At 39.7% G+C, this 72,089-nt stretch overlaps 4 protein-coding genes and 1 pseudogene across 4 annotated transcripts in view; 2 read left to right on the top strand and 3 right to left on the bottom strand.

Moving 5' to 3' along the window:
- The first annotated feature begins 18,752 nt into the window (after positions 1-18,752).
- nags (N-acetylglutamate synthase) lies at positions 18,753-25,741 on the top strand. The gene is made up of 9 exons (XM_054608032.1): positions 18,753-19,184; positions 20,263-20,543; positions 21,416-21,485; positions 21,521-21,661; positions 21,780-21,960; positions 22,149-22,188; positions 22,638-22,769; positions 22,870-23,052; positions 24,963-25,741. The coding sequence occupies exons 1-9, from the start codon at positions 18,840-18,842 to the stop codon at positions 25,120-25,122; spliced, it is 1,533 nt and encodes a 510-aa protein (XP_054464007.1). The 5' UTR covers positions 18,753-18,839; the 3' UTR covers positions 25,123-25,741.
- Positions 25,742-32,409: 6,668 nt separating this feature from the next.
- On the top strand, positions 32,410-39,149 carry LOC129098587 (beta-1,4 N-acetylgalactosaminyltransferase 2-like; annotated as a pseudogene).
- Positions 39,150-42,183: 3,034 nt separating this feature from the next.
- On the bottom strand, positions 42,184-44,843 carry LOC129098588 (cytochrome c oxidase assembly factor 3 homolog, mitochondrial). The gene is made up of 2 exons (XM_054607635.1): positions 44,648-44,843; positions 42,184-42,716 (listed from the first exon to the last, which is right to left on the bottom strand). Exons 1-2 carry the CDS (start codon positions 44,814-44,816, stop codon positions 42,610-42,612), a joined length of 276 nt encoding a protein of 91 aa, XP_054463610.1. The 5' UTR covers positions 44,817-44,843; the 3' UTR covers positions 42,184-42,609.
- A 1,750-nt stretch (positions 44,844-46,593) lies between these two features.
- LOC129098586 (beta-1,4 N-acetylgalactosaminyltransferase 2-like) lies at positions 46,594-60,531 on the bottom strand. The gene is made up of 12 exons (XM_054607633.1): positions 60,404-60,531; positions 56,613-56,749; positions 54,660-54,802; positions 53,610-53,716; positions 52,875-52,912; positions 50,483-50,549; positions 49,855-49,968; positions 49,485-49,571; positions 48,632-48,813; positions 47,644-47,787; positions 46,984-47,212; positions 46,594-46,897 (listed from the first exon to the last, which is right to left on the bottom strand). Exons 3-12 carry the CDS (start codon positions 54,743-54,745, stop codon positions 46,704-46,706), a joined length of 1,248 nt encoding a protein of 415 aa, XP_054463608.1. The 5' UTR covers positions 54,746-54,802; positions 56,613-56,749; positions 60,404-60,531; the 3' UTR covers positions 46,594-46,703.
- A 5,492-nt stretch (positions 60,532-66,023) lies between these two features.
- The window catches only part of LOC129099095 (beta-1,4 N-acetylgalactosaminyltransferase 2-like), a 6,768-nt gene continuing 702 nt past the window's right edge, over positions 66,024-72,089 (bottom strand). The window contains exons 2-11 of the mRNA XM_054608262.1: positions 71,845-71,988; positions 71,460-71,566; positions 71,092-71,129; positions 69,615-69,678; positions 68,679-68,792; positions 68,413-68,499; positions 67,631-67,812; positions 67,195-67,338; positions 66,304-66,532; positions 66,024-66,220 (exon numbers count right to left, since the gene is read on the bottom strand). Of these exons, the coding sequence (XP_054464237.1) occupies positions 66,024-66,220; positions 66,304-66,532; positions 67,195-67,338; positions 67,631-67,812; positions 68,413-68,499; positions 68,679-68,792; positions 69,615-69,678; positions 71,092-71,129; positions 71,460-71,566; positions 71,845-71,988 (1,306 nt within the window). The remainder of the gene's footprint in view (positions 66,221-66,303; positions 66,533-67,194; positions 67,339-67,630; positions 67,813-68,412; positions 68,500-68,678; positions 68,793-69,614; positions 69,679-71,091; positions 71,130-71,459; positions 71,567-71,844; positions 71,989-72,089) is intronic.

Genomic DNA, 72,089 nt, shown 5'->3' on the forward strand with positions numbered 1-72,089 from the left:
ATAAAGTTGCCTAGAGGCCAGGATTACTCTATGACCACCCAAGCTTTAAAAACACACACACACACACACACACACACACACACACACACACACACACACACACACACACACACACACACACACACACACACACACACACACACACACACACACACACACACACACACACACACACACACACACACACACCTGTAGGCCCATTAAGTTACACTGGTTTGACCTCTGCCTATACAAACACACAGTGACAAGCCTGGACAGGCATTCTGCTCTGGATATAGGATTATACACGTGCACACATTTCTGCAGGACATCCTGACACACAAATTAATGTTAGATCATTTTTGTTTTAAACACAGAGGAGCAGTTCAAGTCTTCAGAGTGGCCTAGTCATGCCAACATCACAATAAAAACAAAAGAGTAAGGATATTATATATGGAAAATAGGTAGTGTCACAGCTTCATTGCTTTGAAAGAACTAGTTAAGGTAGATCGGGAATCTAGTCATGATTCATAGATGTCGAGCGACTCTTGCCACGCTTATTAACATGAAACCATGTAAAAAAACATAGATTCTTAATCCCTATCCTACATCTGTGTGTGATAACTCATCTAACTCATCAGTGGTCCTAACCAGACGGCAAATTATTTCTGCCGAGTGAAACCAATGTGGAAGTGTCTCAAACTTGCATTCTCTCTACTGACCAACAGGGGGCGACTCCTCTGGTTGCAAAAAGAAGTCAGATGGTATAGAAGTCTATGAGAAATTGACTCTTATTCTCACTTGATTTATCACCTCAGTAAACATTGTAAACATGAGTTTATGGTCTCAATCTTTAGTTTCAAGTCTTCTTCAATACAGCATGATGTTCACTTAGTAAGTTATGGTCCATTTAGAGTAAAAGAGACCATAAAGCAGGGTACGCTTTAGTGCGGGGCTACTGTGATTGACAGGTCGCTGCCGCTACCAGAGCCGTATACAGGGTCTCTACGCCACTCCCTCGCATTCCAAATATGGTAACTTCCATTCACTGGTTGCAAAATGTCAAGATGGCGACGGTCCGAAACACATGATTGCGAGATCACCTGATTACTGCTGGAGTCCAATAGAGAGAGAGTTGTAATCGTTAACTGTACCCAACAACGTCATGTCTCTTGTATTCCTAATGTACTAACATTATCATAATGAACTTAAACAATGAACATGTCTTTTTTACCTACTCACATCAGCTTGGCTGAAGACCCAGGTCATGCGCAAAGACCATACAGGCCGAGTGGGCGCAGGTACATCGGTAGGTAGGTAAACCCAGTCCCCTACAAAACTATGCTCCCATGCAACTAAACTGCATTCTCAACATTTTGAGTTGAACATATTTTATCGGTTGGAGTTATTGACGTAATCAACAAAAATGGAACAAAACTACTTAGGTTATGTTTAGAACAAACATGGTTTGTCCTGAAATAACTACATTTGTGATGCTATTTAAATTACAGCAGTGAATGTTGACTTTTGGTTTCCAACTATGAAACAAATCCAGTGCTGAAAGATAAGGTCAACACAAACATTTTCAAGAACTGCTATCCTTGTCCCTTTTTTGTTCCAATCCAATCCCAAGAGACTCCAGTTTATTATAGTGTTTGCAAATGGGCTAGATCATACAGAGATCAATGGTCTCCACAGAACAGGAGTGAGAATAATGTTACATCTGGCTTTTATACCTTAGCTCTCAAGGATGTAGGTTTCATATAATTTGCTCAGATGCAGACAGTTAGGAAGGGAACTGAAAGGTCAGTGCAAAGGTGAGTGATCAAGTCAAATCACTCAATCCATGGAGAAATGCACACGGTCTGAATTCTGTGCCTTGAAACAAGTCATCATGACTTCCGTAAGATTGTGCTGTCACAATTATACAGTGAAAATGAGCATGAAGTGTCTCCTTTAAGTGTCTTCCTTACATGATCACTCATAATGAATGATCATGGATTATGCTTTTTAAGTTTTAGCAAAAAAGATAGCAAACAATTTAGCATCATTAATGGTTCCCCCGCTTGTAAGATAAGAAATTCCCCGTACTGCTTGTTCCCATACACGTGTACTGTTTTCTCCGGTCGGGGAAAAAAACAGAAAGCAGCAGAGCTGGCATACTAGCCGTGCATTATGGGAGCTCTCAGCATGGCGTGGAACAGACTCTGACCAGCGAGGTCACTCGGCTGAAGCTTGGAAACGTTTGAACTGGATGTGCTGTCGACCTCAGCCGCCTGAACCCATCCAACACCAGACCAGCCTCATGTAATTTTATGTTGCAGTAATCACACACACAAGGGGAAGTCTACTTTCAGTATTGCGGTTTTCTGCACATGCCTGAGTTTTAACTCTCAACTCTTTCTTTCTAGCTTTATTCTACATCCAAACAAAAGTACACACACACACACACACACACACACACACACACACACACACACACACACACACACACACACACACACACACACACACACACACACGCACGCACAGGATGGGCGTTATTTCTGAGTTCCTTTTTTAGGATCATGTAGATTTGACACTCTTTCTTTTCAGCTTTTTTCTTCACAAGAGTGTGAACCATTAATGTTCCTAAACCTGCTCTGAAATGGAAATTTCATTGATACATTTCAGGCTGTACTGTCTCCTCTGCGGTGATGTACAGCATCATAAATAGTAAGGAGTTTGGTTGGACAGCAGAAGGTTATGTTCAGCATTTAGCCTCAAAAATGCTGAATGGATTCTTGTACCAAAATAGTATTTTTACTCTTTACCTCTGAAAACACAAAAATAGAAAATGTAGATAATATAGGAGCTATATGCTCATGCTACTAGCTTTAGCACTTACCACCCAAACAGGAAAATGTTGATTATGGTCTTCATGCATAAGGCCTTGCTATATAAGATGCTGAGATATATATTTTTTTTTTAAATGATCTCTCTACTGGAATGAGCTGCAACACAGCTTGAAGTCAGAGACTCCCAAGCATCACCAGCTTTTATTTCTGATGATATTTTAAAACATAAGTGATTGTTTTAAACAATGCGGCAGACATGTCTGGCCCAATTCTAAAAAATTTCAACCTGCTCCAGCATTGTATCCAGGCACACATCGCAAGAAATACATCTTTTACCTCCTCCTCAATATAAATAACTCGTAGTGGGTAAAGGTAAATTCCTGTGTTTTGTGATCTGAGTTTATTTCATTGATCCCTGCAGGAAAACAGCAGCCGTGTCTTGAAGCTTGATGAAATCTTAAGGAGGAGACAGCAGTTTGTGTGTCTCATCCTACTGATTTGTTGAAGCATTCTAGCGTCCCCTGGCGGCAATGTTGTGAGATTACCATGAGTTTCCAGCAGTTCCAAATCAAAACCAAATCACACTGCTCTGACAAAAATGGGAAAGACTATAATGTGTGACCAAATTTACATTTACATACTTTACTCCAAAAACGATCAAGTGTGCCATGGCATATTTAGGAAACTATACTTACAGATCGTGAATATATAAGGTGAAATATAATATCACAGTTTAATAGTGGGTTTAACACTTGTAGAACATAAAAAAATAATGTTATTGAACTCATTCGATTTCACGCTTGTTGAAGTATATTTTTGTCTGAAGTTGATCCTTTCTTCCTCCTGTCGTCTCTGTCTCACCCTCTCTCTTTCTCCAGCGCACTTCTTCTCTGAATCGCTGAAGGTCACCTGCAATCTCTTTGTGTATTAGTGCAGTTAAAAAAAAGTAAAGAAAGGCAAACACAAGGGGAGAATATACAAAGATATACTCTCTCCCATTCTGATTGTATGTGAACTAAGATGATCTTTTATACAAAGTCTCTATAAAAGACACCAATAAGTTGGTGGAAAGAAAGTTACATCTTTCCTTATGCAATGCACTTAGACTTGAATTTGAGTATGTGCTTGTGAACAAAATAACTATTTACAGGGATATACAACTATGGCTTCAAAAATCACCATGAACCTGCACTTTGACACAGTAACTCTGACAGACCAGGAGTGCAGCTAGTTAGTGAGAAGAAGGTATTGTTGACCTAGCATCATTCTTAGGTAAAAGAATAAGACTCTAAACGGGCTGTTAAGAGATGATGAGAACTTTGGACAGTTAGATGTTTTCCTCCTAGAGCGCCGTAGGCATGACGTATTTTTTTAAGGCCAACCTGGATGTTCTGCACTGATTCTCTCGACCAAATGCCAATGTTGGTTTTTTTTCCATTGGATTTTGGATTATTGCAGAAAAAAAGCTCTGTGACACCAAACGTTGATGATAATTTAATGTTTTGTACAGAAAAATAATCTTCACTGATGAACACTACTTTTATGATTTTTGGAGCGTGAATGCATTCTGCAGAAGTAAAATGAAACCAACGGTCGCATAAGCGGGAGTATGCACAACAAGGCTGTGAAGGCTGATTAGTTGGCGTGATGACTTTTAGTAGTTTAATTTTGTCACTTGTTAGTAACCTTAAACCTTAAACCTTAAAAATTTGCGGGAGGGATAAACATTACAATCTCTCAAGCTTCTGTTGAACACAGACCTTATTTCAAGTTATTTTCATATAAATTATTTTTCTTTGTCGACTTAAAGTGGAAATAATTTAGATTTCAGTCCTGGTTTATTTATAGTTTCTATTTGAATGGAATTGTGCTTAGAATTTAGCAGTCTGGAGGCTTGGGGAACCATTGTCATTCCATACTAACATGCTTCTTTTCACAATTTCTTCAAGGGTAGTTCAATCATTTGAACATAATCAATATTGAAAAACTATAATACAGCACTTTTTACAGGAATGTCACCACAGACACCAAGTTCCTAATAAAACAAATATATGAATATTACAATACTTTCATTAGTGGGCCATAACTTTAATCATCATTGTTTTGCCTGCTTCGGCGATACATAGTGATTTAAAGTAGTATTTAAATGAAACACTCCAAGATTGCTAAGGATGCTTTATATAGTTGATTCAATGGCAACTTTTCAACATATAAACTGTGGATGCTTTAAAAATGTTAATCCAATACCATATAGCAACCTTTCTAATTCAGTGTTGAATTAAAAACACAGCTCAAAACGGTCCGCACCAGCCTGAGCGGGAGCTCACAGAGGGTCAATTGATTATCTCTAACAAAATAGACCCTTTTACCGCCGACGTCATCAAAAATATGCTTGTGCATGTTGGTAAAGGAAGTGGCGTTTTGCCGCAGACATCAAAACAGAGTTAACAAGCTGTAAACATTAAATGTTTCTTGGTTTCTCCACCAAATACGTGTATATATATATATATGGTAACTAAATATTGGGCCACTTGCTAATGTATTCTACCCGCTCACTAATAGCACACAGAACTGGAAGACAGTCACTATTTGTCAGTGTGTTTAGGTTTCATTCGGGATCTTTGGTGGTTAATGCCAAACTGCGTGCGCACACTAACGCACATAATCATTGGGTATTAACACATCCAGCAAACACAGAGCAACATAAGCATTCATTGGTAACTGTGAATAATCAAAAAGACATCGAAACAACCTCTACAATGCTGAGGAGGGATTGTAATTATCTGTACAACTCATATCTCACATTCAGGGAGATACTTCATTGCCTTTGTACAAGCCCTGATAAGAAAAAAGTCAAGTTTGACATGCATTGTAAAGAAAAAAAGGTTTAATATCCTGTAAACAATTTAATTTGGCTGCGAATTATAAACTCAAATGCAGATTTTTAAGACCTCCAGTTTGCTTTTAGACGCTTTAGAAACAGGTGGTCTTAAAAATCTGCATTTGAGTTTATAATCTAAAAGCGTCTAAAAGCAAACTGGACTTTGTTTTTGAGCCGTAGCCATGTAAGTAGTGCTTTTATCAGTGTCATATTTGTGACAGTCACGTGATCATGCGTCGTGCCAACAAAGTTAAAAAGATTCTGAGGTGCACTACCAAGCGTCGCAACCACTTATGATCATCTTCTAAATATGTACATATATTATTCTGATTATAGTTCACAGAAAAAATGCTAAGGTAATACACATGACTTTTATTGTAGCTATTGAAAGAGCCTTTTTCTTCCACAATTCACAACTACCTTCATCAAAAACTTAACAGATCATTAACAATAGACAGCACACAATCTGACTGACTTTGTAGACCAAGTTTACAGTAATCCCAGAATTGACACATGATTTGGGAAGGAAGAAGAGGACAATGAGGTTCACAAGAAACGCTTGTAACAGAGGAAGTTCCTTTTCTCCGCGCAGTCCCTTGTCTCGAAGAGCGTGTTGCCGTTCTTCACCAGGACGCCACAGAACTTCTGACTCTGGCAGCTTTGAATATCCTTGTACTGCACCACTTCTCCTCCACCCACCCACACCCACTGGCCAGCCAGGTAACGCAGGCCCGTCCACACCTGGAAAAACATTAAGCAGAGAGCTGTAAGCGCGGAGGAGGAGCTGCTTGAAAGCGCACGCATGAGCTGTAGAAAACCGGCCAACCTCATTAGTCGTAGCCTCTTTTGCCTTCTCCCGTGCATAGACGTGGTCATCTGGAGTGAGCAGGGTGGCCAGGTCATAGACGTGGTTATTGTAAGCGGTGTCCGGCTCACTTGGGACCACCCTCTCCAGACCCCTGCAGTGGTTTAAGGCCTGCTCCCAAGTCTTGTTCTTCTTCACCAGAACCAGCCTCTTGTCGTAACACATGAATGAGTGGTTTGTGTCACAGGGATCGCTCTCCCATTTCTCCTGTGATTTGTGTTTAAAAGCACAGTCCCCGCCATCTTTTGGATTTTCTGCAAGAGGTAGAATTAGGGGCACTTTGACTTGATTGACATCTCAAATATAAGAGTTTGAGTCAGAACATTTACATCCTACATTTTCCTTTGCATTTGCCATTATTCAGAGAGACAGTAAAGAGAGTTGACAGGATATGAAGAGAGATCCAACAAAGATTTTAATGGTGACCAGGTTGTCCTTAAACAATGTGATATCCTTGAATGTTAACTAAGGAATTTTTGAAGCAAAAAATATTCAGAATGGATATTTTAACCTTCTCCCTCGATATCTTAGAAATAACACAACAGTACTAAGTTGCTAAAATTAAATTATCCATGAATAACTACGAGTACATTAATAATTGAATATGGTCACACATAGTGCTTTCATTATAACATAAAATGTGTTAAAGGATTCTATTTTGGCAAATCAACAACTGAAGGTACTGAAAGTAACACTATAATTGATTGCAAACATGAAATGACGTTTCCTGTTTACTGAATTTTATACACACACACACACACACACACATATATTCAGTTACGTGTTTGCCCTACTTACCATCCTTCCAGATGGTGAAGTTGGCTAATTCGTCTCCTCTGGACCATTTCCACTTTGAATCCTCGCGGTACAAACCGATCCATCCCTGGCCGCTTAAATAGTCCCTATTCTCTATATCACTATTGATGGTGACCAGGTCAGTAAAGGTATTTCTGCAGTAAGCCTGTGCCCCTTTCCAGGACCTCTGGGCAGTTATGTGTATATATTTATCAGTTCTCAGGCCTTGCACACTCGCACACACAGCAGGAAAGACCAGCAGCAAGAGGAATAGAATGCAGATTTTCTTCATCATGTTCTTTACAGGAACAATTCCATATACCTGCAGTTACATTGGGATTTTTTGAGCATTTATATTAGGTTGAAATATACCTCTTTTCAAATATGAATCAACTGGCATGTAAATCTGGACTTTAAAAAAAATTGTTTTAATTGATGAATACTGTGTTTGATTTACTTTGTGCCATGCAGTCTCAGAGTGAAATCTTATATCTGAAGCATTATGATGTGAATAACTACATCCACAGAAAGTAAATTAAAAAAACTGCCTCATAGCCATTATCAGAGATGTGAGACACCGCTTTCACCACTGAGTCACAGCAGGTTTAACCATTTATTATACAGTTCCAAACTATCTCATTTTTTTATTTGTCAATCAGACCATTTGATAGACACCAGCTGTTTTCACTGTAGCTACTTTGTACCAAAAAAACTAAAAACTGTCTATAATTAGGTCTGTGGTTTAACCAGATTGTGACTGAGACATTATCTCTTGAAAAGGTTGCTGTTGAGTTATTTCTAAATGAGTTTTAATGCTTTGCCAAACAAAATCTACTCAATACACTGTTTTGCTGTTTTAAATGGCTAAATTGCGCAATTGAACAAACCCTTTAATTGCAACACGCACATTTCCATCTCAATGCCTTTAAATAGTGATTGCAGATTCTTCTTCGACAAGCAAAAGCTTTCTCCATCGCCAGAATGTCAGCTATTTAGGAACTAATTAATAAAATATCATTTTTATATTTTGACAATTTAAACACTATTCAACGTGTTTTTCAAAAGGCTTTTATTACCTTGATGGGTTAAAAGGAGACTTTTAATCGTTGTACTTGTAAATCAAAATGTTTTTGCGCAAAAGCCAAAATATGACTCAATCCTGGGTACATGACACATTTGCTGTAAATGTTAATGCATCAATAATCAAAGAGAGTTCTTCAATGAGTACTCTTTTAGAACATCTTTCTACCACCTCTGCTACTTATACTTCTCTAACATTTTGAATGCCCAACAGTTAAGCTAACTGCTGCCTGGAAGAAATAAATCACTCCAAATGTCTATGGGGGGGAATTTACAGTTTTTTAAAGTACAGGCAATATACAGCTTACAGGCTAAATTGCGTGTCTTTAAATTCTTCATGTGACATACCATCTTCCGTCCGTGTAGCCTCCGGGGGAAATAAACCCTCGGCAGAACTTACCTTGAACGTTGGCAGCAGGAAAGCCAGCTTTGAATCTCTGCGTTTTCAGCTGATATTTCACAAGAAAAGTCTACAGACTGACCAATCACAGCTCAGATAGACTCAGACCAAACCAATCAGAAGTAATCCTGCCAAGTGTGACATTTGCTATAGGTTGCAAGACACCCTGCCAAGCTCTCTGTCTCTCTCTTCCTGTCGCTTTAAGACGTGTTAATCTCACCTGTGCTTTCGTGGTTAATCCTAGCGGAAACCCAGCAGCCATGCAAAGCAGAGTTTAACATCCTGGTGTTCAGTCCTTGGTCCTTGTAGGCCTTTACTCTATGTCATGGTATTTGTTGTTACACAGCACATCTGGCAACCAATGGAAAACCAGATGTGTCAAACAATAAAAGTAATAAGCAATGTGAGAAATGTAATCAATCACTCATAGCCATTTATTCGTTGTAAGAGTAATTACATTACTTTACTAAAAGTAAGCTTTGATTTTAACTCAACAGAAAGTATAATTATAATTTAACAAGCTGTCAAACAAATTTTCAGAGATATTTTACTGACCATCAATAGTGAATAAATATCCAATCACAGGTATGGGGTTCAGCCGCAGTGTTTTTTTTGTTCTTGTGTGTCCATTTTCATCTCTTCAAGAGTACAGAACCATCTCTCCAATGTGGGGGTTTGTGGATCCTTGATCCCAACCATCTACTCTCGAGCTTCCTCGTTTGCACATTCCACAATCCAAACCTGGTCTTGCATTTGGTGTTGAGGACCTCCACCTTCTTGTCAGAAGCTTGCTTACGTCTTTCACTACTTTCATTAATTTATCTTCCGAGAATCTAGAAGCCATCATCATCTCCTTTGTTGCTGTTATGGTAACAGAGGTTTTGTACGGGACTGGCTTGTTAGCCCTGTGTCCAATACCCAACTCGACCAGTGGATCACATTTTGTCTGGCCCAAACCTTGGACATGCCCGACTTTGGAGACCCTATGAGGAGATATGTTCAGCAACATCCAACAGGACATAGTTTACGGTCTGGTTCAGTAGAAGGTTCTGTAGTACAAGTATACAATCTAAGTAATTTGTACGAACAAGAATCTATAGACAGCAGTTTATTAGGCTACTATCTGCCATTTAACATGGGAAACAAAGGAAACGTTATATCACTAAGTCCTCATGATGGTCACTTTAAAACAATGACCTGAGGGTAACAGTTCAAACCCCCTCCAACCAAAGGGGGATAACTCGTTATACAGGTCTGTAAACTAGGGTTGACTCGTCCACTTTGATGAATCAACAAAGCTTATTTTTGTTGGCTAAAGTCAAGTTTCCCTACAAAGCAACAGAACATTTGAACTAATTCAATAAAACCGTCAAAAGGGTCATCATCTCGGGGACATATTAAAAGAACACAATTTCCACTAAAAAGGCATTGTTGGAACACCTTCATTGTGGAAGGAGAATGAGATTCAAAACACAGTTCATTATTAAGAATGATGTCCAAGTATATAAATCTATCCTACAAATTGATACCAGCTCCTCCCCTTGGGAAAATCGGATCATCATTTCATATCCTTGACATCCAGTTATTCTCCTGTGGTTTGTAAGCAGCCGATTAAGTCCAAGACTGTTCGTGTGCGGACGGAGGACACTTGGTAAATATTAAGTTGGTGTATTGATTGCACTGATTGGACTGTGTCTTTTGATGATAAAGATGATCTGGACAGTATCTCTTCCCCTAACAATAAACCATGGGTTACAAGGGAGGTAAAAGCTGCTATTAATAAGAAAAAAACTGCATTCTTCAGCGGTAACAAAGATACGATTAAAACTGCAAAAGGACCTGAAATCACTGATCAAACAAGGTAATTGTAAATGTAAGGAAAGTTGAAATACAGATATCCAATAGTAACACAAGGGGCCTTTGGAAAAGTATGAAAACGTTCTCAATTATGCGCACCTGAACATATATATACACTAATCTGTTAAAATTGATATATATTCTCACACCTCTATTAAATAATATATTCTTTAATCTGCAAAAAATATATATTTACACACCTGCATAAACATATAGATTCACACACCTGCATGAACATATATATTCACACACCTGCATGAACATATATATTCACACACCTGCATAACATAATTATTCACACACCTGCATAAACATGTATTCACACACCTGCATAACATATATTTATACACCTGCATAAATATGTATTCACACACCTGCATAAACATATATGTTCACACACCTGCATAACATATTTATTTAGACACCTGCCGAAACATACATATTTACGTATATGCCTAAACATATTCACACATCTGCATGAATTCATATATGCAGAATTCTGCTTAAAGGTATTGTTATTATCTGCATAAACATCAGAAAAAACATTGATATTCACTAATCTGCATTAAAAAAAATGTAATCATGTACATATGTGTAAATAAAAAAAATTCACCTGAATAAACATCACACACCGGCATTCTGTATACATTTTTATTAAATTAATAAATAGTCTTTCCACAGAAAATGAAAATGTTTTAATGATGATGTGCGTGCATGGAAATTCTCTGTACTCATTGGTTTTGCATAGAATGTGTTCACCTTGGCACAGGTGTTTGAAATTGGGCCTTCTGAATGTGAGGGCGCAGTTATGAACTGGTCATTTTTTACAATGTGTTAAGAACATGTTTATTGTTATTTTTTCATTGTATTATTCTTTGATGGACTAGAATTGTTTTTTATACAACACTCTAATCTACCAGATATACCTGCCCTCAACACAGGTTTAAATGTCTAGGTCAAACACATCCTCACATTCAAATTCCTCCACCCATACAAAACAATATATTTGAGAATCAAATGTCTTTTCATCATTCACCGTGTCTCTTTCCTTGACATAATCGATTTCTTTATTTGTGTATGTGGAGCAATATGGCTTGAAGGCAAAATGTTTTTTAAAGAAAGAAATGTAATCTCTTTTTTTTTTAATTGTGTTGTTGGTCCACTCTTTAGTGGGCCAGTTGAATTTGTAAGATTGTGAGGAAGCCTGACCGGAGTGGCTAGTGAAGTGGTAGGAGGCAGACACGGGAAACTTTGTTCAGAGAACAAAAAGTGTTTATTTACAATGTGACCCTGATACACGAGTAACCAAAAATATTTACAAAAATAAAACAAAGAAACAGTTTTCATCAAAAGTACATTTGGATGTGTCTCATTTATATACAGACCGTTGAACCTGCATTCAACTACATGCCATGTGTGAACTTCAGAAACATTGCACAACATTTCCGTCAAATGTAGCTTGGTCATTGGCACAGTAGCTTCAAACTATGATGCTCTACGTACAACTCTAGAAAAGCGTCTTCTTAACACGTTTAAATCATTGCATTGTTTCAGCTGCGTCCTCGTTATTAGGCTCTTTCCAGATGAACAACTCCTGCACAGACTCGATCATTGGCGATCGGCGCACAATGCATGCCGGCTGGATCAGTGTTCGACTTGCTCTGACATTATGCAGACATGGTCAAAGATAATCTCACGAGGCCTCACAGATTTTAGAGCCAGGCACTGCAGTTGCTCTCCACCGACTGCATGACCCAATGTTGTCAGATCAAAGAGCTACTTTTTTATTTCGCCATAGTATATTTTGTATTTTTTCTGACTTATTTTGACATGCTATGCATAAAATGCATTGTTTTCATGATGCTATACTATGACTTTCTTTTGATGTCTTTTTTTATATACTATATTTTGACTTTTTATCTCTTTTTTGGACATACTATACTATGACTTTTTAAGATCTTTTTTTGACGTTCTATATTTTGTCTTTTTTTTTTCTTTCTTTCGAATAGTTCGACATACTATATATGACTAGTTCTTTGGCTTCCCAACACAGTTAATTGATATCTCTTAATGGTAGGCCTGGATAGTTGTCTGTCCATATGTCAGCCCTGTGATAGTTTGGCGACCTGTCCAGGGTGTACCCTGTCTACGCCCAATGTCAGCTGGGATTAACTCCAGCCCCACCACAAACCTGAACAGGGCAAGCGGTTAAAGAATATGGATCGATGGATGTTTTCAACATACTATACTGTGACTTTTCATGACATTTTAGCAACATTCTATAATTTGACTTTTTATGATTGTTTTGACATACTATGCTATGACCTTTTGGACATACTATACTATGACTTATTTTATTTATTTTTGACGTACTACATTTTGTATTTCTATGACATACTATACTAGACTTTTTTTCACACATGATATACTATGACTTTCTAAGCTGTTTTTTCTAGATCCTTTACATTAAGTTTTTTTTGACATCTATATTTCAAGCAGGAGAGACTTAAATTTAATAATAATTTATTACACATAAGAAATTAATATTACGAAGTCTTTGGAAATTTCTACTCCAAAGCAGAACTGTCTAACAGAGGGGCAGTGATGCTGGTGGTTGTGGGGATATAGTGAGTCGTTGCATCCGATGATGAATGATGACTTTGATGCCGACTGGGGTGGAGGAGGGTCGCATCTGATCATAATGAAATGACAACTGACAGCATCAGAAAGGAGAACATTTTTCAACTTTGACAGCAACAATGTGATTGGCTTAAGGAAACCGTGGTAGACTCTGGTTGGTTATGTATACTGGCGCCGCGCGAGTGGCTGCCTTTTACAGCAGCTCCTGCTCACCTGTGAGCTTTTTCCTTTCTTTGTTACTTTTTGTTACTTTCTTTTACTTATTTTATTCTTTTAAACTGTAGTGCACTATGGCAGTGAGACACGTACAGTTTGTCGCTGTCTATCTGCACTTTTCTGCACTTTCCACCACCGTGTCCGGAGTTTCAGCCCGCAGCCATGGCCCCCTTTGTTTGGAGGAGAGACCCGAGGTTCCCCGTGAACTGAGGAGGAAGAGACGGGGATGCCGTGCTGGGGCAGAACGTTGTGCCAGGAGGAGACGTTTTAAACCCGTCCTCCCCTCCATCATCATGGGAAACGTGAGGTCTCTCCCCAACAAGATGGACGAGTTATCAGCACTGACTCGCCATCAGAGGGAATACCGGGAGTGTAGCGTCATGGTGTTCACAGAGACATGGCTCACGGAGCTGACTCCGGACACGAACGCTGCACTGGACGGGTTCCGCATCATCCGGGCAGACAGGACGACGGAGAGCTGTAAGAGGAAGGGAGGAGGTCCGGCAGTGTTTGTGAATGATAGATGGTGTAACTCTGGGCACATCACTGTTAAGGAGCAAACCTGTACAGAGGTCATTGAGCTGTTGGCCGAATTTTCGCATGTTATCATGATAGCTGCGTATATTCCCCCCTCTGCTAACGGAGAAGCGGCCTGTGACGTCATACACTCGGCGACAAGCAGGCTGCTGACACAACATCCCAATGCCCTCCTCCTCCTCTCTGGTGACTTTAACCATGCCCCTCCGACCTCCACTCTGCCCACCTTCACCCAGTACATCACCTGCCCCACCAGAGACAACAGAACCCTGGACCTGCTGTATGCCAACACCAAGGAGGCATACACATCATCACCCCTCCCTCCCCTGGGAAGATCTGACCACAACCTGGTACACCTCCGGCCTGTGTACAAACCTCTTGTGCACAGGCAGCCAGCTGTGACCCGCACAGTCAAACGATGGTCCGATGAAGCCGAGGAGGCTCTTAAGGACTGTTTCGACTCGACTGTGTGGGAAGTGTTCAGTGATGCCCATGGGGAGGACATCGACGGGCTCACAGACACCATAACAGACTACATTAACTTTTGTGTGGAGAACACCGTACCCACCAGGACTGTACAGTGTTTTTCCAACAGCAAACCCCGGATCAATCCTGATATAAAGACCCTCCTCAAGGAGAAGAAGAGGGTTTTTAGATCAGGAAACAAGGAAGAGCTGAGGAATGTGCAGAGGGAGCTGAGGAGGAATTTCAGGGAAGGGAAAAATGTCTACAGGACAAAGATGGAGGATCAGCTGCAGCAGAACAACATCAGTGGAGTCTGGAAGAGCCTCAAGGCCATGTCTGGCCACAAGGGGCCGAACCAACAGCCTGTGGGGGACCAACAGTGGGTGAATGATCTGAACTTATTCTTTAACAGATTTGATCAGGCTGGAAGCACTGTGAGAGTCATGTTCTTCGACTTCTCCAGTGCCTTCAACACCATCCAGCCTTTGCTTCTGAGGGACAAGCTGGGGCAGACCGGGGTGGACCACCACCTCACTGCATGGATCCTGGACTACCTCACCAACCGTCCACAGTATGTGAGGATAAGGGAGTGTGAGTCAGATCTGGTGTCCTGCAGCACGGGGGCCCCACAAGGAACCGTTCTGGCTCCATTCCTCTTCTCCATCTACACATCGGACTTCACATACAACTCTGCAAACTGCCACCTGCAAAAGTTCTCTGATGACTCTGCAATAGTCGGCCTCATCTCCGGTGATGAGAGGGAATACAGAGAACTGAACCAGGACTTCATAGGATGGTGCCAGCGGAACCGCCTCCAGATCAACTCTGGTAAAACCAAAGAGCTGGTGGTGGACTTCCGCCGGGGTAAACACTGTCCTCCGGAACCCGTGAACATCCAGGGACTGGAATCATCACTGGAATCATGTTTTATTTGGAGAATTAAGATGAATGAATTAGTTTCCAACAAATGATTGCAGCCCTGTCTGTCACAAAGGCACAATCCTGCTGTCACTCACAAACTGATTGACGGGTACAGAGGAAAGTCATGTTTTCTAATATTACTGAATGATAATGTCGATCAGTAATGTTTCAAACACAATAGTCAAAATGAACTAAACACTTTAGAAACCTTTTTTGAGAAACACTGTACATAAGCACTCATCAAAACACTGACATTGCTCGTGTTGCTGGACATTCATAGGAAACGAAAAATATAAATGTACAAAAAATTTTCTTCAAAATTGCAAATGAAAACAAACCTTAAACACCATACTTTTGGAGGAGCCTCACAAAGTTAGGGTCCTGGGTAATTAGTTCCACTTATCCCCTCAATACTGTCCTTGGTTCCTGGTCTTCTGCTATTGCTTAAATTTCACTGCATTATTTCCACTCCTCAACAAATAAGAAACTAGCCTTCCCTTAGCTACAGTCCCCAGACATGGATCACCTGCAGTCCAAAGTCCACCGCTTTACCTGTTCCCCATCATGGGAGGGTTAATTATTTAGTATTCTGCATGAGCGGGACCTTTTGGTTTAGCAAATGAACTGTAATATTTCCATAGGCTAATATTAACAAAGCCTATAGTGTTTTTGTTCTCATGGTGAGATTCTGCCACTTTTAGTAGCAATAATAAATCCTAGTTCATAATCCCAGCAATGTTACATGCCTAGTATGGGCTATAGAGAGTTTATAAGCAAGCTAAGGATGTAATTGCCAAAATACTTAACACTTCCTTGTTTTAGAAATATTGTCAGTAATTTTATGTGCGTGTGATTTTGCGAGAAGTATTTAGATTTTATGGATTGCATTTTCTTCATTTTCTTTTCTTTCTCGCTCGTCTTTTTTCTTTTGGTTGGCTGATTTTTTTTCATGACGTACTTTGCTTTATAGTTCACCTGAAGCCCTCAGCATCAGCGCAATTACTGTATTTAGAGACAAACTATTTATGTCCACAATACTGCTGGAGTGGATTAAACCATGTGCACCTTTGAGAGGAGGAGGGACTCTGAAAGGCTCTACCATTGGTTTAGGGATAGATAATATTAAACTATTTAACTAGCCAACAGTAATAGTGTAATCCTAATAACATACACATTGACATGTTTTTTTTCTTCAAAATGGCAGATGAAAACAACTGAGGATCCTCCTAATCATAAATAATGATTAGTAAAAAACGTCATGTTTTAATACTAAGAAGTTGATTTACCTCAAAAGAAAATGATCTCCTGATTTACAGATGTCTCTTTCCCAATGTAAGTCTAAAGGGGAAAGTATTTTGGGGCCTAATGGCATAATGGGACAGTGCCCAAAGTTGCAATTCCAAGGTTTAGCCCTTTTGTAAAATTTGTTTCAAAGCCAGGAGCTCCTGGTGGATGCTTGATTGAGGCTGCGGCTACGCTAGTCAAAGTTCACCAAAGACCCAAATTTGCTTTGCCACTGTAAGTGAATGTTTTAGTCAACCCTTCGTTTGCAAAGAAGTAATAGGGAGGCACATATTCTCCAATTTAAATTTCCTGTGCCATTACTCGCGAGTTTGTTGACCATAGAATGATAGTTCTGTTTGGTTGTATTTGTAGTTTAATTGGTAGTGTTGTAGTGGACTTGTCATGGACGTAAGCACATAATTCACCAGGTGTAATGTCAATGTTAACTCTATGGTTATGGGAATCACCGGGATATAACACGCATACTGCTCAGGGTAAAGGTGACATGTTCCCTTTCAGAGAAGTAGGGGAACCATGGTAATGCAAAAAAGACAAATGCTTGAAGACTTTGTTCATCCCTGCACTCCTACAGTGTTGTCTTTATGTACCCCCTTTGTTTCAATGTTATGTACTGTTTAGTTGACCTTTTTTTTTTTTAATTTGTCAAGAACTTTATTACATATTCTGCGATTATTTGCCCTCTTTTTGAAAATCCATTTGTGACTCCAGATGCATCCAAACCTCTTTTTCTGATCATTCTCTCTTTTTTCTCATTATTTCTGTCATACATAAAACAAATATTTTCATCACTTTTAAAATACTTTTTTTCTTAGCTTTTAAGTAAAGGGACAGTTCTCAAAGAAATGAGTTAATTTACACATCGACATTACAGAGCACTTTAAAACCATCATCATAAATAGAAATAAAACAAATGAAACATTTTCAGTTGTACAAAAGCACTTAGATTGTCTTTACTGGGTGACACCGGCAGGTCCTGATCGCTGTACTACCCCTTACTGTCCTCCAGGGGTCGACATAGACCACATAGCTTTTACACTGAAACCCCTTCACACAGCAGTAAAGTACTTTTTTTTAACAAACGCGAAGAGTTATAATAAATGCATATTATATAATTTAATAGTAGGTCAAAATCTGAGGATAGCTATAGTTATTGAATAAAAAACATTAACATCCAGACATTCTGCCCAATAGGCTACAACACCATACCAAAACATCAAAGTAAAACGATCCTATCCTGGGGTTGATAAAGGCTAAACACCTGTTGTAACATATTAATTAGCTGGTACATTAATGTGTAATCGGCCTATTAGGCTGAATATAGAAAGTTATATTTGGCATCAGAAGTAGGCTCCACGTGGGCATTCTCATCATCATCATCTTTATCTGCACAACCAACTCTGCTCCCAGCAGACCACATGACCACAGGACAATAATAACATAATAACATGACAATAGAAACCTGTGCAATACATTGCACATTGCACTGTGCAATAATGGTTAAAAAAGTTAAAAGTAGTTGAAATAGTTGTTGTTTTTTTCTCTGTCTGTAAATATAGTATTTCAGTTATTGTTGTTTTTTCTACTGTTTTTTTATTGCTTATTTATAATACTTGTTTTATTTTATTTTTATTTTTCATTTTTTATTTTATTTATTTTTTTTATCTTATTTTTTATTTTTAGCTTGTCTTCTTCTACTATGTCTCTTGTGTGCACTTTACTCTACGCTGTTGTAAGTCTGCAAATTTCCCCGCTGCGGGACTAATAAAGGATTATCTTATCTTATCTTATCTTATCCTAATGTGATTTGTTACGGCAGTCTATATTTCCATAAGATGAGTTTTGTGGACACAATAAAACTCCTTTAAAGGTGTTTAACGTGTTAGCATGTCGCTTTCCTTTTCAATGGGGTTTGAGTGAATGCATTGATAAATGATCCCCCATACCACAAAGCGGGTATCCGTGAGAACTGCCGACGCAGCGGTTCGTTAGAAACCCCTTTTCATGCCTGCTGGGAACTGCAGCATTCAGCCCGAGGGACCCTGAACGCTTCAGCCAGCAAACATGGCCCAAGCGACCGGCGGTGCCTCCGGTTGTCGAGCCTTGGTTAGGACGGGGATGTACCTGTCGAGCGGACAGCGGCAGAGGAAGATGTTCGGTCCACAGCGCCGGACGATGAGCGCTGACCCGGCCGGTACTGGGGGAAACCCCGCGGCCTTGGCCCGACAGGAGCCGCTGGTGTGTTTCTCCGCCGCAGACAGACACTCGACGACCAACCTGAATCTCATTTACCGGGACGTGAAGGCTTTCCTCAACGAGGTCGGGGGGAACCCTCGCGAGGCTCGGTACTGGCTGACCCAGTTCCAGAGAGCGACTTCGGCTCAGTCTACTGCTTTTGCCGTTCTGGAGGTATGGCGGGGTAAACTTTTCATTTAGTTTAAATAATCTTGTAAATATGCTCCCTCTTGAAGTTTTGGGATGATATAAAGAGGCTTATTTCTGCAAGTTAGAAATGAGATTTTAGGCCCTTATTAATTAGTTAAGTTTACATTACATTACATTACATTAGTCATTTAGCAGACGCTTTTATCCAAAGCGACTTACAATAAGTGTATTCAACATAGGTATTCAAGAGAACTGCTAGTCACCAGAAGTCATAAGTGCATCTCCTTTCTTAAACAAACATCTAAAAGCATAAACCAGAGCAAAAGTATAGTGCAGAGGCAAATTACTACGAAAACAATAATTGCAACAAACTAATACGAATATAACAAGTGCTACAAACTACTACGAATAGGATAAGTGCAGTAAACAAATACAAATTCAATAAGTGCAGCGAACTGATACAAATAAGTCTTTTTTTTTTTTATCATTTATGAATGGTATCAAATTATTGTTTGATACCATTCATAAATATGTTCTTTTGTGTAAAAATGTGCAGTTCTTTACGTTTTTCATGTTCAAAAAATCCTAAGGAGAGGTAAAATAATATACTTCGTTATTAATACAATACGTAGAAAATGGAAAAAAAATATTTATTTGTGTATAAATCTATCCGAGTTGAAGGAACACCTTAAACCACCAAAGAAATAAGCAACTTTACACACAAAAAAAGACTAAATCTTGCCAAAAAATAAAAAATAAAGCCAGATTGGACCCCTACCTGTAACTGTATTAAAAAGTTAAAAAATAGTTTTAAAAAGTTTATTTATATAGCAACCTTTCAAGAGTAGACATCACAAAGTGCATCACAACAAAACAAAAAACAGACAAGAACTGCAGACATCAAGCTCAAAACATAAAATACACTTAAAATCAAACTAAAGCAAGTCTAAATAAATGGTTGTCAAACTGCTATTTCTTTTTAGTGTCCACATTGTCCAATGGGAGAGAGTTCCAAAGTTTAGGAGCTACAACCTCAAAGGCATTTCTCCTTTCGGCGTATTGAACATCTCTGTCCGTCCATCTGTGACTCTGTCTCTCCCAGGTGGACAGCTCTGTTTTCGCCAGCAAGGAAATGGTCCAGAGTCTGGCCTTCGGGCTCTCCTTCCTGCAGCGCATGGATATGAATCCTGTGGTGGTTATGGGCCGGTCTGCGTGCGATGGGACGGGGCCCGCCGAGCTGGCGGCCGGGTCTCTCTGCAACCGAGGGCCAGTAGAGAGGAGCCAGCAGCTGACCGAGGCTCTGCAGCAGCACTCGGCCTCGGTCCTGCCGCTCTTCTCCGCTGAGTCCTTCCTCCTTCTGCATGAAGCCCTGCGTGGCAGCAGGTGAGTGGTTGAGTCACAGGGAAGAAGATGCTGTGGGTGTGCAGCCAAACTGTGCTATGTGTCTGTATTTGTTTTTTGTGTTACACTTTGTGTAGAGTTTTTCACCAAGTGTTTTAGTAAAAAAACCTAAAACACTTACAAAGCTCCTCCAGAGCCATGTAAGGCGTCATACATCAGTTTTCACAAGCTGAGGAGTAAGCTGAACTTACTGAGTAACACTTGTTGAGGGCCATTTAAAGTGGCCCTATTATGCTTTTCCACTTTTCCCCTCTTCTTTAGTGTGTTATATATATTTTTGTACATGTAAAAGGTCCGTAGAGTGTAAAACCTGAAGCCCACGCCTAAAAGGAGTTATCCTCCCCCTCAGAAGCTCATGAGCTGCCTGAAACGGCTCATTTGAATTCTCTCCTTCACTTCTGTAACTTTATGTTATGGAAGTAACATAAAACGCCTTCCTTCTAGCTGACCAATCAGGGCAGACTTTGCTTTCTGGAGGGAGGAGCATTGCCTCGAGAGTGAGAAGAGGTGCTGCAGGACAGCCAGGATGAGAAAAACAAGGCGGATTATGAGCATTAACGCATGTAAACATGTTGTAACTGTAACTGTAACTAACTGTAAAAAAAAGCATAATAGGGCCTGTTTAAAATACTTTCTGCCGCCTGGAATTTAATGGGAATGAATAAGCCGGAAAAGTTTGAGTAAAGATTTTCATTGCTAATATAATGAAGTTATTGAAACAATTCTACTGAAGTCAAATCACAGTGGAGGGAGTGCTGCATTTGGGGAACGTTTTTGGCGGACACATCTGTTTGCCCTCCTTTCCTCTACCCTACCATCCACCTGACCCTGTCTACATCTTCCTCTTCCCGCAGCGCTCCGCCCTCTGTCGCCGTGGATACCAGCCTACTCCAGTGGAGCCTGAACTGCGGGACGATCCCATTGGTGCGGGGACGATCCCATTGGTGTCCGGTGGGGAGGGCCCGGTGGGGAGGGACGGGCGGGGCCGCTCGGTGTCGTTGGACTCGACGGATGTGACGGCGGCCATCTCCCGAGCTCTACAACCCCACAAAGTCATGTTCCTGAACAACTCAGGAGGTCTCCGCAGCAGAGAAAACAAGGCACGCTCTGAGTTTCCACTGATATAGTAGATATAAAGTGTGTGTGACTGGACATTATACATGCACCGTATATGTTAAAGGTCTTGTACAACTCTCCTACTTCGTATTTGTGCTACAGGTTTTGGACATAGTGTCGTTGCCCAGCGACCTGCCCAGTCTGTCCACGGCGGCCTGGCTGAGTGCCGCGGAGCGCCGCAGATTGACGGCCATAGCCAGACTGCTCAATCAGCTGCTGACCGAGTCCTCCGCTGTGATCACCTCCGCGGACACACTGCTGACCGAGCTGTTCAGCCACAAAGGTGAGACCGCCGACTCACTCACTCACTCACTCTCTCCCACACGTTTACATGCGTGGAGAGCTGTCTATTTTGAGATGTAACCCAAGAACGCACTGGAACACATCTGTGCATGTGTGTGTGTGTGTGCGTGTGATTAACATGATTTTAGATCTAAATCCCTGTTTTTTCCATCGGTGTTTGTGGCTCAGGGTCGGGGACACTCTTCAAAAATGGAGACCCCATACATCGGCAAGTACTTGTCTCACATACACGCACACGTTAACGCAGGTAATCTGACCCTTAACCTTAAATGCCCTAAAGCCACAATCCAACACCACCTCTTTAACCCTCTGAACCCCAAAACCTGCTGGCGGGATTGAAAAGCATGTTTTCTTTAAACATTCGCCAAAACTACACTGTTTATCTTAGCCAGACACTGTAAACAACGTCAGTATAGTCAGATTTTCATCATTCTAGCGTGTGCACCAAAAGCTTCGGTCAGAAAAAGCAACCAAAAGGAAGCTTAAAATTATATTTCAAAAACATTTTCACAAAAAATGTTGGACATATAGATTCCATTGTTCTCCAATTTTTGGTAAAATTAATTTTCCCTCACAAATTTAAGACGACAGGAACACAAATCTCCGCATTTGACTCACCTTTTGCATTTATAGTAAATAAATGATCCGTGTTTGCAGGTACAGTTCTCTGGAGGGCATTGATGCCGAGCGTCTGCTGGCCCTCATCAACAAGTCGTTTGACAAAACTCTGAGGCGAGACTACATCGACTCCCTGAAGGGACGACTGCACTCCATCTATCTCTCCGAAGGGTGCGTGCAAAGCAACGTCCTCAAGACCACAAAAAATCGGCCATGAAATCTGCATTCTGTCCTCTCTCCTGAACGTGTTTCTATCTCTCCGTCCCTCCAGCTACAGCGCGGCGGCCATCATCACCGTTGAGCCGGTGAACAGCGGCACCCCCTACCTCGACAAGTTTGTGGTGAGCAGCAGCAAGCAGGGTCAGGGTACCAGCCACATCCTGTGGGAATGTATCAGACAGGACCTGGGCAAACTGTTCTGGAGGTCTAAAGCCACCAACAGGATCAACCCCTGGTGAGACGCACACACATTTGAAAACTCTCATGTTGGTATTTACATTACATTCAATTTGTCTGAAGCGACTTAGTAGTAGCAGTGTTTTATTCAGCCATCACCCACAATACAATAAATATAACCTATATACAATCAAGTATATTATATGTCTGAAAATGCATAGGCAGAAGCGTAATGCTTATATATGCCTAGCCTACATTCTTATCAAATAAGCTATCCACAAGAAAATTAAATATTAAAAATGATATATATATATATATATATATATATATATATATATATATATATTTCCTTCACACTTGTAAAATGTTCACATTAATTATGTATCATTTCACTCAGTCGCTGTTAATCAGAATCTTTTTTTATGTCTCTACAAGACAGTGAAAAAGCCCATTTATCTCCAGCAGCAACTTATCCAACAAGCTTATTAAAAGCCTGAAGATGTCGATGAAGTTGTTGAGACCTCACTTCAAGCTTCATGTTCAACTTCGGCGCTAGCTGCGTTCGAACGTCCGCTGCATGCTAACATTAGCCATGTGCTAATATAGGCGCGACTGCGGCTTTCGGGCTATTAATCATAACGTTTCACATGTTAACTTGGCTGACAGAGAGCTAGCACACAATAGGTTCCCAACACCCGCAAATACCACGGTTTGTTTGTATGAAAATGAAAAACGTTTTCTTACCGGCAAGCTTGATAGACGACTGCTCCCCGACCGCGTTCCTCCACCTGCAATTTAGCAGGGACGCATGGATAGTCCGCGGATAGATTGCGTCATCACTTGGCGGGCGAGATGCAAGATTGTACGGCGTCAATAGAGGGACAATCTACTGCGTTATAGACAACCTTGAGTCACTTTGAGAACACATGTTATTTCATTAAAATAACTGACTCAAGTACACTTGAACAAATGAATTTGTTGGGTAAATACAGTGAAAGAGGATTTGTTAAGACCAACAATAGTGAAATTTCATTTTTTTTGAGTGAAATGCAGGTTTTGAGTCATGGTTGTGCAAGCACAGTTACATTGAAAAGGTAATTCTTTCAACAGGCAGGTCCATTGTTTTTTGCACAGAGCTGTAAACTACGTCGCTGCTGTTTGCTGAATTTGCTTCTCTGTTTGAAAACCCCAGAAAGAACACAGAGTGAGTCGACCTTTAACTCCTAGCATGGCACAACTGACTAACAGCACACAAGGAGAACTTACCACACCAAATGAGTAGGCCTTTAATGTGTTGAAGCAGGAACATTGCTTTATCTATAAATTAAAAATGAATTATTCTTCCACAGCAGCTTTATACTATATAAAAAGCTTTAACTAAAGTTAATTCACACATTCTTCACACATCAGACGGGTCAGTTGATCTATTATTATTATTATTATTATTATTATTATTATTATTATTGGCTCTTGGATCCTCAGTGTCATTGCCTCCTGTTCTAACCTCCTTAAAGCAAAAGTGCCACGTGATGTTATACTCTTGAAATACTTCTGTAGGTGTAATAGGATGCATACTCTTGAAATACTTCTGTAATCTGCAATGTGAGGTGGTATAATTAAATGTGTAGGATGTAGCCACATGCATTTCAACTTATTTGATTGGTTTTCTTTGTATGTATGGATTACTTGGGTTGTTACCGACATCTGGTGAAAATTTCATGTCAACAGCACCTTTAGAAATATATTTACTGAGAAAAATGGTGACGTGTCCAATACTTATTTTACCTGCTGAACATGTTAAGATGCCAACAGGTGCCTTGTGTTCACACCATGCCACTCTTTTGTTGTCTGCATTCCTCCTGTGATTGGCTCAACTGTTTCAGAGCTATGAACAGGGCCCTCAGCCTTGTTTCAACATGATTTCAAATTGAACAACGGCACCAGGACTTTCTCTCTCTCTGTGTCCAGGTATTTCAAACATTGTGATGGCAGCTACCTTAATGGGGCATGGACCGTCTTCTGGTTTGGTCTGGCAGACATCAGAGATTCCTACGAGCTGGTGGAGTATGCCAAGAACCTCCCCGACTCTTTCCACGTCTCCTCCCTCACCACCTCCGGCGGATCCTGAACCACCACCTCACAGCTGCTGGTTGTGTGGCTCCCTAACTCTGCTATGAATCTATCAATATTGTTTCCTTATCTTGGCTCTGACTTGACTTTTTTTCTATTCTAGATTTTTTTTTTTTTTTTTTTTTTTCCCTCTCCCTTTAAAAACTTGAAAAACAAAGCTGCTGTGAGAATTTCATACTTTCGGTATATTGACGAGCTGTTGATCATCCTCTATTTTTAGAGCTAGGGTTAGCTCTAAAGCTCAAGTGTTTGCCACTACATTTTCCACTTTCACCATTTTTACTTTGTTTTTTTATTTTTATTAATCCAGACAAACTGTTGTTTTTCACACTTGTGATGCTGCAAAGAGTGGAGGAATCTCAAAACTACAGTCTTATGTATTTCCCAAAGACTGTGTGGCATTACAAAATTGTTCCTCACAATTAGAAACATAAAGTCGTAGTTTAAGGGGGAATTGGAGTGTGTAAAAATGTTATGGTCATATGTTTGCATATATCACTTGTTAAGTTACTTGAATACACAAATAAAACTTACACTTAAAAAAGTGGTGCTATTTTATAATTTATATTTATTGATATTTAATAGATTTGGGTAAACCTTAAGGGAGCACGACAAAACCAAAGACAAATATGTACTGAGACTTGCGGTATTAAGTTGGAGGGCGGTAGCAGTTTATCGCACATTTGGCGAACAAGCAGACCATCAATCCGCAGAAATGCTCAGTTTTCTACTGTTTGGAGAAGAGCCGATCATCCTCGTCCACTGCAGGCAATGTTAGTGATTCCATATCGTGTTTGATAATAAGAACAAGCTAATAAATTACAGCTAATCACTTAGCTCATTGTTTAGCTGCGAATGTATTTAAAAGATTTTGGAATTTCTTGTACTGCTGCTCAAGAAATACTTTTTGTTTACATACAAGAACAATAAAGCAATGTGACTTCTTTTCATAATTGTCTTTTTTTTCAAACAAAATAATCACAAAGAATCGATAAGAGTACTAGTATCGATAAAATCCTAATGATACCCATCCCTATTCAGTGTTACATGTTTCTTCCAGACTTCACTTCTTGCGATCCTCATATGTAAACAATCTGATGCGATATAATAGTTAACAAAAGTTTTATTAATGCTTTTTGATATCTTGGAGTTCTGCAACCGATGATGATGATGATGATTTCATCCCTCTCCTCTGTGCTCTGGGGGTTGGGAATGTGATGGTGAGACAGCACTGATTAGTTGATTTGAGCTCATGAGCATAGGTGAGGGTTGTAACGTAGATGCACTGGTAAATCAAGAGCTTTGCCTTCCAGCTCAGATCCATCTTCACCAAAATGTTCCGGTACAACGCCTGCAGCACCGCTGATGCCGCACCGGACTGCCTGTCTGTCTCACGCTCTATTTTACCCTCACTCTTATAACAGACATTGAGATACTTGAACTCCTTCACTTGGGGCAGTGACTCAATCACAACCTGGAGGGTGCAATCCACCATTTTCCCCCAATAACCATGGCTCGGACTTAGAGGTACTGACTCATCCTGACCGCCTCACACTCAGCTGCTATCCGCCCCAGTTGGTGCTCAAGGTCATGTTCTGAAGGAGCCAACAGAACCACATCATCTGCAAAAAGCAGGGATGCAATTCTGAGGTCCCCAAACCGGGCACTCTCCTCCCCCCGGCTGCTCCTTAAAATGTAGGATTTGGACAACCCTTGCGGAGGCCACCACACACGTATCTTACTTTGTGCCGAGATCCTGGACACAGCTCTCCCTTTGGTCCTAAAAGGATCGGATGGCTCGTAGCAAAGACACACGTACCCTGTACAGGACTCCTAGAGAAACACGTTCCTAGGCCTTCTCTAAGTCCACGAAACACATATGCTCATGTGGGTAACGATGGAGAAACCTGGATGGTGGTGATTGGGAGGATCGGCCAGCCTGATGTGAACCCAATTAGTGCTTTGTTGTCAGACTTCTGTGCTAGTCATGGAGTGGCCATAACAAACACCATGTTCGAGCATAGGGCCGTGGGAGACGACGCCGAAAAGGAACGCAGGCTCAGGCTATTGTCAGCAGGGGAGGACAAATGTGGACCCATACGGGGCAAATTGTCAGCAGTTGAATGAACACTTTGAGGAACTCCTGAACCCATTCAAGACGTCCTCCGTGGAGGAGGCAATGTTTGAAGATTAAGGGGAATTACTCGAATGCAGGATTTTTACTAGTATTTTACAAGGTAGTATTTCTACTTTTACTTAAGGTGGGGATACAGGCTACACCAGCTATACGTCAACACTATAATGTGCTTGCACCAATGAAAAAAAAGGGCTTGGCACAGAATGCAGTGGAACTGGTGATAGTATTAACAGCAACACTTCCTCTTTTGTTCACTTTTCGGAGGTAGCTGCCTGGTAAGTACACCTTGCTCTGGGTTTGTGTTTGTTAAGGGATGAAATCCGAAATGGTGTGATGATATAAAGCTGGTCCTTTGATGTTTAGATGAACGTGAAACTTTTTTCAAGCTTTTTTTTTTTTCTCACTCTAGTTTTCTTCCAATCAATCATAATGAAAAGGTATTGTGCACAACATTTTACAGCTAGTTGTATTGTCTAAAACTAATTAAATATATATATAATCAGTTGTGGATTGGTAGACATGTCGAATAGTGTTGAGTCAACAAGCCATTCAGGTTTGGCGTGCCATTTTAGGCCACAAGATTGGGGGGTGGGGGGGAGGGGTGTTAAAGGGACAGGTGCTAAGAAATAGTGTTTTCGAGACAGAGGGTGAATACAGGTATTTTCAGATGGACAGCATTAGAAGAATAATGTTTTTTGAACATTTAAACATGTTTTAGTAGAAACCCAAACTACAAGTATGAACTTGAAAAATGAGCATGATATTTCCGCTTTAAGCTGTTTTATGTTGCTGTTTTGATGCTTCCCCTGTTTGATACGCTACAACCTTTTGTCATTCCAAGCTGACTTAAGCTGCCATCTACCACAAAGGAGCAAGCTACAAACTTTTTAAAGCCACCATTCAAGCCTGCAGATGGTGAGTATTTAATACTCAAAAGTCCACTCTAGAAATATTCTGTTAATAAATTATATGTAACTTAAGGTCAGGCTTCAAAAGTACATCGTGAGTTTGAGAGGAGGATTATTTCTAAACATATATTCAGTTTTATCTTAAGAGGGTTAACTGAGAACAAACAAACTTATAGCATAACTAGCTTTTTAACCATCTCCACAATTTACATAATTAAAAAGAATTATTCATACTTAAAAGGGCACTTCAGTCTTCTGGTCTACTGAAAGACAATGTTTAGTTGCATTATGAGAAATTTACCACCAATTGTTTTAAAGCTTCGCCCATAGTAGGAACTAAAAGTTAGAATATGCTCTGATCTTGACCATTCTTGTTTAAATCTGAAACTATGGAAGTAAAGCACTAAATCACTGGACTAATCCTTTAACAAATACACACATCATGAATAAATGTAAAACAAGTTTAGTTCATATTATTTATTGTTTATTACATATTAACATACACATTGACACGTTGTTTTCTTCAAAATTGCAGATGAAAACAAACCTTAAACTCCAGACTTTTTGATGAGCCTCACAAAGTTAGGGTCCTGGGTAATAAGTTAAGTTCCACTTATCCCCTCAATACTGTCCTTGGTTCCTGGTCTTCTGCTATTGCTTAAATTTCACTGCATTATTTCCACACCTCAACAAATAAGAAACTAGCCTTCCCTTAGCTACAGTCCCCAGGCATGGATCACCTGCAGTCCAAAGTCCACCGCTTTAACTGTTCCCCATCATGGGAAGATTAATCATTTTGCATTTTGTATGAGCGGGACAACAGCGGAACCTTTGGTAGAGCAAATGGTAAGAACTTCAATATTTCTATTTGCTAATATTACCAAAACCTATACTGTTCTTGTTCTCATGCTGAGATTCTGCCACTTCTAGTAGCAATAATAAATCCTAGTTAATAATCCCAGCAATGTTACATCCCTATTATGGGCTGGAAAGAGTTCATGGTAGGCTACTGATTTAGAGGCAAAATACTTAACACTTCATGGTATTATGCGTTTAAGAGATATTTTCAGTAATTTAGTGTGCAAATGGGATTATTAAATTCTAGCTTCCCATCTTTATTTTGTCGTTAGTGTATAGCCATCTTTGTTACAAACATACCTCACCTTATCTTACATGTCATGTCACAAACACTACCATAAATTAATCAGCCAGTTCAATATAAACTGTTGTAATCTACTGTGCTTATTTTAATGTCCTCAGGTCTGTGTGTTTTAACATCGTCCGATTTTCCTATGTCTCATCGTAATGTTATATTGCACCAATAGAAAAAGAAGTAGCTTGTTGCTGCCCGCGAGCGCTGGACACATGGCAACTGCCACCTCCCCCAGAAACAGTTCAGACACACACACACACACACACACACACACACACACACACACACACACACACACACACACACACACACACACACACACACACACACACACACACACACAACTAACATTGGTCAACAGATTCATTTTATTCAGGAAAGAGAACACAAACCCACCAAAATTCCTGGTTTCTTTTTCAAAATTGCTGAGCCCCTCAATTTGTTACTGCTCACGGGCTGCAACAAACTTAGATTTATTAAAGCAAGTTTACAAATGAAAATTACAATGAGGCGCAGAAGTCAGAATCATTGGCGTAAGACAGTGAATGAATGTGACTGCCTACCCAAAAGTCCAACTACATATCTCACCTCCCTAGTCTTCATGAGGCGTAGCGGTGGGTACTTGTGCCCGGTAGCTCGCTGGCATGAGAGAGTCAATCGGAAAACTGTCAACTAACCTTGAAACCACGGATGCTCGAATGTGCTCCCCGGAAAAAACCCAAAGGGGAGATGCCGCTTAAACCTACATGGGAAGCCACACCTAGAACAACACGTACCTTCTCATGCCTCGGCAAATAATTGCCACATTTGCAGAACGAAACAGGTCTCTCCCTTGTTAAACACTAAGAAAGACACAAACTCTAGGCCTCAACGTGGCATCTCCCAGAGGGCAACAACCTTACCACATAAGGCTTGTTACTGCATCACAGTAACTAGTAACACTCACCATGTGACGTCAATTACGCAGAGCCAAATCTCCCAATAACTGGCTTTCCACACACACACACACACACACACACACACACACACACACACACACACACACACACACACACACACACACACACACACACACACACACACACACACACACACACACAACTAACATTGGTCAACAGATTCATTTTATTCAGGAAAGAGAACACAAACCCACCAAAATTCCTGGTTTCTTTTTCAAAATTGCTGAGCCCCTCAATTTGTTACTGCTCACGGGCTGCAACAAACTTAGATTTATTAAAGCAAGTTTACAAATGAAAATTACAATGAGGCGCAGAAGTCAGAATCATTGGCGTAAGACAGTGAATGAATGTGACTGCCTACCCAAAAGTCCAACTACATATCTCACCTCCCTAGTCTTCATGAGGCGTAGCGGTGGGTACTTGTGCCCGGTAGCTCGCTGGCATGAGAGAGTCAATCGGAAAACTGTCAACTAACCTTGAAACCACGGATGTGCTCGAATGTGCTCCCGGAAAAAACCCAAAGGGGAGATGCCGCTTAAACCTACATGGGAAGCCACACCTAGAACAACACGTACCTTCTCATGCCTCGGCAAATAATTGCCACATTTGCAGAACGAAACAGGTCTCTCCCTTGTTAAACACTAAGAAAGACACAAACTCTAGGCCTCAACGTGGCATCTCCCAGAGGGCAACAACCTTACCACATAAGGCTTGTTACTGCATCACAGTAACTAGTAACACTCACCATGTGACGTCAATTACGCAGAGCCAAATCTCCCAATAACTGGCTTTCCACACACACACACACACACACACACACACACACACACACACACACACACACACACACACACACACACACACACACACACACACACACACACACACACACGCATGCTGTCAGTGTAAAACACAGGACTCAATGGATTCAATCCCCACTCTTCCTTATCAGATATTGATGAATGTATTCTGTCATATGCCATTAGTGAAAAAAACAAAAAATCAACTTTCCTCAGGAAACTGCTCCCTGCATTCCAAAGGACCTCATTCTCCTCAGCAGATAGAGTCTGCTCTGACCCTTTTTGTAAAGTGCGTTATTGTTGTCAGACCAGTCCAGTTTATTGTTCAAGTGAACACCCAGGTAACAGAAACAGGCAACAGTTGACCAAGAGTAGGTTCATTCGTATGTTACAGCATGAGCAATAGTTATCTTGTGTAGGCTGTGTGAGAACATGTGGATGTTCATGGTGGCAATTCAGGCACACATAGAACTACTTGGATATTGTGAAGTTCTGCATAGCTAACGTGCCTTCTGGCATAAAGGGCAGCCATACCTGAGATTTGTCTCCAGTATCTGAAGCAGCTTCTTCCCTTAAAATTGTGCCATATCTACTTAGAACCAAGGAATGTGACATTGTTAATGAATATTTAAATCTGATTTTTAGTTCACTAACTAACTGACTAGTACATCCTACTGTTCTTTTCCTTCCGTTGTTTCTATATATATTTCACCAATTCTTTCTCTTTACAAGAATTAAATTCTCGGGTGTCTAATATTTTTTGCTCAATTTTTATCTTCTTTTTTTACTGGCCTGATAAATTGGATCCTGACTTATTTTCTATTTCGATGTAAATTTAATCAGATCAAAGTATAAACAACATTTTAGATTTTTTCCTCAACTCAGGGTAGAAATGGGCAACTGATGAAGATTTGTATTTTATTTAATTACATTTGTCCATTTTTATTTTATAAAGCAAGAACACATCAAACTAGTCAAACAAAAACATTAAAAAAATCAATAACATGTAAAGAGTGGTTGCTTTATATTTTTATGAAATTTAACTCAGATAAAGGGCCTCTTGTTTGTCTTTATTTCCTTCACAGCTTGTAACCTGAACTGCTAGTTATTGTTTTACATGTGACAGTTAAGGTGCAGTTTTTCCCAAGAGTCACCGACCTGAAATTTTCAGGACCTTTGGCTTCAAAACTCCATTGTTCATAAATTATGAGCCACAACATAAATGCTTTATATATATTTATCCATTGCTCTTTTTGTCTCGCTACAGATGGCTGTGTTACACAGAATAACGCTACCGATAACTGCTGTTGTGTGTGGGATCATCCTGCTGTTATCCTATTACATGATACTCTATCAACACCCTGAAGACAAAAAGGTTCCCACAAAACAAAAAACAAGGTAAAGCGCATGCTTTCACCGTATGTCATTAACTTGTGTCTCTATTTATGCCTCATTACATGTACATGCACGCAATACACAATGTGTGTGTGTGTGTGTGTGTGTGTGTGTGTGTGTGTGTGTGTGTGTGTGTGTGTGTGTGTGTGTGTGTGTGTGTGTGTGTGTGTGTGTGTTCTGTTTACATAAATGACTCGCCCCATTCTAAAGAAGTGCTTTGCGAAACTTGTTCTACAGCATATCAAGTTACCAACATCCCAGCCAGCCTTCACCCTCAACAGTGTGCATAAAGGGCCAACAGATCCAGAATGCCAAACTGCTGTTGTTCCGATATTGATAGCAGTTTTGTTTTCTTGCTTTTCGTGAAGGGACTACAACTTGCATTTGGTAATGCACCCCTGTGTTCTAGAATAACACTAAATGAACCGTAATCCTTTGTATCTATTCTATCTTAATGCTTATGATCATTTATTTGGCAGATATATTAAAATTCCTAACATTTAATATTATTGTCAAAAAGGCTACTCAAACCATAGAGCTTATTTTTCAGTCATTTTTGAAAAAAAAACCCCACTGGTTCATTATCTTGTATTTGTGGAGCAGTAAAACATCCTCTTATCTGTAGAGTATTATAAGTAAAGTCTGAGTTAAAGCATTTATGTGGAAGCCCTCAAGCACTGTTGGACATAGTCATTCTTAAGTGATAATATGATAGAAAACGAATAGATTTGTGGTCCTTCATGGCTTCCTTATTACCCCCACCCTTTCAGGTTGCTACCCACAGGTCTTCTTCCCCCATCTGGTCCATGCGACTGTCCTAGTGGCTCCTTCGTTCTCAAAGATCACATCCCTAAGGATCAGTATGAGGAGCTGGTGCAACGCAGAGCTAAGGAGCTCCAACAATTCAAAATCAGGTAGTTGATGGATGCAATTATTTAATTCTTCAGCGGCACTTTACACTTGGTAATAACAAGAAAATAAGGGAGTAACATCTTGGGGTAAGTACAGGTAAGTGTAAATATTAATAATAGTTATAAAGCACACTTCTCTTTGATTCTTCTTGTCTATTACTTGGATACCTGTAAGATTATCAGAACATTGGCAGTTCTTTTGTTTGTTTTATCTCCTGCAACACACCAAAACACATATATTTTTGGTCGACTCATGTTCATTCCCCCCATCTTCCCAACAGGACCACATCTGTATTATCCAGAATGCTGTTTGCTTTCGCCGAACTCTCCTCTGCAGTATCCTATCCAGGGTTTTCAAGTACCGCCTCTGACCTCCACCCTGATACCAGGTATGCTACAATCTGTACATAGCGATAAAGTCTTGAGTTGAGTCGAGTCTGATATTAAACATGGCTGGAATATATGGGGGAACACAAAAATCTCACACTCTGAAAAGGATTCCATGGGTATTATAGCCTATTTAAGATTAATAATGAGCAAAAAACAATACCACAGCAAATGAGACATAGCAATATGAAATGTGTATTACTGACCCCTTTCAGCAGGGTTGGATCACTTCCTGATATATACCCATTATAAAGTTTGTAAAGCCAGAGATGAATTTGTGTACTCACATAAGCATAAAAGAGTATGAAAATACAAGGTAATTTTGATTTCAGGTTTAGCTCTGCAAGCAGAAGAAAGAAGCAGCTACAAGGTTGGTGAGATCTCATGGATGCAAAACATTATCTCGTCATTCTTAAAGCCTTTACACACTGGGGGTGGTTTTTTTGGACGATTAATTCGCAGCAAAAGGCGACACACTCCTTTTCAACAACGCGGATGATTCTTCTGTGCTTTCGTACCGTGTGTAAAGATATCAACAAATGAAGTGGTATGGAACGGGTTGAGTTGCGCCTATATTTATGAAACAACAACACAGAGGCTCCATAGTTCCATGGATGGCAAACTTTATTACGCCTTTCAACCTTAACAAAGACCAGATGGTCACAACCCCAATGTGTAAAGGCCTTAATGCAGATCAACCTGGTAGAATGGTTTGGCTGGTTATACAATATGGCTTCTGAAATTTAGAAATGGATTAATATGAACTACATATTATATAAACTCCATAAAAAACACGTCATCTTGGTGTTAAAACGGGGTGGAAACCTCACTGCAACTACGGGGTAGAGGATGATGAAACTGCTGCAATGGATACTCTATGATTTAATTTTGAAAGCCAATATGTATTGATTTTTGTTCTGAATTTGATCTATTTCCAGTTGCTCATTTTACGCCAAAAAAGTAAATAATTTTTTCCATAATTGTATTTTTTTTTATAATGTCAGGACAGAGCAAAATTTGAAGGTGATGAGTAATATGAACAAGACCACTCAATCAGCATTGGCTTTCAAATTTTCTTTGCTACCTGACTTTATTGTGAGTGTTGTAACTTCCCTCTCTCCTACTGTTATTGGCCTCTGCTCTTTTCTACACAAACAGCAAGGTGTGTCCCTGCTTTCTCTGATTTGTGACAATATATTAAGACAACCCCCAAAAAATCCTGTAACTGGTTGCCAAAGACTTCATTTTGGCTAAGTTAACTTCTATATAAACTGCCATAGACCACATTGTGCTTATTCTGTAACATTTAACTGACTCAGGCAGACAGCATGACACCAAACAACACGGAATGTTCTTACCTCCCCCTGTACCAAAACATTGATTTACAGAACAATTAACCTGCAGAGAATGCAAACAGTGAGAGGATCAAAGAGAGTATTTATACCTGGGATGCAAAGGAAGCCTGCTTGTCAAGACACAGTTTTGCATGTAGGAAATTTAGATTTCATGTGGAGTGCAAAGAGACATATTCACTTTGTTTACTGGCAGTCAAGAAGAGATGTAACAGGAGATTATTTTAGTGTATAAGACTGGCTCACTTGTACTTTGGTCATTTTCACCGTTGTAAAAAGCCACAATTCTCCTTGACAAGATTTAAATGTTTTTCAAAAGATCAGCAAGCTCTGAGCCAGTCAGCATGGCAGTTTTTTCACTATGCATAATTGGTTGAAATACATGCTGAAGATAATGATTCACGTGTTTGTTTGTTTGTTTGTTTGACTCTAGGTCTCCTTGAAAGTGGCCAAAGGGGTCCTGACCACGGAGATTGCTAATGGAGTGGAGGTGCATGGTGAGATTCTGACATTAGAACGAACGTCATATAGGTTGCTGTTGTAGTTCTTGAATAGATATGACTAAGTCTGATTTGGTTAAGCAAATCATTGAACAACAGTTGATGACATGCTGCATTGGTTTTAAATTATTTTCCATAATACGAAAATGAAGTTTGCATTTGTTTCGTCCATCCCAGTAAATGTCATGCCTGCATTCATTTTTGTTAAAGGTCATTGTCAGGTAACACAATCCGCATTTCCACATTTTTCTATCTCTTCTTTAAGTACATTATTCCGCTTTTATGTTTAAATACATAAAAAGAATTAATATCTCTATTTTACATGTGCATAAGTCTCATCCATTTTACTGTTTATGTATGTTTATGTCTCATTATCAGTCAATCACCTGTTAACCTGTTTTGCACTTTGAAATGCACTAAACAAATGCTACACCAGTACAGTTTGACCTACTTAATGATAATGATAACTGATCCTTGAACAAATTATTAGTAACACACTAACTTTAATAATCAGGAGTTGCCTTTTCATACAGAGATTCGGGACAAATGCATTCAACTTGCGACACTACATGCACTTTAAAATGTAAGAAAGTAATCCAAGAATACAGAAGTTGTTGTTAGGCAGTTAAAGCACTGCTTTTGTCCTATAAAATACATCTGAAGGTTGCCTTAGTGAACGGTATAGCCACTCGTTGATTTGAATGAACTGAATTGCATTAATGTGGTATTTAACAACCAGGTAAAGTAAGACAGTTTTTATTAAAATCAAATAAAATGTACTGTTTTTTTGTGGTCAGGTCATGGTGAGACCGGGCTGATTATGGAGTCTAGCAACCTGGAGACCCTCAACTACCTTCTGGCTAAAGTTTCCTACACCAGCACTATCTACCACATACACACTGGAGACCTGGGTATGCGTCCAAGATATTGCAACAGAGAACCGTTTAAAAAAATAAGAACACAGTCCTAACACAGTAAATGTAATAGTCATTTGTCAATGTTTTGTATATAAAAAGTGAAATGAGGTACTGTGGAAAATATAGGTGCCGTTTGTTTTCTTCAGTAAACTTTAAAACTTTTCTGTACTCAGCATCCTTCCAGTTTGAGAACAATGAAGCCGTGTTTCCTATCACCATCAAACAGCCTCTCCTGCCAGTCCTGTACGACATGGGAACAAGTAGGTGTGCACTCATCATGTCGGTCCGGGGTTAAAATTCAAGTTGAAGTTCAATTATTTATAGAAGAAAAGTGCTGCTTCTCTGCTCTCTGGGTTTAACCATTTGAGCATCCATCAGTGATGTGTCAGCATAAGAAGCTGCTATCTAGTATAATTACGACCAGTCACATCTAATTAATCAGGGAGATGAAACTGTTACTCAATTGTACTTAATTAAAGAGCTTTGGACTTTTTTTAATAGTGGATGTTCACAAGAACATTTGTGAGTCACAGACTTTTTATGCATGTAAGTGTTATACACCAATGAATTTATACAAAAAAAAGGACAATAACTGTCTTTTTGCATTTTTTGTGCTAATTTCATGTGTTAAAAGTTAAAAAGTGTTAAAGAACACTGTTATAGGGCAGATAGCAGGTTTATGTACACTAATGTGCAATCAGTCAGCTGGATCAGCAATAAAATGATCAGTTCCTAGGAGAAAACACAACTTTACCACATCTGTCAACTTCTGAAAAAAACAGAGAAAACCATGAGCTCATCGCAGGGACGCATGTGTCCTTTCTTGATTGAACTCTTTGCCTTCTTCTCTGTCTGTCAGATGTCAGCTCTCACGTCACCATCATCACCAAGACATTCCTGCGCTACACAAAACTCAAGGTGTTGTTGAGTAGCATCCGGAGTTTCTATAGCAACATCGAAGTCATAATCGCAGATGACAGCTTTGAACCAGAGCACATTACTGGAGAACGCATAAAACAGTACATCATGCCTCCAGCACAGGTACACACACACACACACACACACACACACACACACACACACACACACACACACACACACACACACACACACACACACACACACACACACACACAAACATTTACTACAAACGCTTTATCACAAAATTAACAAAAGCTGTGCTGCCCCACTATATAAAATTATTTCATATTATCTGTCAATGCACATTACATTGTGCTTTTCACCTGAAATTGAAATTTAAAAAAAATAGCAAAACATGTTTTCTCCCTCAGGGCTGGTTTGCTGGCAGGAATCTGGCTGTCTCCCAGGTAACCACCAAGTACTTCCTGTGGGTGGACGATGACTTTGTGTTTACGGAGAAGACGAAGATAGAGAAGCTGGTGGAGGTGATGGAGGAGTTCCCGAACTGGATGTGGTGAGAATGAAATGGCCCATGTCTGAGGGTCAGTTAGCTTATGTTGAATAATTCAAGTAAAACATTTGAAGGTGCAGTGTGTGGGATTTAGCGACACCTAGCGGTGAGATTTTAGATTGCAACCAACTTAAACTTCTGCCTTGTGCCAAGCATGTTAAAGAACTAGGGTTGCTCATGTAAAGACATGAATGGAACTTGAATGGCCCTATCAATAGCCAATGTAGAAACATGGCAGACTCCATAAAGAGGACCCGTTACCTCATTCTAAGGTAACAAATTAATATTATATTTAATTTCTGCCAAGATCATCCTAAATACTACACACTGTTCCTTTACATGTATTTCTGCTCCTCAACAAATTCATTTCTAAATCCTCTCGGCATTCCTACTTTAATTACATCAATTTGTGTTTGTCTTTTTCTGAATAAGGGTTTTCTATCTGAGATTCACATCAGGACAGAGAGTCCCGTATCTGAAAGACAAGTTCTAGACTGTTTTATAAGAAATTAAATTTCACTGTTTATCCTCATATGCACCTGATGTTTTACAACTACAACGTGTCAACTGGAGCCGATTCCAGCCTGTAGTGGGCAAGAGGCAGGTTCACAATGGACTTGTAGCCAGTTTATAACCCGTTTCTCTGGTCCCTCTGTTTTCATAAGCTCGGCGGGACGGTGCAAGGGAACCAGTTTTATTTCTCTCTCATCTATGAGGAAGGAGAGGAAATGGATGGAGGCTGCCTCTACAGAAAGTCTCAAGGGAAGTTTCACTCACTTCCTGGTTACCCAAAATGCTTTCTAGCCAGTGGGGTGGTCAACTTCTTCCTGGCTCGAACGGAAGCCGTACAGAGGGTGGGATTTGACCCTAAGCTCCAGAGGGTAGCCCACTCGGGTAGGTCTAGAGTTTGGAGTCCACAGTCTTTCAGGTTTGTTGGCGTTTTTTCTAAAAGGGTGAATGTCTGTCTTTGACTCTAGAGTTCTTTATGGATGGCCTGGGCTCCTTAATGGTTGCTACGTGTGACCACGTGTCCATCGGCCATCAACCCAAAAAAGGGCACATTGCGGACGATGCGCGCTACGCCAGATTCAGAAACCCTCCAAGGAATGAACAGGAGTTCAAACTGCAGCTTCACTTCTTCAAAAACCACCTAAAGTGTGTCAAATATGGATAGCTGACCACTTTAGGTGGTTGCGGTCAATGGTTGGGTATATTTCTCTTCCTTCTTGGTTGTTTTTAAAGACAATATTTATTGCCTCCACATCAGCTCTTTAGTGCCGTGCAGGGAAGTTCTTCAAATTTGGCACAAATGTACACTTGAACTCAAGGATTTATTGATTAGATTTCAGTGGTCAAAGGTCAAGCACACCTTGATCTCAAGTCCGTTCCATTCTCATAACCTGGACCTCACAAAGGTTTGGTCTTACTGCTTAAAATTATTATGCTAATTATGAAAAACTGGCAAAACTGCGCAAAAAACGGTACAGTTAAACTTTCAAGGGAGTTTGGGGACTTTCTCCTTGGGGTATAAAGGAGTATATTGCGAATGTAATATATTTGTATCTGTACTGGATCTCATTCGTCTCCCTGGTATACCTCAATTATGTAGTGATCACATTTTTAAAAAAGGATCAAATGGGAGTGTACATGTTGAGGTGATTTTGTGTTTTGCTTTTTGGCTTCATGATGGCACTGGTGTCTCCCTATAAATAAATACAACAAAATGATGCAGCACCTGGGTTTCAGGTTTTATTTCCTTAGATGGTGGAGGGTTTTGATGACTGCAGCTTTGGAAATGAAGATGGACCTGACGCTACTGGTGACGAGGAATTTGTTTTTGCGCCTTTTATGAACCACTTAAAAGCAGAACTGGAGCATGTGAATGACAAAGCTAGCTCTATCTGTTTGAAAAGAATGTAACAGCAACATCAAAAAGTGACCTGCAGCACACACTGGGGCTCTTTGCAGGGATGAGAGCCAGTACCTCCAAGTCTTAGGTCATGGTTCTCTACCTGAAAAAAAGCTGTATTGCACCCTCCAGGTTGGTAGTGAGTCACTGCCCCAAGCAAGGCAGTTCAAGTATCTCGGGGTCTTGTTCACCAGTGAGGGTAAAATGGAGCGTGAGATGGACGGGTGGTTTGATGTGGCGTCAGCAGTGCTGCGGGCGTTGTTCCAGACCATTGTGGTGAAGAGGGAGCTAAGCCAGAAGGCAAAGCTCTCAATTTACCGGTCTAACAACGTTTCGACCCTCACATATAGTCATGAGCAGAAAGAACAAGATTACGGAAATGAGCTTCCTTCATAGGGTGGCTGGGCTCAGCCTTAAAGATAGGGTGAGTAGCTCATACATCTGGAGGGAGCTCGGAGTAGAGTATTTTTCTCCACGCAATAAGATTCTCAAGGAAACCTGGCAGACTCTGGTTGGTTTACTTTAAGTGAAACCCACAATCAAATTTTTGTCTTTTTTCGACATACTATACTATGACTTTTTGTTGACATATACTATACCATGACCTTTTATGCCTTTTTGTACTTACTATACCATGACTTTTATTATTCTTTTTTTAACATACTGTAGTATGACTTTTTGAATATTATTTTTTTGCATACTATACTGTGATTTTACCAATAGACTTTAAGATCACTTTTCAACATACTATACCATGACTTTTTACGACATACTATACTACTATTTTTATGAGTTATTTTTGATAAAGAAAATAAATATATAATTGTTTATTTTTGAAAGAAAAGTCATAGTATAGTATTTCAAAAAATACTATGATTTTTTTTGACAAAAAATACTATGATTTTTTTGACAAAAAATACTAACATTTTAATACATTTTAAATTGTGACTTTTTTATCACTTTTTACGACAAACTATAATAGGATTTGTTTTTACATACTATACCATGACTTATTTTGACATTTGTTTCGACATTCTATTTTTTGACTTTTTTTGTAATACTATACTATGACTTTTCTTTCGACATGGAATACTAGGACTTTTTATTTCGCTTTCGAAACATTCTATATTTTCTGACTTTTGTCTAAATATTATAGTATGATTTCATGTGACTTTTTTTGATGCACAATACTTTCGCTTTTTTAACTTTTTCGACCAACTATACTGTGAGTTTTTTTATTTTTCCTCATACTCTTCTATGACTTTTTTAACTTTTTTCAACATGCTATACTATGACAGTTTCTGCAACATACTATACCATGACTTTTTCATTTATAGTTTTTACATACTTTACTATGACTTTTTCACTTTTTATGACATGCTATTGTATGATTTTGTTTTGACGCACTATGCTTCGACTATTTTCAACATGTTATACTATGACATTTTATGACTGTTTTTTGACATACTATACTAGGACTTTTTTTTATGATATACTAGGACTTTTTTTACTTTTTCCGCCATACTTTTTTTTATAACATGACTATATTATTTATTTTGTTATTGCTTGCTTAACTAACATTTTTTATGATTTATTTAATGGGGGCGTGGGATGGGGGGCTGTGGGTCTTTATCTTTTGTAGTGTGGTAAATAAGACTGTGAGAGATATTAACTGGAGTTTTCAATCCAAATACATATTTATATACTTTAAATCTGTTAATGCCTTTTCATTTCTTAGTTGCGTCAAATTGCTTGTATTGTATTGTTTTTACATACGTTTACATTTTGGCTACCCAAGTAAGAAAAAAATAAATAAATAAATGTTGGAAATGTAACACAAGCAAAGAGAATAAGGATTTTTTTGAGTGGCATTGCACCCAACAGCTCCGACTGCTGCTCTGTAGTTCTTCCTTACCTCCAACGACATCACTGGATGCAGCTGCTCCCCAGAGACACACAGAACATCTGCGAGAACTGCAGGTTTTTCATACTATATCCCTAACCCAGATGGAGATAAGATTGATTTAAATTTCCCCTTTAATGGATGAGATATCAATTTGTTAAATTGAGAATTGATCCATATATAAAAATTGCAAAAGGCGTTATTTGGTGCAAATTTTAGACAATTTAAACAGTTTTGCATGTTCTGTGCACCAACTATATGAATTCAAGGTTACTCCAGCATTTGTTTCGAAATGTATTGAATGAACAACGCCTTTATTCCCTCCTATAATTAATGCCAAATTACTATTATTTCAGGAAATGTCTCAGAAAAGAAAGGAATTTATTTAGAAATGATGGTTCTGCAAAATGCTTTTTTTCCTCAGTGTCAAGGCTACACTTTATTCAAAGTGGGTTTATATTCAGGCATTACATAGTTCAGAATTCAACAAAAGATTTTATACATCTCAAAACAGCAAAGAAGCAATGAAAACATTTGTACTGTCCTTATATGACTTGTGAAGAGAAGTCATATAAGGTGGTATGCAAGTGTCTTAAACAGAGACTTTGACGATTTAAAAACGGCTTTGAAGCGTGGGTGGTATTTGCAGATGAACCCTTCATCCTACAGATCAGGTTGAGTGTCTGCAAAGTTTCCCTCTCAGTAAGAGAAGCTCAGCAGACATGACTCATTACAGCCGGTGTGATGTCACCATACACTCTATGGAAGCCAGACATAAGGGCCAGGGAGCAGAAAGTCCAGCACAGTTCATGGTCAGTGTCCTCAGGAGTTAGCGCCGGTCCTTGGCCCTCTGATCATGTGGATCTTGACTTCATCATCCAGCTCCTCCACGATTCTCTCCTGTTTGACAGACAGGATGGTGTAGCTAACTGGACGACTGTAGTCAAAGGAAAGCACTTTAAAAACAGCCATTCACCTTGTTGTTTACCTTATTGGGTTTGTAGATGTTAATTGTGTTTTTGTTTAATGTATTCATAGACCTAACCTATTGGGAACCAAAAAACAAAACTAACGCTGCATCTGATATAGTAGCATCAGTAGCAAGCGTTCAGGGCAACTCACAATTATATATATGGTATAACCCTCACAGATCAAATACATTAATTGGGTTCGGTAAGATAAGAGGGATAGTGAACAAATTCAGCTCTAGCCTGAAACCAAAGAATGAGGATCCAAATATCTTTCTGAACAAAAAGCAAGGGTGAATAAATTTTACATATTAACTTTACTTACATGTATTTGATTTAATATCTTTATTTTAAAAGGGATCATAAAAAAGTTACGTTTCCTAAATTTCATGACAAATTGCATTTTTATATCTCTTTTGGAACAAAAGCGATATGACTGTATTGGTCTTTAAAAAGCAGTTTTCATGTACTCTGGTGATATTCTGTTTCTTACAGCCACCAATTCCCATGAAAACACCAAAACCAATTGACTGACTTGATTTTACTAATAAGTATTGTTTCCAAAGCCTGATATATCTTTTTCCTCTGTGCCAGAAAGCTCCACTGTTGTCCAAAACCATTAAAAACTCATCAATGACTGTTACACTGGTTCACATGTCAATTCATTACCATAAACAGACACACTGTGTAGTTTATTTTGACGCAGTCCCACATCCACAGATGCTCACTAGACCAACAAATGTGGATTAATCCCCAGCTGAAAATAGTCCCCAACAAATGTACCATGTATTCCTGTCAGAGCAACAAACAATTATGTATGTCTTCAGTTGGAATGAAGAGTCTTGGGGCTTAAAGGCAAAATGAATAATGGTTGGGATTAACACATTGTTGGTTTTGGTCATTTCATGTGATTTGTTGACGGTAAAGAAAAATAAGCAGTGGACCAAAATGGGTTTTTCAAGGGCGATATTTAGAGAGCATGGCGGCTGATGGACGATTTATAATGCCGATATCATTTCTTTCTTCCTTTTTTTCCGCATTTGATAAAACACAACAATTGAATAAGTTCTACATAAATTGCTAAACTTAAATGAACGTATTAAACGTATTAAACACTGTTATTTTCCACATTGTTTGTCATTGATTGTCTCTGCAGTGCGCATATTTTAAACAACAAAATGCATCAACTAGTCATACATTATACTAATGTCTACAGGTATTTAAAAACCTAGAGAATTTCTTTTTATGAAAAATAAAAATGAAGTGCATTGAACAGCTGTTTTTCAGCAGATAGCAGCATCTCCTTGTTTTCGAACATTTGAAATCTTACATAAATGAAATAAATAATTAAACAATGATAGTTAAGTGGTTCGTTCCACAGCAGCCACACTGGGAAGGCTGCATACATTTTTTTTGTTAATCAACCAAAATGGCATTAATTAGCCCATTTAATCAAGTCTGTCACCAGAAAAAATATTGACTAAACATCAGTCTTATCCTAAACTTGGAGGTCCTGACAACTGCTTATATTCACTTACAAAAAGTAGATATCAAGTCATATCATTATGACTTTCAATTTCAGTTATTCATATTAAGGTTAAACATGTACAGCTAAACTAGACTATTTATTTGAAACATTGTTTAAATAACGGTTCATTTTACACAGCAGAAGTAGTTATTTTAATGTGCATGATTCTCTGTGCTACCACATAATATAATAATCAGCATTGTCTCTACTTTTGACGGTTTTTCAATGCACATATTTCATTGTAGATTTGAACTTTTTCTTTTCCTTTGTACTGTCCTTCGAGCAACTGAATGAAGGTCGAAGCTCGTCTATTTCGAGCAGCAGCTCACCACATCTATCTGACCAGCACACAGGTGAAGGATACACATGCCGACCACAAACGCCCCGATAGCCAGGCCGGTCAGCAGGTTCCGGCCGCGGAGCCGCGCTGCGTTCTTCTTCCAGTAGTCGAGCTCCTGTCGGCGGTGGAGGAGCTGCTTCCCCGCCGCCGTCAGTGCAGGCTTCGCGGATCCCTCTGCTCCGTTCTCCGCCATGACTTGTTTGGGTAATCAGCTGCTTGAACCGGAATAAATCCACGTGACGGAGGAAAAAAAAAAAAAAAAAAAAATCGAGAGCATAACGCCACCTACTGCATCGGATGGTTGCATTGAATGATCAGATTGTAAATAAATAGTATTTTTTAAATGATATCTGACAACCAGCCATGATATTTAAATGATTGCACTAGTTTATTTTAATACTGTTCTAAACATGGTCTGTAAAACTGAAAGATGTTGTTTTCATATTTAAATACCAAATATGGCTTAAGTAAAAAAAATCTGAAAAGCATTGTTCTTTAGGAATCATTGAAATAAAAAATCCAAACTTACATCCACATTTTTTTTCAGATGATGAAATTATTTAACTTTTAACCGTCGAGTTTTGTTGACGTTTCATTTCCTCTTACTTCCTTAAAACCCAACTGTACCGTACAATGATGTTGGCCACAAACTGAGCTTGAACATAATACAAATGTACATAAGGTATTGATGTACACCAAATGTATGTAATAGTTATGAGCACGCACACAAACACATACATATATGAATTCACTGTTGGACCGCTTATGAACATACTGTTATCCTATAAAATGACAAAAAGCCAAATAGACCTCACAGATAAAGAGCGGACTAAAATAGGTTGTTTAAACCATGATTTTCAGTCAGGGTCTGTCAGACGTAGGTGAATGCTAAAACACGTCATAAGTTCCAAATCATGTTTACGAACAATTTTACAAATTAGGTGAGATCATCAAGCTGATATAACTTGTGTCCATATTGTGGTCCACATGACAGGCCTGGGCATTCAAAACCAGATGTGGGCCACAACATACTGGAGATCTGAGCCACAAATGACACAAATAAGTTTTTCTATCGGGGAGGTGTGATATGAACTACAATCTTATTACGATACGGTGTGACAGGCCTTAAACATCCCCTATTCTGCTATTTTCTGGGTACATATTTTGATCTCAAGTTACAATTACAACATGTTTACACACGTTAATGCTCATAATCCACCTTGTTTTTCTCATCCTGGCTGTCCTGCAGCACCTCTTCTTACACTCTCTCTGAAATGCTCCGTTGTAGTGCTTGCTCCTCCCTCCAGAAAGCAAAGTCTGCCCCGATTGATCAGCTAGCCCGCTCTGTTGTGATTGGTCAACATTTCAAAAAAAAAAAAAAAAAAAAAACTTCCTCTGGAGCGTCAGCTCCATCTCTTTCTTTTGTTGTTTGAGGGCCAAACTAGCTGGAAACAGTTTTATGTTACTTCCGTTACATTGTGACCTCAAAGTTACGGAAGTGTAGGATAGAATTCAATCGAGCCGTTTCAGGCAGCTCAGGAGCAGTGATTCTGAGGGGGAGGGTAACTCCTTTCAAGCATGGACTTCAGGTTTTACACTCTATAGACCTTTCACATGTACAAAAATATATAGAACACACTGAAGAAGAGGGGAAAAGTGGAAAGCATAATAGGGACACTTTATAAAAAGCGCAGCTTAAATAGATACCGATAATACTTACATTTGTAAAACAAGCTTGATTCAGACAAACAATCAAATCACTAAATCGATCAATATATCTTAACAAGAGAGAACATTATATAAAGCAACCTGGGGTAAAACACACATTGAAGAAAAGCTTAAAGAAAAAAAAAGATAAGATTAAGACAAAAAGATAAACTTAATGAAATACTCACAATATGCATTTGCGACTTACTGTATATTAAGATAACTTTAAATTCACAATTACTTAATGCACTGAAAATAATGAATGGGAAAAAAATTATCAGAAAGTATCCAATAAAGGAGAAAGAGAAATATAAAATGCATTTATTTTAATAAGCACAGGGAAATATGTCACTCAAAATCCTCAAGTGGTCAGCTATCCATATTTGACACACTTTAGGTGGTTTTTGAAGAAGTGGAGCTGCAGTTTGCGCTCCGTGTCACCTTTGCCAGGGTGTCTGAATTTACTGTAGGAAATCTCGTATTTGTAGCCTTTAAGTTGTTGATGGCCGATGGACACGTGGTCACACGTGGCAACCATTAAGGAGCCCAGGCCATCCATAAAGAACTCTAGAGGCAGAGACAGACATTCACCCATTTAGAAAGAAAACCGCCAACAAACCTTAAAGACTGTGGACTCCAAACTCTAGACCTACCCGAGTGGGCTACCCTCTGGAGCTTAGGGTCAAATCCCACCCTCTGTACGGCTTGCGTTCGAGCCAGGAAGAAGTTGACCACCCCACTGGCTAGAAAGCATTTTGGGTAACCAGGAAGTGAGTGGAACTTCCCTTTAGACTTTCTGTAGAGGCAGCCTCCATCCATTTCCTCTCCTTCCTCATAGATGAGAGAGAAATAAAACTGGTTCCCTTGCACCGTCCCGCCGAGCTGAGGAAAACAGAGTGTCCAGAGAAACGGGTTATAAACTGGCTACAAGTCCATTGTGAACCTGCCTCTTGCCCACTACAGGCTGGAATCGGCTCCAGTTGACACGTTGTAGTTGTAAAAAAACAGGTGCATATGAGGATAAACAGTGATGTTTGAGAAGGACATTTTATTCCTTTGAAAACAGTCTAGAACTTGTCTTATCAAAAAATGGACTGCCCTGTTGTGAATCCCAGATAGAAAACCCTTGTTCATAAAAATAATAAAAATAATGAATAAATGCAGAGATGATGCCAAAATTAATTTTGTGAGGAGCAGAAATCTGGAGCACACCGAACATTAATAACTATACTTTTTAGTTATTTTTATATGGTTTCATTTAATTATTCAACACAAGCTAACTGACCCTCAGACATGAGCCATTTCATTCTCACCACATCCAGTTCGGGGAACTCCTCCATCACCTCCACCAGCTTCTCTATCTTCGTCTTTGCCGTAAACACAAAGTCATCGTCCACCCACAGGAAGTACTTGGTGGTTACCTGGGAGACAGCCAGATTCCTGCCAGCAAACCAGCCCTGAGACAGAGAGACAGACACACACACAAAAATAAATATCATTCTGCAAAAACTTTAAACCAATTGGGAAAAAAAAAACTGATCGGTTCTCAAAGCAGCTCTTTTGCCAATGTTGAAGGGAGCATGAAAGAGGGCTGCCATTTTTTCTATCCATTTCATAGATAAATTCCCTCTCAAAATAAATGTAGACAGTATCAATTAGGAAAAATATAAACTCAATGATAACAAAAGCTAAAAGTGATCTACACTAGAAAAAAAACAAGAAAGAAAGTCACTCAATGTGACGGACTGCTTCTTACACTATTTATACAATTCCATGTGATGCTATGATACAACTGATTATTAATTATACATATAGGATCACCTTCCTTGGACTAACCTCACGAGAATTAACCGGGGAAAAAACAAAAAAGGGGACAAAAGTGTATGGACCCGACGGAGGGTGCAACAAGCATTTTTAAGCCACATAAATCCCAGTAACAGAAAGTTCACGTTGTGGATTATTGTCAAAGAAACAGCAGAAAGGCCTCACATGAAGGTAGAGGTTCCTAAGTGAAGGCAGAAGTCACTGTTGGAAGATCCAACATTAGAATTTTAGCAAGACCCAGCATGCACCTGTTATTCATGCAACATTGAGGGTGTGTTTGATTTGTGTCACCTAGTGTGCTCAGTGGGCTGTGCTGTCAAACAGTGAGTAATTAAAAAGGTAGATGCAACTATGCAGAGTACAACAACTTAGTTTAAGTATTGAGAGAAAATGTTATTTGTGACTTCCATCCCTGGTTAGAAGAGAAATAGATACATGTCTAATATTAAAATGTTGTGTGTGTTTTTGTGTGTGTACCTGTGCTGGGGGCATGATGTACTGTCTGATGTGATCTCCAGTAATGTGCTCTGGTTTCAGGTTGTCGTCTGCAATAACGACTTCTATGTTGCTATAGAAACTCCGGATGCTACTCAACAACACCTTGAGTTGTTTGTAGCGCAGGAATGTCTTGGTGATGATGGTGACGTGAGAGCTGATATCTGACAGACAGAAGTTCAGGAAAGAGAACACGGTAAAAGTTTTTGTAGCAGGTTTTTTTTATTTTTTTATTTTTTTATAAATGGAGCCAAATCCAGGCCAAAAGTCTTGATCATTTGAAAAAGAAAAAAATGTAAACTGAAAGTAGGTTTTGGTAGTTTTTTTTCAGAGTAATTGGAGTGACTTTTATTTAAGTTTAAAAGCAGAACAGGTTACTTTGTTACAGTAACCTTCATGTTTCATGGCAAATGTGAACCCAGGCAGAAATTACAAAGTTCAAAAGAGCTAAACTTTGTGCTTCATTCAGTGCATTGAGGTGCTATATGAATGAAGTTTACTCTTTTGTTCATTCAAAAGTGTTTGTATCACACTTACGTAACTTTCATTGTTACAGGAGATAATGCAAGCTGGGATTAATAAAAGCACACATATAAATACTTAATAAAAGATGGTCCACAGCCGTTTACCCAGAAGCAAGACCGTTTAATATTCCTGACTCTGTTTTAGTGGAGTTAAAAAACTGAATTGCGGTAAACATACTTGCTGTGACATCACTGATTGATGCTCAAACGGTTCCAGCCACAGAGCGGAGAAGCAGCACTTTCCTGCCATAAATAATTAAATGCTAACTTGAATTTTAACCCCCAGACCGACATGATGAATGCTCACCTACCTGTTCCCATGTCGTACAGGACTGGCAGGCGAGGCTGTTTGATGGTAATGGGAAACACGGCTTCATGGTTCTCAAACTGGAAAGATGCTGAGTACAGAAAAGTTTTAGTGTGGGTTCAAACTAAGCTGCCAGTGAATCTGAGAAGAAAACAAACTGCTTTCAACAATCAAACTGCTGTTTTCCACAGTGACTTGCAATTAAACACGCATTCATGTCCACAGACACCTGTACAAAACATTAAAAACTGAAATGATTCTTTTTGAATACATTCACTGTTTTAGGACTTTGGCACGTCATTTTGGGCAGTTCATTTCTGATTTTTTATTTTATTTTTTACATTAAGATAGTTTCCAATGTCTTGGATGCATACCGAGGTCTGCAGTGTGTATGTGGTAGACAGTGCTGGTGTAGTTCACTTTAGACAGCAGGTAGTTAAGGATCACCAGGCTACTCGACTCCAATATCAGTCTGGTCCCATCATCACCTGACAGTTAAAATAATGTCACATTAGTCAAACAACAACTGATTAAACATAAACTTCCAACCACCTCTTTATGATGTTGGTTAGAGATTACATAAAGCTAAGCTTTGGCAGTTGGAGACAGAAATAACTGTCCAGTCTCTCAAAGTGCCCTAAAACGACATCATTGCACTTGCATGGAAACAAGTGAAACAACTTCCAGTATTTATGTCTTTTAGAAAGGTTTAATAAGGTTGAATAATTATGAAATGTCACTTAATAAGGTTAAAACTTAATTATTTCTACAAACTGGTAGTTGACTGCAATGTGTGTATTGCAATTTAAAAGGTATGGCTTATCGGCTGGTAGGAGTTGTGTTGGTTGCCGTGCCATGTGTCAGTCTATTCCTGAGTTGACTCAAAAGGATGCCGGGAAGGGAAGAGGAAGTCATTTAAATATCTGAGAAAATAACGTGCAAATTTACCAGTATGGTTCACTCGCAAAGGTCAATGCACGGTAAAGTACATTGGAGTCTCACCTTGGACCTTTATTCCTTTAGCTGTACTCTCTGTGGTCAGGACCCCTTTAGACACATTCAAGGACACCTAGAGTAGACACACCTGAATAAGCCACAGTGTACACATAATACACACCAACAATAGAGAAAATGTTCAAAAAGTTCTAATCTGCATTTGGATAATAACACAGGTTCACTCAGCACAATATGTTTACTAGATATATCAAGCAGAATTTGAAGAAATAAATGTGACCTATGGTTTAAAAGTTAATTATATCTTAACTTAACATATGATCAAATTTGTAAAGATTGGAGGGTGAAACATTTACACCAAAGATAATTAATCGCATGTTATTGTCTTGGTCGTGTCTAGATGGTAACCCTCGATTCAAACCCTCACAAGATAACTAGGGTTAGACATTTGCCTGGAATGGTTAAGGTTAGGCAGTGCTGCCGCGTCCACATAGGCGAACTTGGCCATTGCAAACGGTGGCAAGGGAGGCTAAATGTGGGCCAACTATCAATGAACAAAATCGCTAAGTAACCAATAGCAGTAACTGCAGATTCGCTAGGTTACGTTTTCTGCAAGCATCAATTCAATTGCTGAGGAATCAATCAACCTACAACTTCAAGCGACTCCCTATCCGGCCTCCCGCCCCCAGCTCTCCAAAGCCTATGGTGCCCTGGCCTTTTCACACCAAGTTTGATTGTCTTCCACAAGAACCTAAACGAATGCAATAGAGAATAAGTAAATACTGCAGCACGTCTTTATAAGCGAGATTATCTGAATCGAAAAAGAGGAAACTCCAAAAAACAGAGGGATTCGTTGTTAAGATATGTCCATCCCAGGAGTGTTAGGAAGGATTGTGGCACGCTTTCAAGTCTGTTACCACAAAACAAAGAGAGCGCTAGCGCCATTAGCACAGATAGAACTTGCTTGAAAACATTTTGTGTGAGTGTGTTTGACTTACATGAGAAAGTGGTGTATAGAAACTTTTGCACTGGTATCGTTCTGTTTGGTGAGATGAAATTTATGTACGTTGCAAATACAGGGGGGTCATAATTGTTTTACGTCTAGGGTGGCAAAAGTGCATGCACCAATCCCAAGGTAAGGATAGGTTGCTGGGCAACGGTTACGCTTTTCACAAGTTCTCGCAAATGAAGGATTACCATCTAGACAAAAACAATGTTTCTGACCAAACCTTGGCAAGCAAAGCAAAAAAGTGTTTTGTCATTATTTCTTCACTTCCAAGCTGAAAAAGGCCATCCCCACACCACAGCCACAAAATCAGATCAGAGAATCTGAGAAAGTAAGGACAGGCCCTGTCGTCTGTGCAGGAAAGAGCAGAAGGGTCAATGCATCGGGCTCAATGTGTGCAGCTTACTAAAGCTGCGAGAAGAGGGAGGGCTATTACCACTGCCCTGACAGTCAGGTTTTGCTGAAGGGTTTCTGGTCATGCCAGAAAGTGGCACATGAAATTCACCCAGAATTGTTTGCAAAATATTTGGTTCTGGAGGCTTGATACAGTGACTAATCACAGGTATAGTTGTTGAACTAATATAGCCAGCTAGCTTACAGCTAATGTACTAGCCAGCCAGGAACATATTAGCACCATTCAGTCAATAGCTTCTCAAACTTCTATTAGCTCTGTACCGTGCGATTTACTCCCCTCTGGCATTTAATTTATAGAAATGGGTACATCTTCAAAAAACTTTAACTGAAAGGCGGGGGGAAAAAATCTAACCGTCAAAATTGACACATTGGATTTGAACAGAGCCTGGAATGCTTGCAAAATGTTACCACCTTAAATGCCGGTGTGACCAAGCCAATGCTGATTATTTAATTTATTCTCATAGTCACATTCTGCAATGGTTTTCATCACCTTTAGATTTTGACTATTGGGAAAGTAGGGGGCAGTAAATATATTGGAAAAAACAATACTTACAAATGTTTGGTAAAAAAACTAATAAAAAAAACCCATAAATAATTACAAAGAATTCACATAATGGCTTTTGAAATCAAACCCATATGAATCTTTTGCAGCAGTTTCAGGGCCTGAACTCCCTAGTTTCCGTGAGGTTTTACAACAAGATGGCTGCATTTTAATAACAAAACATCAAAGAACTGCATTTCCCTTTGCAATATTAGCACATGCCAAGACATTATTTTTAAGAATCGTATGTAAAGTATTGTCTGCTGTACGTTTCATCTTCAAATGTGTCATCTTCAATCAAAGAAAATTCACAAAATGATATGCGTTTATAGTTTACCAAGTCGTATATGTAGTATGTCAAATATACTGTTACATGAATGCAGCCATCTTGTATGAACCAGCCAGACGCTACCATTCTAACAGGTTGATCTGGGTGCAAATGACCAGTCGATCTGTTGCATCTATGGGATCACACCAACCTTGTAGCTGCTTCTCTCTCCTGCATGCAGTGCTAAACCTGAAATCAAAATGACCTCATGCTTTTATACTTTTACAGAAGGACACACATTCATCTCTGGCTTTGTTGACTTTTTCAAGTGCGACCCATGTCCTATCAAATTTCTGAAAATAATTTCCTGTCTCTTTACTATGGTGGCTCTACCCCAATTCCAAACTCTCTGTGGCGAAGTCACAAAAGGATCGCGTGGCTTTTGCAGCCACTTAACCTGAACAAATGAGAACTAAAGAAGAAAGGCTGAAATGCACCCTAACAGCACTGTCAAACATGGCTATTTCATTGCAGTTTGCACGCATCTTAATTAGGTAATATGCACACATTTGGCATCTTTGTATGCAAAATATGTCCAATTCACAATTATCACCACTAGTAGCCATACCTGTCAAGCAATACCTTTTGGAAACGGACCTTGAGATTAGGCAGATAGCGGTTGAATACGTTATATAATACCAGCATCTGCAATTCATTATTTAGCCGTCAGTAAAACACCTTCCATATTGCTACATCTCTATTGTTGTGGTATTGTTTATTGCTGATTACTATTCAGACACCATACATTTTATTAGCAAACGAACCGAAACTGTATTTTTTAACCCAACCCAACTTCCTCCAACTTGCTATTGTGTCAAATTGTAATGTAATGTAAAAACTTAAAATCGATCCAAATACTCTGAGCTATATATTGAGTGTAGCATACCTGGTATGAGAGTGGAGGTCAAAGGGAGTACTTTAAAACCCTGGATGGGATACTGCAGGGGAGAGTTAGGTGAAGCAAACAGCAGTCTGGATAATACAGACGTGGTCCTGTTGAAGAGATAGGGGAAGGTGGTAGGGTGATGGGGGTGGGTTGTGCAAATAAGAATCACCATTGTGACTACACCCATATAATAAAAGAAATAAGTAACAGATAGTTGCTCAACTGTCAGATATTTTTAGTGACAAAAGGTTAACAGTTTACACAAACGTGAAAGAATAGTAAAAACTACTTACAGGACACATTTAAAGTTTACTTGGTAGGTATGTACGCTTGCATGTATTTCATTGGCCTCCCAGCCAACCCACAGTTCCATCAAGTGAATGAGGTGGCTGTGTTTTTAAATGGTCATACTAGGGTCTACAGGTATAGTAAAACAGTCGAACTGTATGACCAATGATAAAAATTAGGATATTTGTAATATTAATATTTTATTTTTTGTGACAGGGTATGCATGATGCAAAAATAATGAGCAACAAAGGTAATTCTGGAACATAGCGTCTCCATGATTTTAATTCTGTTCACAGAAATCCCATTTCATGAGAATAATGTTTTCTTTTTGATATTTGGAATTTAGTAGGTTAGTAGTGCAAGCAGCCTTGGGGTAAAGGAAAAGGCAATATATGTAGAAATAGTATTTTTGGTAAAATCAGAAATGGAAAATGACATAAACAAACCATTCCCTTTGATTTTATAAAAAGGTGCCTTGTTCCAGTCACAACACATTGTATGTTGTGCAAAAATGTATGTAGTTTCTGAGGCTACAATTTGTCAAATCAATTAGATATCTTCCAAAGTCTTTTTCATTTAAAACAATCCCTTCTGTTTTTCCTGGACAGTGTTTCACTGTTTGCATTAGAGGAATAGTTACAACAAGAGTACATGTGCTTATAAAAAGGCAGTTACTTTGGAAGATATCAGCTTGTTTTGTCCAGTTTCTCTACTTTCAGTGATCTCTCTTTGCATTCATCAATCCATCTATCCATCCACTACCTGGCTTTGTGTTGATGGAGCTCCTTAGCGCGCCGTTTCACCAGCTCCTCATACTGATCCTTTGGGATGTGATCTTTCAGGACCATTGAGTTCTCAGGACAGGTGCATATGCCAGGTGGGGGCAGATGACTGGGGGTGGAAACCTGGAATGGTGGGTGGAATATGGACTTGTAAAAGGAACACAATTCTGTTTGCTTTGTCATATTGTCACTTTAGAATTACTATGACGTACAACATTGCTTTAGGGCTTGCTCTGAATAACCATCCTAGACTCATTGCAATGTTCCCTTAAAGATGGTACACTGTAAAGGGATTGCGTCCTCGGGGGACCAACCTGAAAAACTTTTCTCATGACTGAGGCTAATGAGACTGCCACACACAGGAAAAGACCCTGCATTTTAGTATGCAGAAGAAATTTTACAGGCAGTCAAAACTTCCCGGTTACAAGAGAGACTGCTGGTCATCATTGTCTAGCACTCCACGGAAATACCATTATCATGGTCCATCAACATGGGGCAGAACTGCGTGGGTTGAACACCACTTTAAACAGCGGCTCCTCAATCATCCCAAACAGAAAGTTTTGGAAATCAGAGGGGAAACATCCCCTTGCCCCACTCATAGGTCAGCAACAATAGAGGGCATAATGACGAGGGACACTTCTTTGCAGGCTTGTGCAGTGGATCGTCTGTAGTCCAATGCTGCAAGCTCAAATTCCAGAGACATCCTCTACTATTCATGTCAAAAGGGGGTCCATTTGTGTCCTCAGTAATGAGGGAGGGAATCCGCTTTCTACTTGAGGTACAAGCTATAACAATTATCCATATGCATGAAGCTAATGCACTAATCAATAAGATAAAGACATAATGATGAAGCAGTACAGTGGTCTTCATCCAATCTTTGACCTGAAGGCATTAAACAGATGCTTGAGAGAGACTGTCTGCTTTGCTAACCCTGTTTAAGAGAGGGTGCTTTAAAGCTATTTCGCATGGCTTCATCTGCAAGGGTGCCTTTATATTAGGCTTTAATAAAATTTCTGCACATGCTGAGTTAGTTAAATACCTTGTACTTCCATGAACTGAATACTGATTACAAATTTATGCTAATGTATTACAATAAACAGAAATGAGTCACAACCAGTAATTCACTGACCATGGAAAGCAAATGTTTGTATCATCAACTACAAACGTTGACCTTTTAAACCTCTGAGATGGCCTCTTGTACTTAACAGATCAAGAGTAGAGCTTTCATTGGAGATTAATATGAACACACTATGACGAGTTGGAAAAAACGATATTTCGGAGCTCAAAATCAGCAGCCATCTTGGATTTGAAAGCCAAATCATCAAAACATCGATTATGAATTCCTCGACCCAAAAAGTCACAGACACCATGTACTGTTCAGCATTGTAGGCCTACAAATTTGGAAGAGATAATTAACAACATTGCTGATCGGTAGCCATTTTGAATTTGTGGCTCCCACAAAGTTGGCCCGCATTCAGGATAAATTAGTTTTTTAGACTGTTGACATGTATGAAAGATGTGTTCTCAATTGTGAGAAATAAATCTTTATTTGTATTGTCATATGCAGATTTAAGTTAATGCAGGTACTGTGTGATGGACAAAGATAACAGCCAATAGGATGTGCTGAAATTGACATGCATCACAAAGGTTTTCTCAAGTGAGAGTTCCACTGAGCAGAACTGATGCCCCACTGTGTTTCATTCCTCCGTAATTATAGTCGGGCTAGCACTGGGTACACATGCCAGAATCGCTGAACAACCATCCTCTGCTAACATAGGCAAACACACATTCCCTTTCCACGGTCACAGAGTTGCTGGAGATCACCCAACTACAACTAAATGGAAATGCCGTGTAACATAGGGTCACATATTGTTAAAAGTAGCTGAGGAAGAGGTAGCATACAAAACACACATGGACACAGAGTGGGCTTTACCTCAGTTTTTGTGTAGTGGGAGCCTCTTGGGTTAGCGTTCCAGGACAGTTATGGAAAATCACAAAATAGAATGTCGCCAGGACGATCACAATCACAACAGCAGCCATCTGAAGTAGTCCTCGGATTAACATAGCCATCTGTAGAGAAAAGGAGGACACTTTTATGTTTTGGCTTAATAATTCCTGAACTTTGATATGTTAAACCTGGTATTAAAAATGGCATTGTTGAAAACTGGCATTGTTGTATTACACACATTGACATTTACGCAGAATTAACAGCAGTCTGCAGGTTAAAAGAGTTTCCCTAAACAATGGCTCCCTGTCCACCTGCTGCTATTCTCACAATTATCTGTTTGTCTAAGTCTAGAAGGACATAGGTGTAACTAACTGAATAAGAAGTCATCTGGATGATGTATGGGAAGTAATTGTTCTTTTCATTCATAAATCTGAAACAAATCATTCTCAAGTTGAGGGGTTTATTCAAACTATTGTACTATGATCAGAAAACATTTGGAAGTAGCATGAAAGGGCCAGTGAAAATAATAATAATAATAATAATAATAATTAAGCCTTTATTAGTCCCACAATGGGGAAATTATGTCTCTGCATTTAACCCATCCCGGAGGAGCAGTGGGCTGCAATGAAGCGCCCGGGGAGCAACTTAGGTGTCTTGCTCAGGGACACTTCTGCATGTACCTTGTGGTTACGGGACAAGCGCTCTACCTCATGTGCCACAGCCGCCCCAACAGGGCTGACAACACTCTGAATTACTTTATACAAAGAAAGTTGCAATCATTCAGAATAAATTGCCAGAAAGTTACATAAAATTTCATCCTCACATTTCATATCAACCAGGTTTTAAATTTTCATTTAAATCAAGTTGAAAGATAAATACCAGCAAACACAATAGGCTATACTGGATGTTAATGACCAGTAACTAGGCAACAAAAAAAAAAAAAAAAAAACTGTCATTCATTCATCCATCCATCCATTATAACAAACAGAACGCCAGTAACAGCCATTGATATTTTTCTTATAAGCACAAATACTGCATTAGTTCTCACCATTTGCTGTCAGCAGGGTTCCACTCGTCTTTTTATATGAAACATAAATTAGTAACTTTTACCACGGTGAGCGATATTTAAAGAGGGAGCAGCCTTTTATGAGCAGGCTGTTTTCTTTCCCACCAGTGGGACCAATATCATCCACAACCAATTACAATGACTCCTTCAACTTTCTTGTCACACACATTAGCAATAACCTGAAATGAACCTCGACCCCAAACATCACATGCAAACAGCCCAACAACTACTTTAGATCCCGAGACAACTGAAAAGAGTCAGGCAGGGTCCAATGGTTGAACTTTACAAAGCCATAATCCAGAGCATCATATCATTATCGGATAACTGTCTTCTATGCACACACACACACACCTTTTAGCCTCAAAGTTAAGACGGAAACTGCCAACAACTAACCACTCAGACATCTTTTTTGTAAAAGGTTTGCAAGCCAAGTTTGAAAGCTCAAGTTTTATTTTTGCAATGTCTTGTGTATTTTGTAGTGTTTGGACTATCATTACGAGCAGTAAAAAGCACAATATTTCACTCTGGAATGTAGTAGAGTTGTTAAGATTCAGAATGTACAATGAAAAAATACTCAAGAAAAAGTACAAGCCCCAGTTCAGTACGAGTGAATTCGACCACTGCACAATGTGCAATGGGATTTGATATCCGAAAAAAAACACACTGACATGCCATCCTACTAACGATTTCCAAAACATCCTGACCCAGGGTTATTTTTCATTCATTATGAATGAGTTCCCCCTCCTCAAGATTTTCCAGCATGCAAAAATGAGGACCACCAACACATAATTTGTTACTTAAATTTACATAAGACTTGCTTTAGAATGTGCCATCTTTATTATGTATTTGTGGGAATGGATGCCAAGTACTTTGTGAAGCACTTTTAAAAAACAGCTTAACATTTGTGTGCAAAGAGGAGTGTGTGCTGAAAGAATAGGTCACCTATTTTTAAGTAGGTTAACAAAAGCATACAAAAGAAAGAGCAGAACAACTCATTTCCCATTTAAACAACAGCCCCTTTTCACTGCATCCCATGCAATTTTAGAGCCAATCATTCTACAGACAACTGCCTCTTAATTGAAAAGGTTAAGTCTATGATGGACAAAGGTACTGTTGGGGCTGTATTCTTAGACCTTAGAAAAGCTTTTGACACAGTAAATCACAATAACGCCCTCAAGTGGTCAGAATCATATTTAATGAACAGAATCCAGTGTGTGAATGTCAGCAATCAAAAAGTTTTGCGCTGGATACACTAACTGGTAAAATATTTATCTAAAATATCACCATGAAATCCCACAAGGGTCAATACATTAGGTCCAATTGTTTTCAGTCTTTATATAAATGACTTGCCCTCTGTTGCTCTATGTAGAGAAGCTTTATGCAACATGGCAGCAATAAACTTCAGGCTGCAGCACACTCACCAATGCATTGAACCGCATCTCAAAATATCAATCATTCAAGCTAAATACATCCAAAACAGTCTGCATGTTTTTTTGCAATGTAGCACTCCAGACCCAGCCATAATGCTGTCAGGAGTAAAATTACAAGTTGTTCTGAGTTCATCGACTCTCAACTGTCATTCAAATCTCATGTTTTGGCACAGGGTTAAACTTATGATTTTCGCTTTATTAGAAATTCAATGACAACTGATGCAGCAAAGATTTATATGCATGCCATGATAATGTCACATTTCACATACTGTTTGACCAGCATCGCACACCCAGGTAAGACAGCACTTAAACCACTTGAAGACACTGTATCAAAAACCTGAAAGTCCTGGACCGGAAGTCAAACACCTACCAATTGTCTAATTTTAAGGTTAAACTTCTGAGCTGGGAAAACCTAATAAAGTAGCAAACACCTTATTTTTAAAATTTTGCACAACAAAGTCCCCCCACCACTTCAACTGTATCACTCAGAGGTCAAATACAAACCGGACAACCAGAGGCTCTCCCGGGAGACTGTGTAGTACCCTTTAGAAAAAGTGCCTTTAGCCACTCAGCATTCTCAGTTACAGGGTCAAATGGAACTCACTGACATCTCATATTAGAGAAATTAGTTCTTACCGTCCCTTTTCAGGACAGCTGAAAATATGGCTTAATGGTCACCAATTATGTACACACTAGGACTGCAATTGCTTCTCCTGGATCTTGGTAAATGCTGTGTCCTGCTTGCTTGTCTCTTGTGTGCTCCTGGATGTATGTCTGTGCTGCATGTTTGTGCTTTATGCTGCTAATGTTTGTTCTGCATGTTTGTGTTCTATGTCTCTGAATGTGTTTTTATTGTAGGTGCATTTGTCCTGCTCTAATCTACTGTTTTGTGCAATAATGTTTAATGTACACTGTGTTTTAGTCTGCTTATTTTATTGTTGGTTTGCCATGTCTGTCAATTCATTCTTACTACTATGTTGTTTTTTAATCTTTGAACATTTTATTTCTGTAATTTTAGGTTTTTGAATATCTGGCAGGGGACCCATAGCCTTCAGGCTAACTCTGATCTTACATTTTGAATGTTGATTAGTGTGCAATGTCCCAAACCAATAAAATAAAGACCAATCCAAAACAATAAGCTTCAAGACAATACACATCTATGTGGAGCTGCAGTTTTCCAGCTGTAAGCCATGGGAAAGACAAAGACATTGGAACTGCAACGAAGAAAACTTGCGCAACCAAAGTGAGGTTGCTCTGCAAAACTAGTCAGCAACACTTACCTTCTGTTTTGGCATCTGGCAATCTGACACTTTTGGAAAAGGGACCAGCTTCATTGTTCTACTCCCACAACCAGAGAGCCTGGCAAACAAAACACCAAGTCAGAGCGAACACCAAGCTGGACCCAATCAGAGCCAATCACCATGTAATCACCAGCACAATGATGGTAGCACCCGGCCCAGGTGTTACCAGGAGGCACTGCCTGGATGGGGGTTGCAAGGTTACTAACACTGGAGGATCATTCAGTCCAAACAAACTATAATTTGTCCACAGGGGAAGATGAAGTCATTTTCTTCACCTGTTGTTTCTCCCAAGGCTTCATGTTTAGTGACTTTCCCATACATGTAAAACACCAATGTTTTGCTTTTTTTCAAGGGGAGAGACTTCAGCCGAGTGGGGTAAAATATTTATCTAATATATATCACCATGAAATGTCCCCAGTGGAATATTTACATTGAGACAATTGTTTTATTTGTGTTAAAATAAATTGTATGTTTCAATATGCAAGTTAGGCATCATCTTATTAAATTTTAACCATGGATGAAACCCATTTAGTCCACACAACAGAGGTTTTTACAGAGGGAATTTGGAATATCTGTTTTGTCGAAGAAAAGTTTCTTTAAGGTCCAATTCAGTGGCTGGTTCAGATGAGCTTTATTCACCGGCAGTGGAGACAGAACTCCACAGCATGCTTGTAGAATTTTCTTCGTCTACAGTAGGATATATGCCATTGTTGACAGGCTGCTAACCCTGGGCTAAAGGACATCTGCAGACTGGATGGAGTGATTCTGAATATTAGCAACGGCGCCAAATTCAAAGGGTAAGGAAGCCTATTGTAAAATTCCTAACTTTGCTAATATTCACACCACTCTGTCTTAAGTCCAGATCATCCATTGACCCAGGTAACGCATTTTAATTTCAAATTAAGAATAGTATCAAATTATATTTTGTGCTAAAGGTGGTTCCGGTGAGTTTTGATACATAAGGCCTAATCTTATATTTGTATGTATTGTTTCTTACTGTTATGTGTTTAAGTGTTGTTGCTATATGGATGTATAGGTCATATTGTTACCAGTACAGTCAATTTTGAAGTACAGAAATGTCTTCTGAAAATTTTGCTGTTCAATCTTACAATGTGGTAAAGCCTGCCGGCAGGTTGTTTAATAATTTAAGGGCCAGTAACCAGTCGGTGACTTTTACCATATACTTAAAGGGTCAGTAACCAGTCAGTGACATAGTTATGGTATCGTACAGTCAAATAATCTCCTACCTGAGAGTCTTTCCCCTGTATGAAATTATTCTATCGTAATGCCAAGCCTTGAGAAGTACATAGGTACTATAATGAGGATGTAGAAATGAAGAGTAGCTGCTGCTGCTTATGCTGTGGAAACTACCTCCTCCATGGTACCGGGATCTCCTCTAACTCTAATTGTTCCCCACTCTGTCTCTGCACTTCTCCTCCGCTCTAAAACTCAAAAATGTTCCTCTTCTAGACAGACTCGTTATATCATCCTCCTCTCTACATCCAACCTCACTATTGAACATTGCTCACCCCTTAACCCTGCTTCTCTTCTTCCCATCCTTGTTGATGGTGAGCCACATTGCTGCAAAACCTTAGTTGACCATATGCTAACCCCCGCCCCGACCTACAAGACAAACCTCTCGCAAATCCTGAGCTAATTTTGTTTGCACCGTTGTTTTCTCACCTCTTCTGGGACACCAATTAAAAATGCCAAATCTATTACTAATCTTTTGGGAGCTGTTTTACTCCCTAGCAGCCTTGCGGTTGTGACATGTGAGGAGCACACAGGCGGTTCAGATGATGTGTCCCGGGGAAATGCCAAGGCTGACATTGCAGCCAAGACAGTGGCTGTTTCCCCAATTTCCCTTGTAGTTAAAATGTGTGTTTCAACCACTCCCATTGTACAGCCAGTACCTGCTCTCCATGACTTTGCAGGCAGCCACCGACGACTCTGAGCGGTCTGCCTGGTTGTCAGTCGGTTGTGTTCTTACTGATGGATTGTGGCGCTCCTGCGACGGCCGCGCAGTAGCTCCACATTCTCTGCTTCTCCAGCTTGCTCGTGTTGCACATGGCGTGTCTCACACAAGCAACAGGGGAATGATGCTGCATTAAACAGACATTGGTTTGTTCCTGTAATAGCAATAATTTGCGAACAAATTTGTCAAAGATGTGTGACATCTCAACAGCATAATCCAGGAAAACCTGTGAAGACAATTCAAGCAGCCCATCTTCCCCCCTGGGGACCCTTTGTAAACATGCAAATATACTTATACAACTGCCAAAATGTTGTGGTTATGAATATGTTCTTGTGATTGATGGGATACCACACAGCCTTAACAGTGACAGAGGCATCCATTTCACCTCATCTGTTTTACGAGAAGTCTGCAAGGCACTACAGATTAAACATTGTTTTCATACCCCTTACCACCCTCAATCTGCCGGTGCGGTGGAAAGACAGAATGGAGTGCTGAAAAACTAACAATTCTGTGCTGAAACAGGCCTAAAATGGCCTGATGCCCTCCCCATTGCTTTAATGACTATGAGAAGCACAGTGAACAGAAAAACAGGACTATCACCCCATGAGATTATAATGGGCAGACCTATGTCAACTCCAACAACTCCTCTGCCCCCAGTTTCCCACTTGGACCTTGCGCTGATGGAACATGTTGTCATTGACTTTTGTAAGGTGCTATGTTCTTCTGTCAAAGCTCTACACTCACAGGTAATTGCAGCCCAGACTTCTCCCGCTGATGGTGACTGTCACAACATCCAACCTGGTGACTTTGTGTACGTGAAGCAGCACAAAAGAAAGAACGCTCTCCAGCCTAGGTGGACCGGTCCATTCCAAGTACTGCTAACCACCCACATCGCAGTGAAGTGTGAAGGATGCCCAACGTGGATCCACGCCTCTCACTGCAAAAGATCAGCAGCCTAACAGGATGACAACATGGACCAGTGCTCATCTGATCGGATGCTGTCAGAGGACACCAACATTACTGCTTTTGACTACCCTTGTGAAAGGATTTTCGCTTCTGGGGAACCAAGGGGGATACACGACTGCTCTGGAAAACCCCCTTTTTATAAATACAACCCATGACCCAACACAAAGGAACATGCTAAGGGAGGCTCGGCTAAGGGAGGCTCGGCTCATTAAATGCAGTCTCCCCTCTTCGACAAAGACGGGACTCCAAACCGGTTAGAATTTCCACACATGATCAAATTATCTCCACAAACACTTACCTCAGCTTAACTAGCTGACCACAGCCCAAATTCTACTAACTGTTATGTGTGTGGGTTCATTCCTCATAGCACCAATGAAGGCTTACCACTAATGGCCATCTCTGACAGTGACACTGTCTTACACCCATTAACTATGCCCAGTTGCACCTGAAATGAGACCCTTGCCATGCAAAACATCAACAAGCAAATGTTAGGATTTACAGCAGCATAGGGTATAGTGCAAACAAGAGACATAGTAAAAAAAAACTAGATAAAAAAAAAGTATTATAAATAAGCAAATAAGCAATAAAAAACAGTAAAGAATCCACAATAACTGAAATATTGTATATACAGACAGAATAACTATTATAACTATTATTGCACAGTGTATTTATATTCCACAGGTTTTAAGTGTTTTGTGGTCTGCTGGGAGCTGAGCTGGTTGTGCAGCCTGACAGCAGCAGGAAGGAAGAACCTGCGGTACCTCTCCTTCACACACCGGGGGTGAAGCAGCCGGTGGCTGAAGGAGCTGCACAGAGCTGCCAGGGTGTCCTGCATGGGGTGGGAGGTGTTGTTCATCAGGGATGACAGCTTAGCCATCATCCTCCTGTCTCCCACCACTTCCACCGTATCCAATGGACACCCCAGCACACTGCTGGCCTTCATGACAAGTTCGTTTAATCTCTTCTTGTCGGCTGTCGAGATGCTGCTGCTCCAGCAGACCACTCCATAAAATATGGCTGATGCCACCACAGAGTCAAAAAAAGGTCCTCAGGAGTGCTCCCTGCACTCCAAAAGACCTCAGTCTCCTCAGCAGATAGAGTCTGCTCTGACCTTTTTTACTTACTTACTTGTTTCCTGTAACCCTGTATATAATCTTGACGAGAACCTACTGTAGTCAGAGATAATTCTACAAGCATGCTGTGGAGTTCTGTCTCCACTGCGCAGTGAATGAAGCTCATCTGAACCAGTCACTGAATTGGACCTTAAAGACACTTTTCTTTGACAGTTTGTACCACTCCATAAATAATAAAATACTGTCAACAGCCATTTAAAAAAAAAGATCTGGTTTTTTTTGGGTTTTGTCAATGATGTGTAATACTTTGCATCATTTCAGACATCAGCGATCATAACTTCTTTGCCTGGGGTGAGTGGAATGTTATAGTTGCTGTTACCATCCATCCATCCATCCATTGACTTCCGCTTATCCAAGGCCAGGTCGCGAGGGCAGCCGCCTGGGGAGGGTATTCTAGACGTCACTCACCCCAGCAATGCTCTCCAGCTCTTCCTGATGGACCCCGAGATTCCCAGGCTAGACTAGATATATAATCTGCCCACTGTTTCTGGGTCTACCCCCGGGGCCTCTTACCCGTTGGAGATACCTCGGAAAACCTCTAAACGGTGGCGTCTAGGAGGCATCATGATCAGATGCCCGAACCACTTCAGCTGGACCCTTTCTATGCGAAGGAGCAGCGGCTCTACTCCGAGCTCCCTCCAGATGTATGAGCTACTCACCCTATCTTTAAGGCTGAGCCCAGCCACCCTATGAAGGAAGCTCATTTCCGTAATCTTGTTCTTTCTGCTCATGACTATATGTGAGGGTCGAAACGTTGTTAGACCGGTAAATTGAGAGCTTTGCCTTCTGGCTTAGCTCCCTCTTCACCACAATGGTCTGGAACAACGCCCGCAGCACTGCTGACGCCACATCAAACCACCCGTCCATCTCACGCTCCATTTTACCCTCACTGGTGAACAAGACCCCGAGATACTTGAACTCCCTTGCTTGGGGCAGTGACTCACTACCAACCTGGAGGGTGCAATACAGCTTTTTTTCAGGTAGAGAACCATGACCTAAGACTTGGAGGTACTGACTCTCATCCCTGCAAAGAGCCCCAGTGTGTGCTGCAGGTCACTTTTTGATGTTGCTGTTACATTCTTTTCAAACAGATAGAGCTAGCTTTGTCATTCACATGCTCCAGTTCTGCTTTTAAGTGGTTCATAAAAGGCGCAAAAACAAATTCCTCGTCACCAGTAGCGTCAGGTCCATCTTCATTTCCAAAGCTGCAGTCATCAAAACCCTCCACCATCTAAGGAAATAAAACCTGAAACCCAGGTGCTGCATCATTTTGTTGTATTTATTTATAGGGAGACACCAGTGCCATCATGAAGCCAAAAAGCAAAACACAAAATCACCTCAACATGTACACTCCCATTTGATCCTTTTTTAAAAATGTGATCACTACATAATTGAGGTATACCAGGGAGACGAATGAGATCCAGTACAGATACAAATATATTACATTCGCAATATACTCCTTTATACCCCAAGGAGAAAGTCCCCAAACTCCCTTGAAAGTTTAACTGTACCGTTTTTCAGTCAGCTATCCATATTTGACACACTTTAGGTGGTTTTTGAAGAAGTGAAGCTGCAGTTTGAACTCCTGTTCATTCCTTGGAGGGTTTCTGAATCTGGCGTAGCGCGCATCGTCCGCATTGTCCACTTTTTTGGGTTGATGGCCGATGGACACGTGGTCACACGTAGCAACCATTAAGGAGCCCAGGCCATCCATAAAGAACTCTAGAGTCAGAGACAGACATTCACCCTTTTAGAAAAAACGCCAACAAACCTGAAAGACTGTGGACTCCAAACTCTAGACCTACCCGAGTGGGCTACCCTCTGGAGCTTAGGGTCAAATCCCACCCTCTGTACGGCTTCCGTTCGAGCCAGGAAGAAGTTGACCACCCCACTGGCTAGAAAGCATTTTGGGTAACCAGGAAGTGAGTGAAACTTCCCTTGAGACTTTCTGTAGAGGCAGCCTCCATCCATTTCCTCTCCTTCCTCATAGATGAGAGAGAAATAAAACTGGTTCCCTTGCACCGTCCCGCCGAGCTTATGAAAACAGAGAGTCCAGAGAAACGGGTTATAAACTGGCTACAAGTCCATTGTGAACCTGCCTCTTGCCCACTACAGGCTGGAATCGGCTCCAGTTGACACGTTGTAGTTGTAAAACATCAGGTGCATATGAGGATAAACAGTGAAATTTAATTTCTTATAAAACAGTCTAGAACTTGTCTTTCAGATACGGGACTCTCTGTCCTGATGTGAATCTCAGATAGAAAACCCTTATTCAGAAAAAGACAAACACAAATTGATGTAATTAAAGTAGGAATGCCGAGAGGATTTAGAAATGAATTTGTTGAGGAGCAGAAATACATGTAAAGGAACAGTGTGTAGTATTTAGGATGATCTTGGCAGAAATTAAATATAATATTAATTTGTTACCTTAGAATGAGGTAACGGGTCCTCTTTATGGAGTCTGCCATGTTTCTACATTGGCTATTGATAGGGCCATTCAAGTTCCATTCATGTCTTTACATGAGCAACCCTAGTTCTTTAACATGCTTGGCACAAGGCAGAAGTTTAAGTTGGTTGCAATCTAAAATCTCACCGCTAGGTGCCGCTAAATCCCACACACTGCACCTTCAAATGTTTTACTTGAATTATTCAACATAAGCTAACTGACCCTCAGACATGGGCCATTTCATTCTCACCACATCCAGTTCGGGGAACTCCTCCATCACCTCCACCAGCTTCTCTATCTTCGTCTTCTCCGTAAACACAAAGTCATCGTCCACCCACAGGAAGTACTTGGTGGTTACCTGGGAGACAGCCAGATTCCTGCCAGCAAACCAGCCCTGAGGGAGAAAACATGTTTTGCTATTTTTTTTAAATTTCAATTTCAGGTGAAAAGCACAATGTAATGTGCATTGACAGATAATATGAAATAATTTTATATAGTGGGGCAGCACAGCTTTTGTTAATTTTGTGATAAAGCGTTTGTAGTAAATGTTTGTGTGTGTGTGTGTGTGTGTGTTGTGTGTGTGTGTGTGTGTGTGTGTGTGTGTGTGTGTGTGTGTGTGTGTGTGTGTGTGTGTGTGTGTGTGTGTGTGTGTGTGTGTGTGTGTGTGTGTGTGTGTGTGTGTGTGCTGTACCTGGAGGCATGATGTACTGTTTTATGCGTTCTCCAGTAATGTGCTCTGGTTCAAAGCTGTCATCTGCGATTATGACTTCGATGTTGCTATAGAAACTCCGGATGCTACTCAACAACACCTTGAGTTTTGTGTAGCGCAGGAATGTCTTGGTGATGATGGTGACGTGAGAGCTGACATCTGACAGACAGAGAAGAAGGCAAAGAGTTCAATCAAGAAAGGACACATGCGTCCCTGCGATGAGCTCATGGTTTTCTCTGTTTTTTTCAGAAGTTGACAGATGTGGTAAAGTTGTGTTTTCTCCTAGGAACTGATCATTTTATTGCTGATCCAGCTGACTGATTGCACATTAGTGTACATAAACCTGCTATCTGCCCTATAACAGTGTTCTTTAACACTTTTTAACTTTTAACACATGAAATTAGCACAAAAAATGCAAAAAGACAGTTATTGTCCTTTTTTTTGTATAAATTCATTGGTGTATAACACTTACATGCATAAAAAGTCTGTGACTCACAAATGTTCTTGTGAACATCCACTATTAAAAAAAGTCCAAAGCTCTTTAATTAAGTACAATTGAGTAACAGTTTCATCTTCCTGATTAATTAGATGTGACTGGTCGTAATTATACTAGATAGCAGCTTCTTATGCTGACACATCACTGATGGATGCTCAAATGGTTAAACCCAGAGAGCAGAGAAGCAGCACTTTTCTTCTATAAATAATTGAACTTCAACTTGAATTTTAACCCCCGGACCGACATGATGAGTGCACACCTACTTGTTCCCATGTCGTACAGGACTGGCAGGAGAGGCTGTTTGATGGTGATAGGAAACACGGCTTCATTGTTCTCAAACTGGAAGGATGCTGAGTACAGAAAAGTTTTAAAGTTTACTGAAGAAAACAAACGGCACCTATATTTTCCACAGTACCTCATTTCACTTTTTATATACAAAACATTGACAAATGACTATTACATTTACTGTGTTAGGACTGTGTTCTTATTTTTTTAAACGGTTCTCTGTTGCAATATCTTGGACGCATACCCAGGTCTCCAGTGTGTATGTGGTAGATAGTGCTGGTGTAGGAAACTTTAGCCAGAAGGTAGTTGAGGGTCTCCAGGTTGCTAGACTCCATAATCAGCCCGGTCTCACCATGACCTGACCACAAAAAAACAGTACATTTTATTTGATTTTAATAAAAACTGTATTACTTTACCTGGTTGTTAAATACCACATTAATGCAATTCAGTTCATTCAAATCAACGAGTGGCTATACCGTTCACTAAGGCAACCTTCAGATGTATTTTATAGGACAAAAGCAGTGCTTTAACTGCCTAACAACAACTTCTGTATTCTTGGATTACTTTCTTACATTTTAAAGTGCATGTAGTGTCGCAAGTTGAATGCATTTGTCCCGAATCTCTGTATGAAAAGGCAACTCCTGATTATTAAAGTTAGTGTGTTACTAATAATTTGTTCAAGGATCAGTTATCATTATCATTAAGTAGGTCAAACTGACCTGGTGTAGCATTTGTTTAGTGCATTTCAAAGTGCAAAACAGGTTAACAGGTGATTGACTGATAATGAGACATAAACATACATAAACAGTAAAATGGATGAGACTTATGCACATGTAAAATAGAGATATTAATTCTTTTTCACTTTTATGTATTTAAACATAAAAGCGGAATAATTTACTTAAAGAAGAGATAGAAAAATGTGGAAATGCGGATTGTGTTACCTGACAATGACCTTTAACAAAAATGAATGCAGGCATGACATTTACTGGGATGGACGAAACAAATGCAAACTTCATTTTCGTATTATGGAAAATAATTTAAAACCAATGACTGCCAAACAAATGCAGCATGTCATCAACTGTTGTTCAATGATTTGCTTAACCAAATCAGACTTAGTCATATCTATTCAAGAACTACAACAGCAACCTATATGACGTTCGTTCTAATGTCAGAATCTCACCATGCACCTCCACTCCATTAGCAATCTCCGTGGTCAGGACCCCTTTGGCCACTTTCAAGGAGACCTAGAGTCAAACAAACAAACAAACACGTGAATCATTATCTTCAGCATGTATTTCAACCAATTATGCATAGTGAAAAAACTGCCATGCTGACTGGCTCAGAGCTTGCTGATCTTTTGAAAAACATTTAAATCTTGTCAAGGAGAATTGTAGCTTTTTACAACGGTGAAAATGACCAAAGTACAAGTGAGCCAGTCTTATACACTAAAATAATCTCCTGTTACATCTCTTCTTGACTGCCAGTAAACAAAGTGAATATGTCTCTTTGCACTCCACATGAAATCTAAATTTCCTACATGCAAAACTGTGTCTTGACAAGCAGGCTTCCTTTGCATCCCAGGTATAAATACTCTCTTTGATCCTCTCACTGTTTGCATTCTCTGCAGGTTAATTGTTCTGTAAATCAATGTTTTGGTACAGGGGGAGGTAAGAACATTCCGTGTTGTTTGGTGTCATGCTGTCTGCCTGAGTCAGTTAAATGTTACAGAATAAGCACAATGTGGTCTATGGCAGTTTATATAGAAGTTAACTTAGCCAAAATGAAGTCTTTGGCAACCAGTTACAGGATTTTTTGGGGGTTGTCTTAATATATTGTCACAAATCAGAGAAAGCAGGGACACACCTTGCTGTTTGTGTAGAAAAGAGCAGAGGCCAATAACAGTAGGAGAGAGGGAAGTTACAACACTCACAATAAAGTCAGGTAGCAAAGAAAATTTGAAAGCCAATGCTGATTGAGTGGTCTTGTTCATATTACTCATCACCTTCAAATTTTGCTCTGTCCTGACATTATAAAAAAAATATACAATTATGGAAAAAATTATTTACTTTTCTGGTGTAAAATGAGCAATTGGAAATAGATCAAATTCAGAACAAAAATCAATACATATTGGCTTTCAAAATTAAATCATAGAGTATCCATTGCAGCAGTTTCATCATCCTCTACCCCGTAGTTGCAGTGAGGTTTCCACCCCGTTTTAACACCAAGATGACGTGTTTTTTATGGAGTTTATATAAAATGTAGTTCATATTAATCCATTTCTAAATTTCAGAAGCCATATTGTATAACCAGCCAAACCATTCTACCAGGTTGATCTGCAGTAAGGCCTTTACACATTGGGGTTGTGACCATCTGGTCTTTGTTAAGGTTGAAAGGCGTAATAAAGTTTGCCATCCATGGAACTATGGAGCCTCTGTGTTGTTGTTTCATAAATATAGGCGCAACTCAACCCGTTCCATACCACTTCATTTGTTGATATCTTTACACACGGTACGAAAGCACAGAAGAATCATCCGCGTTGTTGAAAAGGAGTGTGTCGCCTTTTGCTGCGAATTAATCGTCCAAAAAAAACCACCCCCAGTGTGTAAAGGCTTTAAGAATGACGAGATAATGTTTTGCATCCATGAGATCTCACCAACCTTGTAGCTGCTTCTTTCTTCTGCTTGCAGAGCTAAACCTGAAATCAAAATTACCTTGTATTTTCATACTCTTTTATGCTTATGTGAGTACACAAATTCATCTCTGGCTTTACAAACTTTATAATGGGTATATATCAGGAAGTGATCCAACCCTGCTGAAAGGGGTCAGTAATACACATTTCATATTGCTATGTCTCATTTGCTGTGGTATTGTTTTTTGCTCATTATTAATCTTAAATAGGCTATAATACCCATGGAATCCTTTTCAGAGTGTGAGATTTTTGTGTTCCCCCATATATTCCAGCCATGTTTAATATCAGACTCGACTCAACTCAAGACTTTATCGCTATGTACAGATTGTAGCATACCTGGTATCAGGGTGGAGGTCAGAGGCGGTACTTGTAAACCCTGGATAGGATACTGCAGAGGAGAGTTCGGCGAAGCAAACAGCATTCTGGATAATACAGATGTGGTCCTGTTGGGAAGATGGGGGGAATGAACATGAGTCGACCAAAAATATATGTGTTTTGGTGTGTTGCAGGAGATAAAACAAACAAAAGAACTGCCAATGTTCTGATAATCTTACAGGTATCCAAGTAATAGACAAGAAGAATCAAAGAGAAGTGTGCTTTATAACTATTATTAATATTTACACTTACCTGTACTTACCCCAAGATGTTACTCCCTTATTTTCTTGTTATTACCAAGTGTAAAGTGCCGCTGAAGAATTAAATAATTGCATCCATCAACTACCTGATTTTGAATTGTTGGAGCTCCTTAGCTCTGCGTTGCACCAGCTCCTCATACTGATCCTTAGGGATGTGATCTTTGAGAACGAAGGAGCCACTAGGACAGTCGCATGGACCAGATGGGGGAAGAAGACCTGTGGGTAGCAACCTGAAAGGGTGGGGGTAATAAGGAAGCCATGAAGGACCACAAATCTATTCGTTTTCTATCATATTATCACTTAAGAATGACTATGTCCAACAGTGCTTGAG

This window comes from Anoplopoma fimbria, chromosome 11, assembly GCF_027596085.1.
Source record: "Anoplopoma fimbria isolate UVic2021 breed Golden Eagle Sablefish chromosome 11, Afim_UVic_2022, whole genome shotgun sequence".
Taxonomy (NCBI): Eukaryota; Metazoa; Chordata; class Actinopteri; order Perciformes; family Anoplopomatidae; genus Anoplopoma; species Anoplopoma fimbria.

Bases quoted from the DNA above. Each gene is read 5' to 3' on its own strand.
- LOC129098586 (XM_054607633.1), bottom strand. From the start codon at position 54,745: ATGGTCCTGAAAGATCACATCCCAAAGGATCAGTATGAGGAGCTGGTG. The intron at 50,550-52,874 runs GTTGGTGTGATC...TGTCTACTCTAG, and splicing joins GAGAGAGAAGCAGCTACAAG to GTGTCCTTGAATGTGTCTAA. The intron at 49,969-50,482 runs GTGAGACTCCAA...TTTAACTGTCAG, and splicing joins TAAAGGAATAAAGGTCCAAG to GTGATGATGGGACCAGACTG.
- nags (XM_054608032.1), top strand. From the start codon at position 18,840: ATGGCCCAAGCGACCGGCGGTGCCTCCGGTTGTCGAGCCTTGGTTAGG. The intron at 21,486-21,520 runs GTGCGGGGACGA...TCCGGTGGGGAG, and splicing joins ACTGCGGGACGATCCCATTG to GGCCCGGTGGGGAGGGACGG. The intron at 21,961-22,148 runs GTGAGACCGCCG...TTTGTGGCTCAG, and splicing joins CGAGCTGTTCAGCCACAAAG to GGTCGGGGACACTCTTCAAA.
- LOC129098588 (XM_054607635.1), bottom strand. From the start codon at position 44,816: ATGGCGGAGAACGGAGCAGAGGGATCCGCGAAGCCTGCACTGACGGCG. The intron at 42,717-44,647 runs GTATCCTTCACC...ACAGTCGTCCAG, and splicing joins GGCGTTTGTGGTCGGCATGT to TTAGCTACACCATCCTGTCT.